The 72,089-nt window shown below is 36.1% G+C and overlaps 2 protein-coding genes and 1 long non-coding RNA gene across 3 annotated transcripts; 1 reads left to right on the forward strand and 2 right to left on the reverse strand.

Annotated features, from left to right (window-relative positions):
• Positions 1-23,989: 23,989 nt before the first annotated feature.
• LOC110737831 lies at positions 23,990-31,379 on the reverse strand. The gene is made up of 4 exons (XR_002514477.1): positions 31,248-31,379; positions 31,034-31,133; positions 24,688-25,279; positions 23,990-24,315 (listed from the first exon to the last, which is right to left on the reverse strand). It is a non-coding gene; the product is annotated as an uncharacterized LOC110737831 (long non-coding RNA).
• Positions 31,380-45,270: 13,891 nt separating this feature from the next.
• On the forward strand, positions 45,271-49,826 carry LOC110737833 (dolichol-phosphate mannosyltransferase subunit 1-like). The gene is made up of 5 exons (XM_021918178.1): positions 45,271-45,486; positions 48,159-48,258; positions 48,355-48,388; positions 48,462-48,538; positions 49,217-49,826. Exons 1-5 carry the CDS (start codon positions 45,389-45,391, stop codon positions 49,625-49,627), a joined length of 720 nt encoding a protein of 239 aa, XP_021773870.1. The 5' UTR covers positions 45,271-45,388; the 3' UTR covers positions 49,628-49,826.
• A 670-nt stretch (positions 49,827-50,496) lies between these two features.
• LOC110737832 (tRNA-splicing endonuclease subunit Sen2-1-like) lies at positions 50,497-57,750 on the reverse strand. The gene is made up of 2 exons (XM_021918177.1): positions 57,339-57,750; positions 50,497-51,429 (listed from the first exon to the last, which is right to left on the reverse strand). Exon 2 carries the CDS (start codon positions 51,328-51,330, stop codon positions 50,587-50,589), a length of 744 nt encoding a protein of 247 aa, XP_021773869.1. The 5' UTR covers positions 51,331-51,429; positions 57,339-57,750; the 3' UTR covers positions 50,497-50,586.
• Positions 57,751-72,089: the final 14,339 nt, after the last annotated feature.

Raw genomic sequence — 72,089 nt, forward strand, 5'->3', positions numbered from 1 at the left:
ATGGGAGAGATGTCGGTCACTGAATACTACGCCAAGTTTATTGAACTGTCGAGGTTCGCTACAGAGTCTGTATCTACAGAAAAGTCTAAGGCTAGGATGTTTGAGAGTGGATTGACTACCGATTTGCAGTTAAAGCAACGTGGGCAAGTATTTGAAACCTTGGATGAAGTGTATGGAAGATCTACACACCTATATGCTTATAATTAAAGAAAAGGAAAAAGATAGCTGAAGTGGAAGGAAAGAAAAAGAGAAAAGAGGTGGGACAGAACTCTGGAAACCCGCAAAGTAACCAGAATAACTTCAAAAAGCAAAAGTACCACCATAATAACAACAACTTCCACAATAACAATAATTTCCAAGGCAACAATCGCCAAGGTGGTCGGAACTTTAATGGTGGAGCTAAGAACTCTACCCAAAGAAATAACAGAGGAGCAAGGCATTTCTACTACAAGAGGTGTAAGAACGATCACCTTGGTAGGGATTGTGATGGAAACTTTTACCTGTCATGCTTGCAACAAGTTAGGACATAGGGAGTATGAATGTTTTTCCAAGGATCCCAATGGAAACAAACAGGGCAATAATCAAGGAGGGGCTCAGAGAAACTTTCAGGGAAGCAACAACTATTCTGGGAACAAGGGGGCACAGCAGAAAGCGGCGAAAACCAACAATAATAATGGAAATAACCAACAGAAAGGTGGAGCTGCAGGAAAGTTGAATGTAATGAGTAGGAGGCATGAGGCTGATTCCACGAAAGATGTCATCGTTGGTACCTTTTCTATTAACACTATTCCTGTTAAAGTCTTGTTTGATTCCGGAGCAACTTTTTCTTTCATTTCAAAGGCCATTGTTTCAAAATTATCAAACTGTTTGAAAATCGTAGATGAGGTAAATTTGCCTATAGCTATTCCTACGGGTGGGGTAGTAAAGTGTAACAAGACCTTTAAATATGCACTTTTGAAATCGAAGGAAAACTGTTTTTGTCATATCTCATTGAGTTTAGGTTGAGTGACTTTGATGTCATTTTGGGAATGGATTGGTTGAGCAAGTACAACGCAGAGATTAGTTGTCGATCACATAAAGTAAAAATGACTATAACTGATAATGAGTTGGTGACATATTGGATGCATGGTGAAACCAAGTGCCCAAGGATCATATCTGTGTTAAAATTGACAAAGTATATTAAGAAGGGGCATCCAGTGTATTTTTGTAGTGTGAGGAATGTGGAACATGAAGAGATAACTAAGCTTGAGGATATAGAAGTAGTAAATAAGTTTTTGGATGTGTTTCCAGAAGAGATTCCCGGAATGTCACCCAAAAGGGCAATTGATTTCACAATAGAGCTAGTTCTAGGAACAACACCAATATCCAAGGCACCATATCGAATGGAACCTGCAGAGATGAGCGAGTTAAAGGAGCAATTGTAGGATTTATTAGAAAAGGGATACATAAGATGCATCACCTTGGGGAGCGCCAGTGTTATTTGTAAAGAAGAAAGATGGAAGGATGAGGTTATGTATTGACTATAGGGAGTTAAATAAGGCCACCATAAAGAACAAGTACCCATTACCAAGGATTGATGACCTATTTGACCAGCTGAGAGGTGCAACTGTGTTCTCTAAGATTGATTTAAGGTCTGGTTACCATCAACTTAGAATTGCAGATGAAGATATTCCCAATACTGCATTTAGAACAAGATATGGACATTATGAGTTCATAGTAATGCCTTTTGTAATACCCCGTATTTTTTTGAAAGGTATTTTCTAAATTAAAGAGTATTTAGTCTCGTATTCTCGACGTATTTTCTAACTCAGAGTATTTCAGTTTTGGAGCCAAAATGATATTTGAATTTTGGAGCCTAAATCATTTATTTTAATTAAATGGATAAACTAAACATTTTATAAATAGTATTTTGATTAAATAAATAATAAACCAAAACTATATTAATTAATAAAATTAGAGGTATTTTCGGATTTAAAAATTTGATTTTTGTAAATAGTATTTTCGGATTTTTCCAATAAAATCCAATTTTACTTAATATCTTGCTAAACTAATTATTTTCATGAAATAAAATTAATTTACTAAAACTAAATAAATATCATTTTCGAATTTTACAATTAAAAATCTGATTTTACTCTAAGTAAAAGTATCTTCATAAAATAAAATTAATTCCTAAACTAATGAAGCATATTTTCGGATTTTATACATTAAAAATCCGATTTTTCTTAATTATTTGCTAAATTAATTATTTTTATGAAATAAAATGATTTCCTAAATTAATCAAATAATATTTTAAATTTTATATAATAAAAATCTGATTTTATACTTTATTATAAACCAAATTTTCGGCCACCCTAATAATTTAGCAAGAAAATTGATTTTTTTCTTCCAAATATTTATAAACTTATTAGATCTTTAATTTTAGACAAATAAATTATTTTACAAAATCCCTAAACTAACATAATAGGTTCAAAAATATTGAGTAATATTTTGCTCAATATTTTCGGCCATTCATGATTTTTCTACAAAGATTTTCAAATTATTTTATTTAAAATAAAATCCTTTAAATTTCCTTACTTCTATTCTTAAATCTAAAATTATTTGATTCTATGTCATACTTGCACCCTAAGGTTAAAACCTACCAAATAGAATTTCATGATAAAATAAATATTATAGCCTTCCATATAATTTAAATCTTAATTTCTATTTCTCAAAACCATCCATAAATTATAAACCCTAAGACGCCATAAACCCATCACCTAAACACCTATAAATACCCCTTTCAAACACCCCAAAAATCACACCAAAAACATCAAGAAAATTCTCTTCTTCTTCCTCCATTTTCTCACGGTTTTCTCCCTTCTCCTCCTTCCCATTTTCCGGCCACCGCCACCACCGGCGACCACCTGCTGACCGGCGACCACCAGCAGCCGCCCCCTGTCGGCCACTCTTGCTTCCCCTTGCCTTGGTTCTTCCACCATCCTTCAATCCCTCCTTTCTCTTAATCTTGTTTTATATAACTAATCATTTTCCTAAATATTATTTCTTACACAAATTAATTATTTAAATTGAAAACAGAAAATTATTTTATATAATGATAATTAATTCATGCACATATAGGGTAGTTTAATTAAGTTGTTGTGTTTATTTGATAGCCTTATATTAATTAAGGTTATAATTATGTGTAGGGTGTTCGTGAATTAGAGAAGTAGTTGTGAATCGCTCAAGGTTGATCAAGGTACGTTATGTGGTTTGATACTTTCAAACTATATTTTATGTTCCGTATGAAATTATAATTCATTCCGTATAAAATTATGAATATTTACATTCCGTGTGAAATTATATCTTACTACGTTCCATGTGAAATTATGATTTAAATTATGTCCGTATGAAATCATACTTTATTAAACTCCGTATGAAATTATATTTTTTTACAACATCATATTCATTCCGTATGAAATTTGATAAAATTATAACTTATTAAGTTCCATATGAAATTACATTTATTGCATTCCGTATGAAATTATGTTTTATGTTCCGTATTAAATTATGAAATTATGTCGGATTGAATTTAATGTTTTGGATTTAAATTAAAAGAGGCTTTGAATTGTGATTGGAAATTATTGGAAAAGATTTACAAGTTTATTGTGATGCAAGTGCAACGGATTTTTTTTAAAAGGAGCTTTTATGCAAATCAATCGATGTGTTATGAATCCCATTTAGGGAATAGATTAGAGAAGACTATGGACTTTGCATGACCTAGTCTTTCCTCAAGTTTGGCCTTTGATTATAAAGTAAACCACTTGGGGGGTGTGCACACTTAGTGAGGAATTGGTTTTGGATTGTAATCGATTGAGTTTTAAACTTGTCTTGAAAGAATTGGATTGGAAAAGTTCTTATGTGATTATGGCATTGGTATTTTTTTATAAATTAAACGTAAACGTTTTAAGTTACGTTTGACTTATCTTACACATGACTTACTTAGCATATTTTGCTAATACGTGCTTTTGTTTTGGCTTTGCCCTGTTTACCATTTATGGTAAACTGGTGAATATTTCAGGTGGAAATTGATTGATGCATACGGGAGTCCACGGGAATTTCACCTAGTTAGGAAAAGTTTGAGTCATTTTGTGTCACGAATTATGAACGAATTTTACTATGGTTTATTTAATAAAGAATAAAGTTTTCCGCTGCAAAAGTATTTTTGTATAAGCCTTGCGTTATTACGCGGCGGTAATACGCCCAAGTCTATCTCTACGGTATTTATACGTATTTTTCTACAATCTACGTAGAGAGAGATTCGGGGGTGTTACAGTCTGGTTACCATCAACTTAGAATTGCAGATGAAGATATTCCCAAGACTGCATTTAAAACAAGATATGGACATTATGAGTTTATAGTAATGCCTTTTGGATTGACGAATGCTCCTGCAATCTTTATGAACTTGATGAATAGGGTGTTTCATCCATTTATGGACAAGTTTGTGTTAGTGTTCATAGATGATATACTAGTGTATTCGTAGAGTAAAGAAGAACATGTAGAACATCTGAGGGCAATTCTGCAAACACTAAGGGAAAACAAGCTTTATGCAAAGTTCTCTAAATGTGAGTTTTGGTTGGAGAAAGTAGTATTTCTTGGCCATTTTGTGTCCAAATATGGGGTAGAAGCAGATCCAGCAAAGATTGAGGCAGTGAAAGGTTGGCCTACGCCAAAAACAGTGTCTGACGTTAGGAGTTTCTTAGGTTTAGCAGGGTATTATAGGTGTTTTGTGAAAGATTTCTCGAATATTGCTAAACTTATGACCTCTCTAATGAAGAAGGACAAGAAGTTTGAGTGGGATGACAAGTGTGAGGAAGCATTCCAACTCTTGAAACAAAAGCTAATCACAGCGCCAGTGCTTACACTACCAGACGATAGTGGAATTTATGATGTATATAGTGACGCATCCAAGAATGGTCTGGGATGTGTACATATGCAATATGGGAAGGTGATTGCGTATGCATCAAGACAGATAAAGACTCATGAAGTAAATTACCCTACTCATGACTTAGAACTAGCTGCAATAATTTTTGCGCTAAAAATTTGGAGACACTACTTGTATGGAGTGAAATGTAGGATTTATATAGACCATAAGGGTTTAAAATACATTTTCACTCAAAGGGATTTAAACCCACGCCAAAGGAGATGGTTAGAATATACAACGGATTATGATTTAGACATACAATATCATGAGGGGAAAGCAAATGTAGTTGTAGACGCTCTAAGTCGTAAAACCAGTCATGGACTAAACACTTTGATAGTGGCCGATGAGTTGTGTAGAGAAATGAGGAAAATGAATCTGGAAGTGGTAGAATGGGGAGTGCCAGCAGGCATACTTGCAAACCTAAGTATTCAACCAACAATATTTGATGAGATAAGGGAAATTCAAGCAGGATATGTAAAGTTGGATAGGATTCGTGAGAAAATAAAGCAAGCAAATGCTACAGATTTCAAAATTCATGAATATGGGAGTTTAAGGTACAAGGGTCGTTGCTGTGTACCACAAAAATGTGAAGAGGTAAAGAGAAAGTCGAGGGAAGAAGGCCACAATACACTGTATTCAGTACACCCAGGAGGGGACAAGCGATATAAAGACTTGAAAAAGATGTATTGGTGGCCCAGAATGAAGAATAAGGTTGCAGAATTTGTGGCAAAGTGTCTAACTTGTCAGAAAGTGAAGATAGAACACAAAAAACCGCAAGGAACTGTGCAATCATTGGAAATTCCTGGATGGAAATGGGATTGTATTTCAATGGAATTTGTGACTTGCCTCCCAAAGTCAAAGAGTGGAAATGACACCATTTGGGTAGTGGTGGATAGACTTACAAAATCTGCAGTGTTCATACCAATGAAGGAGACCTGGAAGATGGAGCTACTTGCAAAAGCTTACATAAAAAATATTGTGAGATTACACGGAGTTCCAAAAGATATTGTGTCTGACAGAGATTTTAGGTTTCTTTCAAAGTTCTGGAAGAGTGTGCAGGAAAACTTTGGTCCAACACTTAAGATGAGTACAACATTTCACCCTGCCAAAGATGGGCAAACTGAGAGAACCATTCAAACCTTGGAAGACATGTAAAGGGCTTGTGTTATAGATTTCCAAGGGGGATGGGAAGATAACTTAGACTTAATTGAATTTTCCTATAATAATAGCTACCACGCAAGCATTGGCATGGCTCCATTTGAAGCATTATATGGAAGGAAGTGTCGCAGTCCGATATGTTGGAACGACATAAGCGAAACAATAATCTTAGGGTCTCAAATGATCGAGGATACAATTAAGTAGGTAAAGGAGATTCAAGCTACGATTCAAGCGGCGCAAGATCGCCAAAAGAGCTATGCGGATTTGAAATGTGGATAGTAGGAATTGAGGTCGGTGACAAAGTATTGTTAAAGGTGTCACCAATGAAAGGTGTAATGAGATTTGGGAAGAAAGGAAATCTTAGCCCAAAGTATATTGGTCCATATGAAATATGCAAAGGATAGGCAAAGTAGCTTATAGGCTGGCCTTACCTATGGAGCTAAGTAAAGTGCATGATGTATTTCATGTATCTCAGTTAAGAAGGTATATCCCTGATAAGTCGCATGTGCTACAACCCGAAACCATTGAGTTAGATCAAAGCTTAACTTATGAGGAAAGACCTGTCAAGATCCTTGACAATAAAGTGTGTAGTACACGCAATAAAGATGTTAAGATTGTTAAAGTGCTATGGTCTAACCAAGAGTATGAGGAAGCAACTTGGGAAGCCGAGGATGTGATGAAAGAGAAATATCCCGAGTTGTTTAAGGTATGTTGAGTTACGGGGACGTAACTTGTTTTCTTTAAGGGGGGTAGAATGCGGTAGAATTTCGCGCTTTTCCCTATATTTTCAGATATTTTTGTGCTTTTTGCACATTTTAACGGTTATTTGGAGTAATTTTGATTTTAAAGAGATATTAAAAGCAAAAGTATGACAAAAGAGTACAACAATATTATACAAAGTGAGGAAAAAGTTTGAATTTCGTTACCCAAGTTTCAGGACGAAACTTCTTTTAAGGGGGGTAGACTGTAATATCCCGTATTTTTATATGTATTTTAACTTAAATAAGTATTTCTTAAAGTATTTAAATAAGTCGAAATGAATTATTTATGATGTTTTACTAAATTAAAGAGTTTTAGTTTTAAATTAAAGGTCCAGTTTATTTATTTAATTTTTTTGGAAATACTTTATTTTATAATTTGAAATCATTGGGGCATATAATTTTAAAAAAAGGTAATTTTTAAAGTCAATGGTATTTAAGGAAAGTCAAAATGTTAGTTTGAATAGGAAATAGATCATTAAGGGTAAAAAGGAAATTTAAGCGTAGGAGGGTTTTAGAAAGGGAGTATAAATACCCATCACATGGGCAAATTAAACTTTGCCCAAGGTGGAGAATACCCAAGGTAACACTCTCTTACTCCCTCCTCTTATTTTCTCTCTTTTTCTCTTATTTTTCCCTTTCCCTTTATTTTCTTCACACCACACGCCGGCCACCACCACATGCCGCCGGCCACCGCCACCAGAGAACGCCAGCGACAGCAGCGGCACCACCAGCGGGCGCGCGGCAGTAGCCCTGCTGTGGTGTCGTGGCTGTTGGTGTTCGAAAAAAAAATAAATAAAAATAAAAAAAATTCTTTTGTTTTAAATCCTAAACTAGCCTTTAATTAATTGTTGATTTTGGGTTGTGTGATGATTTTTACGATGTTTGGTTTTAATTATGATGTATATAAATTTTAAGATTTGGTTTTGAATTAAAAAGCCCCAAATTACAAACCCTAGGTTTCTAAGTTTATGCACATTGATGGAAATTGTTTATGGGTGATTTAAATTATTGAAATAAGTGTTTTAAAACACAATTACAACAATTTTAGATGATTTAATAAAGCTGGAATTTTTGTATATAAGCTACAATTAAGTTTCTTGAAAGGATTTTTAATTACCCATTAATTGGGAATAAAAGTAAGGGTTTTAAATTAATATTCAGCTTAATTTAGAGGGTTTATGAGTGATTTAAAGAGTGTATATATTGTTGGAAATTTATATTGCATAGGTATTAATGCCTCTTTGTAATTTTGGATCGTAGGAGATTTCCAAGTGAGTGATTTTATTTAGTCGTGGCGATTTTGAGATCATATTCAAGGTACGTTCGCGTACTTGGTAATTATTTGAATATGTAGAAGCATGCTAGGGTTTGATAAATTAATTCCAAGTAGTATCATGATAGGTGTTGGTTGGAATTCGTTGTATGGTTGATGTTGGTGAATGAATTGTGAAGTATGAATTATTTATGGTGAATCGATGGTTGAAATTAATTATGTTGGCATGTTGAATATGAACCACACTTTTATTATTAGCATGATTGAGAGTATGTTTAATTAAACTAAGTGTTTAACTTGGTTTGGAATATGAAAAGTAAATTCTATTATGGTTCATATAATTTTTATTGATGCTTTATGCATAGGAATTGAGCTATCAAGTGTATTAGTACACATGAATAAATTATATTGCGGTGCCTATGTGCACTTTAGGTGTTTCTAACACCGAGGGATAGGATTTGCGACGCATTATGCGTTTAAGGTGTCTTTGACAGCGAGGTAGATTAAAAAGGGTTCAACTATTAAAAGTTATGTGGTCACTAATTATTTAAGAATTTAAATTGGTATGTTTGGTTGCTTGAATGATTATAATGTTGGATTGTGTTATGGTTGAGAGTCATCAACAAGTCTAATAATATGTAAATAACGTAAAGTGAAAGAGATTACGTACCAAAACTCTTGGAACGTATATACCTCGAGTATGAACATATGGGGGGGAGTTATGCGACTTTATATTTAACCATAACTTCTATTGGGAGTACCGGACGTTGTATTTTTTTTATTTATTTTATGTGCTGGACATCCAGTCACTTCATGTGGCATTTGCCTACTCGGTTAGCTCCCGGTGTAGTTTACCTCAATTTATTTGGGGCAGGAATTTGGTTAGAAACCCGTTCGATGCGTAATCAAATTAAATGGACATTGGTATTTGTCTAGTTAAATGTTGAATGTCTTGTATGCTTGGTTACAGTTGCAACAAGGTAAGTTGTGTGATGATAGGATGAAAGCATGTTAGTGTGTTTTTATTACGCTTATGTACTCAGCATTGCTGACTGTGTGTTGTATGTTTGTTTGGCCTTGTCTTTACCTTGGCCCTACGACGACCTATTTCTAATGGCGAGTAGTGGAGACAAGTAGAGAGAAGTGTTTAAGGTGATGAAGCATTTTCATGAGGGGCATGAGTGAAAAACGAATCATGCTTAGTTTTCCATAGAATATAATGTGTTTTAATTGCTTTGAATATTATTTATTTTATTATGCTCATGTGACTAACGTAAAGGTTTTTAGTATTGTTTGGTTTAAAGGGCCTACAATGTTTCAAAGTTGTAGGTTGACTTCGTTTGACTTTGGTTTGATTTTACTTTCGTTTGGTTTGACTTTTAAGTTGATTCATTGAATGGTTTTAAAGAAAGTCTTCCGCTGTGTGTCTTTGATATTTGCCTTAGCCGTTTTCACGGTGGCGATAATGTCTTAGATTTTCCTATTTCGTATTTTAAAAAAGGGCAAAACAGGTATTTTAAAGGAAAGGAATTTCTAGGGTGTTACATTACCTCTTGTTGTTTATCTGAGAATGGCTTCTTGATCCCATTCACCAGCAGCATGGCCTGCATCCGGCAAAGAAAATCATTAATAAACAGTCAGCTTGAGAAGAGTTAGAAAAGTTTTCTAACTTAAAGCCAGGCTACCTCAGCAAGCCGAGCTAATATGGCATCAAAGTTGAGAGTGCCAACCCCCCTTATAGACTCTCGTTCCTCAACAGAGATGACCTTGAGCATATTCTTAGCAAACTATTGTATATCCGGCCACTGAATAGCATCTGCATATTTAATACTTGGTTAGAAGTTGACATAAGCCCGGCCTATAGACCGGGTGTCTTTAGAGTTTCTGGGCGACTGTTGATAAGACTTTACCCTACCAGGGTAAGGTAATGAATTGAAGGCACTAATACTTAGGAGGTCAACCTCCAAGTATTGAGGACGCTTGTCTTTGAGTCCGCCTAAGGCAAGTCCGCCTGTTGTTGCTAAACTGACAGCAGTGGTGAGTGGCTTGCCACCCTTTGACGTTTTAGAGACGTCCGGATTTTTTAGGGCTTCGAGGGAAGCAGGCGACTTACCACAAGTGGTGGGATAAGAATCTTCCCCAGACTTAGCTGCAGAAGGATTCTTCTACGCCACAGATTTCCTTAACTTGGAAGGCGTCTGGTCCTCCCTAGGAAGTGGACGTTTTGGTGGCCTCTCCCTAAAGTTGGGGGGTACAGGCGGCTTGGTCGATCCCTCTTGAAAATTAAAGAATAAACTATTAGTACAAGTCAAAACACTCCGCCTGTCTGCAAAAGTTAAGTTTGTTGAAAACTTACATGCTCCGCCTGATCTTTCTTAAAGATCTGGCTTTTTTGCCGGATCATCTGGAGTTAGGCGGCGGCTGAGCTAGCAGGTTTTTTGGTTGGAGAGAGCTGCTTCTTCATTGCTTCTTCTGCAAACAAAGGCCGGATGTCAGTTAGTAAAAAAAAAAAAAAAAAAAAAAACATTTAAGCAAACAATTTGTTAAACAGACACATCCGGCCAGCTACCTCTGGATTTTTCTAAACTAAGGCCGCAGGCGGCAAGATAATTTTCGTCCCTCAGCCACTCAAATCTAGGGATGTAACTATTGGGAACTATCTCCCTTTCGTTTCCTCCCTCAACGGTTCTAGTGGTGACCTTAAACAGATCGGGCGTCAATATTTGGTCCTAACCTTTCTCAGGTACAAGCAGGAGGACAACTTTCTGGCCAAGAGGTATGGATTTTGGTTCAAGGAGTTGTACTTTCGGTTCCTCCGGGTGTCTGGTGAGGAGATAATGTAAAATCTATTCCGCCTGTTGTTCCACTTTGATTCCTTGCCCAGGGTCATCAACCCTTTATTGCAAGTTAGGGTGTACCATCCGGGGCCGGCTGCCTTAGGAGCCTTGCTCAGGTAATTCATTGAAGCAAAGGCCTCGAAGCCCGGCTCTACCCCTAACATTTTACAGGCAAAGACATACCCAAGTATGTTCACCCATGAATTGGGGGCAAGCTGCCAAACCCCCAGGTAGTACCCATCCAGGATTCTCTCTACATCCGGATCTAGGGGGAACCTTAAGCCCGCTTATATTGCTGCCTCGTAACATCCGAAGCATTTATCTCCATAGCTTTGTTGAAACGGCCAAACGACCGTATCATCCAAGTCGGGAACATGGATTTCATATCCGGCCCCCCATAACATGGGCGGCCCGGAAGTCATTTAGCTTCTTGAGCATATTTCTCTAAGTTCCAGCAGAGACGTGGGTGAAGTAGGGTGTGAACTCTTCTTGAGCAAAGGAAGAAGCCTCCCCTTGTCCTTTTTCAGTAGAGGCGGCCTCCTCCTCATAATCGGAAATGGACTCAAAGCTCTCTTGCTCATCATGGGCCACAGGCGGCTCTGTTCTACCATTAGAACTGCCTAAGGCAGCATCCGATTGGGATGACCCTTGTTCAGAGCCGGATTTGTCATTGTCAGATTCATCATCTGACTCGTTCAAGATGGAGTCACTCGGCGTACTTGAAGGGCCGGGTGGGTAATCAAAAACTTAATTTCTAGGCACCCTAATAGTGTCGTCATCCTCATCACCATCTATGGGGCCCTGGGCCGTCCTTTTAGTTTTGGCCACAATGTCATGCACAGACGTAGAGACGATTGGATTTGGGGGATGTCTGCAGAGGGGAGTCCAAGTGGGGGTAGGCGGCACTCCTAGTCCTAGATTCAGCCGTCCCGGGTGACCCGCTGACAGCTATCCTAGGTCGCGGGCTGTGTGTGTTTGTAAACAATTTTAAAACAAGGAATAACAAACACAGACGGTAATTAAAAAATAAGACAAAAGAGAGGGAAAGCAGGCGGTTACCTTCTAATGAAGGTACTGTTGAAATTGCTTAGGACGGCTGCTATGCAGGCGGTTCGAACACAAGCGACAATAATCAAATTCTCTCGAAGGTCAAAGATTCTCTCTCAATTTTTTTTACGAATATGCGAAAATGAAGGGGGGTGAAAACTGTTTATAAAGGGATAAAAGTTTCAGGGGCAATTCTGAAATACTCTAGAAGGTAAACAGTAAAAAACACTGTTCACCCATGCATGCGTGAAACTTGTCACAGGCGTCACGTGGTGTGCCACGTCACCCTTGTGAGAGGAAAATGATTTGGGGATTTTTACCCCGCCACGTGGACTAATGAGAGTGTGACACGTGTCACCCTAAAAGGAGTCCAAATGGACTCACCTAGATTTGACACGTGGCATACAGATACTCATCAGGGAATGACGACCGCCTAATTCCTAAGAAAGTCGTAAAGCGGCGCAACCCACCAAATCTAGGTCAGAATGACCTAGGTAAGGACATATTTACCAATGACCCTATAAATAGGGAGATTTACCCCATTTTGGGGACACATTCATTTATTACATCACAATCAATCCTCTTACAACAAAGAAAACACCTGATCTCGGATCCGAGAAGATCTACTTTTACTTTCCGTTTTTTACTCCGAACACGTACTAACTTGATCGTTTGAGGTGGAACTCCAAACAACAGGAGCTTCCGTTTGTTTGCAGGTATAGCAAGCGAGGACCCAGTCTTGGTGACGTAACTCTCCCGCAGGACACATAAAAACCCTAAAACAAGTTTAATTTAATTATAACGGTTAAGCATTCTCGTTCTTGAACAAGAATTAATTCTTGCAAAAATGACTAGATGTCACTTCTAATTTTCATCTTTTAAGTTGCATATATAGTGAGCTTAACTTATCTTAAGAACAATTTTACTTGCCTTCTTGAACAAGAAGTAATTTCTATATATTTAGTGAGCTTAACTTATCTTAGGAACAATTTTATTTTTCCTTCTTGAATAATTTTTAATAAACTAATTGTATTTACTAAACAATTTTATTTGCCCAATTTGGCAATGTTCCCATTGGTTATTATTATGAAAGTAGACGATATTATGTGTGTTGATTATTCTTAATGTTTTATGTTAGCTATAACTTCATCGGTTTATCTGTGATGACGTTAGGGACATTTATAAGTCTAAAACAAATTTGAAAAGTGATAGAACTTGTTATTTTTTCTAATGAGTGTGGTGTTTTGTGTATATATTTCTAGTGTTCTTAAATAATTAGATTTAATGTCATATAAAAATATAAATTAGAGTTATGTAGATAGAGCGTTGACTGTGTACATATACTGAATAATTAGACTTGTTTGGAAATATATAACATTAAGGTGAGTTGACTGAATTGAATTTATTCAGTTTCATGGACATCAAATCTATTGGTGTCTTCAATTTTCATGTATCAATTACATGTTAAGTCAACAAGCACTTAATAAAATACCTTGGTTAGTAGATCATAATAGAATAATCAATAAGAATATTAATGGTGATTATGATTGAAATTGATTAGTTAATGTTGAATTATATATAGAGTGCATATATATAAAGTAGGATGTGTTATGTTAAAGCTTACAAATTCAATAAGGTGGAAGGGTTTTATGTCTTATTGATTTAGACTGTAGTGGTTGTTAAATTTCGAACTATGGATTTCTCTTATGGAAACGATGATTATCATTAGCTGGTATGGAGTTTTTTCTTTGAAATAGTTTAAGTTCAATGTATATATATGCTATAGATTTTCTTCAGTATATTGATCTGTTTATTTCTTGTTGTGTGTTTGTTGCTAATATATGGGCAGCTAATTCCTGGCTATTTTAGAGAAATATTGAAAGATGGTTTTTCAATACTGAAATTTCCATTGTCAAAAAAAAAAAAAAAAAAGAAGAAATTTTCACGAGCTGTGTTGATGATCCATGGCTTGCTACTTAGTGCACCAAGAAGCTGATAATGGATGGAAGACATATATAGATGTTGGATGGTCTGATTTTGTGGAAGACAATAATTTGGTTGAAGGTGATCAATTAGAATTTACATTTTCAGGTAATAGTTCTTTTGTTGTTAAAGTTTTTTCATGTAATGGTGCTACAAAATGCAAATTTGTAGGCCATGTGAGTGGATGCAATAAGTTTCTTAGAAGATGTTGGCATAAATCAACTCTTGAGGGAACTTCACAGAGGATTATTGAAATAAATGCACGGATTAATCATCTTGTGGCTAGTTGTGCTTTACCTTAAACTTCCGGTTTTCCTTTTATGAAGCTTATCTTGAGCAAGGAATCATCGTATGTTGTTTTAGTGGTTGTTGTTTTACTAAACAAATTTTGACTGCTATTTTTAATGATTGAATTGTTTTGTGCAAAATGTCCCTTTATCCTAACATTTTGTTGGGTTTTCGAAGGCAGCTAACTTGGTGATACACATTTTAAAGCGCAGCTAAAACTTGTTACACATAAAAAGATTATCACTCAATGTACAATTAGGAATGGTGTTAGCGCATTGATCAATTACTATGGAGTTGAAGTTGATGCTGCTGCTTTGGTTAAGTATCGTGAAGGAAGTCCTATAGCATTTTACATTGACTTAGTTTCAGTTTAGTTGGACACAAATGTTTTTGTATTTTACAATTAAAGGCGGGTGGTAGATGTATTGTACGAGTCTTGTGACCTAGGTTTATCTGTAGTAACAATAAATAAGATATTAGTATTATGATTATGCGCTGAATCTACTCATATCATTTATAAGATATTAGTATTAGTATTATGATTATGCTCTGAATCTACTTATATCACTTTCTATACCTTATAAAGAGATGCTTGATAACTCTTAAATTTGACATAATATATCGATACTGAACAGGATGGCATAATGCCATACATCAGATATTAAAAGATTGTAAATGTTGTTGAAAAGCGAATGATATTATGGTTCTTTTAAGTGCCAAATAATTCATTGATGTCAAGGCAATAGTCATGGCTGCAATTCTTTGACCTTTGTAGTATTTGTGGCCATTAATTAAATGAATATGAAGAACATATAGAGAAATAAAGTTACATTAAAACTAACATTTTCTAGTTCTAGTAGGAATATATGTTACAAAATGTAATATAAAGTAGCTGTTACAAAGTAGATTGCAATAAGAAATAGGAGAAGCTAGTATTTCCAAGGGAAAAAAGAACTTGATAGGGCACCTTGTATTTAGTAAAGCTTGTTCAAAGTTGATTTCAGTGTTGATTGAAGGTAGCTTCATATCAAGCTATTATTAATTGAGGTTAAGAAATAGGAGTTTATGGGTTTTGCTAAGATTTTTTTTATATGGTAAAGAATTGACTGATTAGGAGTTTCATATTGCTTCTTTTATAGACATTTATGCACAAGTGAATTGAGTCTTTTGTTTGAGATTGCCTTGTCACTATCGCAAGTTTTGTCTTTTATTTTAAAGGATCTTGAAAATTTATGTGAGTTTTTTTTTTTTCCTGCCATGATACTATTTGTAATGATGTTACGTTAAATCTTTTATGCATGTGTTTTTTTGTGTAGATTCTGTTTTTTGATTGAGTTTTCTTTTGAAAGATTTTTTTTTTTCAGTGTAGTTGGATTGTATGCAGATTTATGTTGGATTTCTTCATTGTTTGATTGCTCTTTGCCGTCATTCATAGTAGCTGTAGCATTGGTAAAAAAGAAGTGGATTATTGAAGGGTCAATTTTTCTATTTGAGTTGTAAAACTAAACAAAAATCTATGGAGATATATGGTCTTGTTGTTATCCTTGATAGATAACTTTTCTATTGTCCAATGTGGCCTTTGCATTCAATACAATTGATTTATTCTACTTGCAGCCATGCAATATACTGTTGTGTTAATTCGTCATTGAAACAAACAATTAATTTAAGCTGATTATTTTGAGGTGTTTAGATATAGATGTCTGAACGAATGTTGTAGTGTAAGGTTTGTGTAAACATATTAGTAGGGGTGTTAAACATATCAGGTCGGGTCAGGTTTGTGTTCGAGTCAGCTGATTTCGAGTCACCTGATCCATTTAAGTTTTTGGGTTGAAAACTTCAATAACCTGATATTTTCGAGTTTGGGTTAACCTGAAAATGATCCGCTTAACCTGATTTTTTTTTTTTTTGGTTTAAATCAGGTATATTCCCTAATTTTTGTTAATAGTTTGATTTTATTAAACAACCTGATTTTTTTTTTCAAATATTAAGACTAACAAGTAACAACAATTTAATTCCAACCAAAAGCTACATTTTTTTGTAAGGATTTCATAATATTATTCTCTGAAGCAATGTTGGAGGAAACATAGGAATTTCATTGACGGTTCAACTTTGGGTGATGTAAGCGATGTCGTGGAAGCGGTTTTATCTTTTTTAATCGATCGAGATGAAACCCTTGAAGGAGCTGAGGTGGAGGCATGGAAGCAGAGGAGTGATGATTGTTGAAGACTTGAAACTTGAGAACAATGAGAAGGTTAGAGTTAAAGAGAGAGGAAATTTGAGACCAGAGAAGAACAAAATGAGAGAATTTGTGGATTTTGGAGTACAACGGCTGAATAGTGATAACCCTAAATGATAGGGTTATACCTTTTATGAGGCATGAATTTTGGGCGTGGGGCTTGGGTCGATTTAATACATTTCTTTAGTTTTTTTTTTCTATGTTTTTTTTTCCTGATTTGTGTTCGGGATATCAGGTCAGGTTCGGGTTAACCCGACTTGATTTTGACCCGATTATTTTTTCGGGTTACATAGGTCATTTTCGGTTTTAAATTTCAACCTTAACCTGACCCATTTATTCCAGGTCGGGTTCATGTCAACCCATTTAAAATTTTGGGCCGAAAATCTCAACCCTAACCCGCTATTTTCAAGTCAGGTTATTGGGTCGGGTCAAGTTTTGCCAGCCCTACATATTAGTTTATATCTGTAAAAAAAAAAGTGTATAGTTCCTAAGCAAGTCACATGCTGTTTTAGAGCAAGTATACTGAGCTGCTTGGAATAAATCAATGGAAAATCTATGATTTTGTCTTTATGGCTACCATATAAAATTTCTACCATTCAATTAAATCTCTTCATTGATATTTGTTATAATACATTAGTTCTATGAAATATCTTTGGAAAAATTGCATTAAATAATACCACCTTTCACCCGTCCGTTAAAAACAAGTCGACCTTTTGATTATTTCTAAATAATACCACCTTTGGGGGGTGTCCGCTTTAAACAAGTTGTAACTTGTTGGTAACCTGATTAATAGGTATGGACACGTATCATTATTTTATTGGTCTGAAAATATAATTTTTTAATTAAAAAAATTAATTAAAAAAACCCAATCCCGTAATTCCTCTCCCTTTCCCGTTCTGTCATCCCTCCCATCTCTGTTCCCATTATGCCATCCCCTTCCCTCCCCTTTCCTCTTTCCTGTCCTTCCCCCTCCATGAATCTCGACAATCCCCACCAACGAAACCCTGCCATCGTCCCCCACCACAGCTAGCCCCCCCCCCCCCCCCGCGCCCCTTACCCCGTCGGCCACCGTCAATAACTCCCCCACCACCGAAATCACCACCCCTCCCACCGTCTATGTGATATTTTACTTTTTTTTTTATGATTTTGTATGAGCAGGAACTCTATTGAAAAGGAGGCTGCTGCCGATGCTGGTTCATCAGGTGCTGCTGCCGATGTTGGTTCAACAGGGGCTGCTGCTGATGTTGGTTCATCAGGGGCTATAGTGGCAGAAGAGAAGCTCAGTGAAAAGAAGCAGAAGAGAATCAGATTAGTTGCTAGTAAGGGTCAAGGAAAAAAGGTTGAAAAAGGAGTGAAATAAAAAAAAATGATTAAGCTAGAGGAGATCAAATCCAGCAACAAATTGCAAGGTTTGAAGTCAGGCAATGAAGTGGAAGGTTTGAAGTTTCATGTTCATGGGACATTACATAGTCGGATGTCACCCTCATCCATTGTTCAAGTTATGGAATCAGTTTCACTTTTAGAAAACCAGTTTAAAGCAGTTAGAGTTACACGATTTGGGTCGATGGAGTTTTTGAAGGTGACCCAACTGCCTTGGCAATTGGGTTTATGGTTGGTGCGGCACTTTGATGCTAACACGTGTTCATTAAATATTCCTGATTCTGATCCTTTCTGTATTACTGAAGACCATGTGCATCAAGTTCTTGGGTTGCCAATAGGGGGCATAGAGATTGATAAAAATGATTTTTCCAGAGATAGGAAAGTCATTCAGCAATGAAAAAAGCAATTCCAAAGCAATTCACTCTCTATCAAAATAGGGGAGCTTAAAGAGTTTTTGAAGGAGCATAAGTCAGCTGGTGCAATGTTCAAACGGAATTTTGTAGTTCTTTGTGTGTCTACACTAATGGATGGTAAACTTCTTAGTTTTTTATTTTGCTCATTTTACTTTCAATTTGCTCATTTTTAATTTAGATTGCTCATTTCTATTTTATTTTGCTCATTTAAATTTCTGTTTGCTCATTTTTCTTTTGTTTTGCTCATTTTTTTGTCAGGGAAACAAAACATGAATATTAATTCTGAAATTCTTACATTTCTTTCTGATGTTGATAAAATCAAGGACTTGAATTGGTCAAAGTATATCCTTGATTCTCTTGTGAAGGGCAAGCTTTTCTGGGAAGAACGTCCAACTCGTTCTTTTCCTGGGTCTTTATTGTTTCTTATGGTATTACTATAATTTTTGTTTTTTTTTAATGTAGTATTTCTTACTTATTTGTTGATTTTTAATTTACAATTTTTTTTTCTTACTTGTTTGTAGTTATTGTATGTTGATCAATTTGTACTTGAGGAAGTTCGAGTTGCACGTGAAATTCCAATCTTGAAAGGGTGGACAACAACTATGTTGTCAACACGTGAGAAATTGGAAATCTTTAAAGGGAGGCTTGGAAATATTCGTGTTAAAAAGCTTGATGCTGGTTCTTCTAGCATGACACAACCTAAAATGGTGCTTAACTATAATTTTTTTTTTATTCTTTTCCTTTTTATTCTACATTTTTAACTTTTTTGTTTTTTATTTAGGAAAAATTCATTCCTTCTGAAGTGGAAACTCAAGTAGGTGCCAATAAGGTAATCATATGTATTGTAATATTCTTTGTTCTTTATGGAAATGACCAACTAGTTTTTGCTCATTTGCTAATGAGTAAGCAATTACTTGCTCATTTTTGAAATGATCAAATAATTTTTTGCTCATTTGACAGATGAGCAAATTTTAAAATTAGTTATGCCTTATAAGAAAGCTTGGTTTATATTTGTTAGGATATTTGCTTTCAAGTTGTTCTACCTTTTTTTTTTGTTTTGTTTTTGCTTGATTTTAGGAACAATCTTATCCAATTCGTACAAAAAAAGAAGAAACTTAACAAGATCCAAAGAAGGTATTTATATGAGTTTTCTGGAAACTAATATTAATTCTTTGCTCATTTTTAGACATTGTTTGAACAAGAGTATTGATCCCTTCTAATTCTGCACTCCCACCCTTCCCCACCCCTTAAACACACACACAAACACACACAATTTAGGAGTATATTTGAGTACAGAGTACAGAGTAACGCCTTATGATTTTATATGAATCAATTTTCCAACTAATAATCTTATGTATGTAAAAAATCAAATTCACCAAGTAGTTCTCCACAATTTTAAGCCAGAAGACACATAAGCAGAAGTGCAATTTTCCATACCTGATCAGTGATTATATCTTTGATGAACTTCCTTTGTGAAAGAAAAGTACCTTTAGCATTTCTAGAAATTTTAATTCCTAGAAAATACTTTAACTCCCCTAGATCTTTAATAGTGAAAGCTTGATCCAAAGTTATCTTGATTGCATCAATTTGAGTAACAGAAGTGCTAGAAACAACATGTCATCAACATAAACCAAAATCACTAAAAATTCACCCTCTAACATTCTAGTGAATAGATAATACTCTTGTTTTATTTGACTGCTAAAAACCAAGACACTTCAAAATTTTACTCAACTTTTTATTCCATTGTCTTTAAGCCTGCTTGAGTCCATAAATGGACCTTTCAAGTCTGCAAACATGACCAGTAGTGGCCTTCTCATACCTATGAAGAAATTAAAGGCATTATTAGCTTCTAGCTGACATAAAGACCAACTTTTAATAGTAGCAATGGCAATAACAAACCAACAGTAGATAGCTTTGCAACAGCAGAGAATGTCTGACTGAAATCCTGCCCTTCCACTTTTTGATACCCAATAGCAACAACCCTAGCCTTGTATCTTTCGTTCACTAGTACAAAGTACAGAGTAACACCTTATGATTTTAAATCAGAATCTGAATCAATTTTGCTCATTTCATATGATTTTGATCATTTGATATTCAGTTTGCTCACTTTATGTTTTTTCTAGAAACGCCTTATGGATCTTGGAATAGCTTCAATGGACCTCCTAAATGAGCAATTAATTTTTTGCTCATTTGTCAAATTAGCAAAAACTTCAGTGCTCATATAAAGTTTAATTTGCTCATTTTTATATGACTTTGCTCATTTCATATCCACTTTGCTCATTTCATATTCACTTTGCTTATTTCATATATACTCTTTTCATTTATATTCATCTTTATTTTTTCTTTTTTTTTTTTTTTACAGAAATGCCTTATGGATCTTGCAATAGCATCTACAAACCTAGTCTTGGCATACATGGATTTCAGTAAAAAACATGAAGCTGCCGTCAAGTATTTTCCAAACAACGAGAAGATGCAAAAGTTGAAGGAAGATGCCATGAGCATTTGTGATGAGCATAAGATGAGATCCAAAACTTTGACTGAAGATAATCCTCTTTCATTTAGCCAAGATGAACAGTATTGGCAAGATCCGGCAGTAATTGAAGGTTGGGATAGGTTTTCAAAGATTTCAGGCAACGACAAGCATGTTGAATCTACAATCAATGCAAGGGTTGTTCATCTAAATGAGTCAGAACCCATTGATGTTACTAAGATTGCTGCTGAATGTGTTCACATAGCAAGTGGTATCGCTGATGTTGGATCTCCATCCGTTGTCATAGAGCCTAGGGCTGCTGACCATGTGTTTAAAAAACTTAGAGACTCAAATATCAGATATAGTTTAAGAAGTTCAGTTGCCAAAGGATCTGGAACTCCTACATTCAGTTTAGGAATCTCTTCTCAAGAAACTGATTCTCAAGAGAAGTCCCCTAACATTTTACCTACTAATGAACCTGTAGTTGCTCTTGTCAGTGCACAAGTTGGTGCTTCTGCAATAGCTTCTATATCTGCTATTGCTGATGCTTTGAATGCTCAAGAAGATCCAATTGTTCTTAAGAGAAAAGGAGATACTGAAAAGGAGAGTTCTATTCCAAAGAAGAAGTGTAAAATGCAACCATCGTTGCAAATTAGATCTCCTTTTAAGTCTCGGATTATCAACATTTACACACCATTAATAGCAGTTCAGAAAGGTGTTATGGATTCAGTTTTTCATGAGAAGAAAAATCGTTTGCAAGTATTTTTGAAGTCATATAATTGTTTATCTTGATTTGTCTAAATTTTGCTCATTTTCAAAATGAGCAATATTTTCTTATTTAGAAATACTGAGTTAGACCTATTTTAAGAGATACATTTTAGAGTAAAGGGTGATGGAAATTTCAGTAGCCTCTTGCATTTTGAAGTACCCCTCTGGAAATTGGCAATTGACCTTATGTTTCTTTCTTAAAACGAGTCCTGCTCTGTATTCTCATTTTACATACCTTCGATTGAAATCATATTAACTTCCCTAAATCTTATATGTAGTGATCCAGGGTTTTCATGCGAGGGTGATACTGGTATTGAAGTAATGATATTTCAACTTGAAATGCTAAAAAATCAGAACAAAATTCATGGCGAAATCATTAATGCATGGTATACTATTCTGAATTATAATGAGCAATATAGAAATATCAATTCTAGTGGACGTTTCTTTTTCAATCTTACTGCAAGTGTAAGTTCAACTCTTTCATTTTATTTTATTTTATTTTGTTCATATTCACTTTGCTCATTTCATATGATTTTTTATATTTGAATGTAGATGTAGTTTGTATTTCCAAAAACTAATATTAGTTCTTTGCTTATTTGCCAAATGAGCAAACTATTCAATGCTCATTTGTCAAACTATTCTTGCTCATTCATTGAAAATAAATACTTATTTTTTGCTCATTTGTCAAATGAGCAGTTAATTTTTTGCTCATTTGTCAAATGAGCAAAACCTTCAGTGCTCATTTGTCAAATAAATTTCAATTTACTCATTTTATATGACTTTTCTCATTTCATATTCACTTTGCTCATTTCATATTTACTCTTTTCATTTATATTCATCTTGTTTATGTATTTTTCATTATATATTTTTTTAGGAATGCCTTTTTCAATACGAAACTGATCGTGTTCTACAAAGGAATAAAATGTTTTGTGATATTGTGGAGTCGGAATTCAGCAAAACAGTCATCCCAAAGAAAGATATTGAGCTTTTCTTTTTCCCAGTATTTGAAAAAGATCATTATTTTTTGGTATTTTTAACACCACCACAGAGCGTGGTACAATGGAGGTTATTGATTATAGTGAAGGCTCTAGAGAGAACAAGAAATTTCTTAAAAATCTGGTATGGCTCAAGATTTTGTTTAATTATTTTAGAAAAATGATTAGAGTTTAGTTGTTTATCTTGGTCTTGTTCTGCCTATATTTGTTCTGACTATATTTATTCTGCCTGTTTTTATTTTTATTTTAATTTATTTGTTCATTTTCAGAATAGCGGATTTTCATATTTCATGGATGGTGAAGGAACTATACAAAGTGTTGCTTTGTGAAAGAGATCATGTCTATGGAGTATGTAGTGATTGATTTACCCTGAAAGTCTTCAGATGATGATCAGATCATTTGCATTGTGGAGTTGCAATGATGAGGCATATGGAAACACATATGAGTTTGCAAAAGTGGAATTCAGGTTTAAAGAAAAATAATGTAAGTCTTTCACATTCCATGCTTGTTGTTGCAACTTACAGGCCATGTTCCTCTCATATGAGTATTATAAATTTGGTTATGTTCCTCTCATATAAGTATTATAAATGTCCTTTATTTAAGGTATTTGAACCCTCCATGCTTTGATAGTTGCAAATACTAAAATACTTAGTTATTTGCTTATTTGTCAAATGAGCATATACGTTGATACCTTTTTTGTCTTGTGATTCAATAATTCAAATGAGCAAATACTTAAGTTAAGATCTTATAAGTTCGTGTTAGATAAGTTACAAGATTAGTCAAATAAATAGAGCCAAACTATCTAAGAATTTTACACACTCTGGGTAATTTGATAGAAGGTCCTTAAAACACATAAGCTACTGACCCATATCTTGCCCATTTTTGGATCTCTCAAATTGCTGGAATACAACTCTTGGTTTGATAGAAGAATGCCCTTATTGTTTAGCAAATGTTTAAAGTAATGGTTGTCAAATAAGTCTGCCGAGTTCTGGTCGAGAGCAGTTGTCTTGTTCCCATCACCATTAACTGGGCACAAACTCTGCAGCTATGATACTAGGCTAGTGTCCTCATTTGTGAAATAAGCAAATAATTCTTTGGTCTTTTGTCAAATGAGAAAAAAATTGAATGCTCATTTGTCAAATGAGCAAATAACTCAATGCTCATTTGTGAAATAAGCAAACAATTCTTTGCTCATTTGTCAAATGATCAAATAATTTCAATGCTCATTTGTCAAATGACCAAATAATTTCAATACTCATTTGTCAAATGAACATGCAATTCAATGTCCATATGCCCATATACATACTCTTATGGGGATATTCACTTTTCACATTGAAGTAAGCAAATAATTATACTAAGTTCATTTAAAACAAAGTCATTAAGTTAAACCATAGTTATAACATAAAAATGAATTGTGATTATTATGAATTACCTATTGGTTTGGTATGTGGTATCAAAAGATACCATATCACCAAATAGAGCATAACTCTTTTTACAAATGGGTTCTGCCCAAAATGCTCTACAAAGGCAATAATCTTCATTCATCTCAAAATCAAAGAAAAAAGCGCTCCACATTAGCTTTTTGTTGGTAAAGTTATCCACGAACATTTGAGCATCGCTTCCTTGAATGTATGCTTTTAAATCTCTATGAAAGTTTTTGAAATCTTGCTTAGATGCACCAATGTTATCATATCCTCCAACAATTTCCTTCATCATTCGAAAAGTTGTCATGGGACCAATATTCACCTATTTAAAGAACAAAACAGTTTGTCAAATGAGCAAATAATTCAATGCTCATTTTTAAAATGAGCAAACAATTCAATGCTCATCTAATTATTTGCTTGCTCATTTGAACAATTTAATGCTCATTTTTCAAATGAGCAAACAATTTAATGCTCATTTTTCAAATAAACAAACAATTCAAATGAGCAAATAATTATTTTTCAATTATTTGCTCATTTTTCAATTATTTGCTCATTTGTCAATTATTTGCTCATTTTTCAAACAAACAATTCAATGCTCATTTTTCAATTATTTGCTCATTTGTCAAATGAGCAAACAGCTTTTATTAGAACATATAGAGAATTCATGAAACGTAAAAGACTTTGAAAATGTTACCTTAGAATTATTCACAATTATTTTTTTGTGCAATATGTTCATTTTCGTTCTTTCTTTTTGGAAGAGATTGCAACTAGGTGTATAAAGTGTATGAGTATGTCCCTCATGAAATTGTGACACTATGAATTTGTTATCATCCCAATGCTTTATGACAATGTGTGCCTTGCACCCAACACGAGTAACGAGTCTCTTCCTTTTGATTGAAGCTTTTTCTTCATTGCTTTCTCCTTCCTTGTTATTTAAATCTTTTTCAATAGTAGCCTTTCTTTTCTCTTTGTATCCTTATTGCATAAGATATACTGTGATTTCAATTCTTTGCTTCTTCTTTGTCTTTTAGTTGTAGACTTTCTTGTGTTGAATCCAGCAGCAAATGCGTAACTTTTATAAAATTCAAGGCCCTCTTCAAGATTATTAAACTTCATCCCTATAGCTGGTTTCAACTCATTAGGGCATATTGGAAGTCATTCTTTTGTTCCTCCGGGAGTGAGCAAAGGTGCTACTTTAGAAGAAAGAACTACTATTGTAAGAGTAGTTGGCACATTTGTGATGGTACTAGAATGGCTCTCAAGTTGTTCGTTGTTCTTCATCATTTCTGTCATTAAACATAATAGAAATAACAAGTCATTAACAATTCCACAAAATAGTAACAAGTGAATATGCACCCACTTAAACACACTTACACACAGACTCGCAATAATTAGAACTGAAATCAGATTCTTAAATAAGAATGTACACGGTCAGAAGCAAACACACACACTTATACATAGACTCTTACAATCACTCACTCACTCACACACACACACACACACAATAATTTCAGAATCTAAAGTTAGAACTGCAAGCAGAAATATGAGGGGGCAGGGGGGGATAGGTTTGTGCAGGGAAGTGGAAGAAGAAAGTGTGGTTGGTGTGAAGGAAACAGACCAAGAAAAAGGGGGTAAAGCAAGACCAAGAAACTCAATGCTCATTTGTGAAATAAGCAAAAAATTATTTGATTTTTTGTCAAATGAGCAAATAACTCAATGCTCATTTGACAAATGAGAAAATAAGTATTTAGGAAGCACAACCCTAGTAAAACAAACTATCCTAGCAACAGCAACAAGAACGCAACAATGATACTCTAATCCACAAATTCCCTCCACTTTCTTTCTCTCTACTCTTTTTTCTTCACAATAATATGGACACTCCCTCTCTCTTCTAATTCTGGCATTAGCATTAGCATTAGCATTAGCTACAACTACCTCTTTCACTACTTCTGCAACTCATGATAATGAGCTGAATGCCATTTCTCACCCTCTTCCTTACACCGTACAATCACCACCACCACCAAACTCTCTCTCCTTCCTCCGCCCCTTCCCTGCCCGTGCACCCTACCACCACCACCATCACCACCACAACCTGTCTCACTCTCACTCCCCTGCTGCCGCCGCTGTCCCCTGCACCCTACCACCACCACCACCATCACCAAATTATTTTCCTCATTTGCTCATTTTTTTTTTTTGTATTTTCTCATTTTAATTATATTTGCTCATTATATTTTTTCTATATTATTACACATATTTAGGTTTGCTCATTTTCAATTTATTTGCTCATTTTAAATTTGATTGCAAATAAGAACTTAATAACATAGGAGCATAATAATATCATTCGGAAATAAGAACATTGTAAGAGTATTAAATTGAAGCAAAAATCGGCAATCAAATTATTAAAATCAAACAAATCAGCAATTTAGAGAGTAAAATTGAAGAAAACAAACTGCTACCTGGCGAATTCGATTTTGTAGCAGCGATTGCAATTGTAATTATTAATTGATGCAATTAAACATGCAATTTAATGATTAATGCAATTTGAAAATTAACATGTAATTCGATAATTTTAATGAAAATTCTAAATCAAAAGTAAATTCGAAAATCATCAAAACATGAAATTCAATAACTTCAACAAAAATTCAAGAGTAAATTCGAAAATTATCATAATAATAAATTCAATAACCCGGCGAATTCGATTTTGTAGCAGCAATTGCAATTACTAAAATCGAGCAAGGCGAGCGAGGTAGGTGTGAACTTGCTTATGATTACTTGGAGGATCCAATTCGAAGCAATGAGAAACAACGTTACTAAGCATCTCAATGATTGCAATAAACGACGGTAAAACAGCGCATAGAGAATAAGAGATAGTTGAATGAAGATGAAGTTATTAATTAGACGCCATTGATGAAGCATCGTGGTGGAGAGAGAAGTCAGTTAACTGGGTGGAGAGAGAGAGAAGACAGTTAGGCGTAGTTTTTAGGAGGTTTATGTGATTAATCACAACCATTGGATTTAATACAATTTAATGGTTGAGATTTGTTCTCACATATGGGATGAGTTCTCACATATGTAAAAATCAAGATCATGTGAGAACCTAGGTCTATAATAGGAACTAGGAACTCATCTGGACCGTTGATCGCGCTTAATCTAACGGCCGAGATTCCACCCGCTTCATTAATGGCAAATTAGTAAATTTTATATTTTCAGTGACTACCTCCAGCGTTTTTTTTCACTTTCTCTCTCTTCTTCATGATTTTTCTCTTTTCTCTTGAATTCTCTCTGCTACGATTTCACTTCTTCGATTTAGCGTCTCAAAACTTCGATTTGGTGTATCAAGTTTTTCTATTAGCTATATGTTGTTGTTTTTAAAGAGGTAAGTGTTTTGATTTTGTAATTTTTTATTATATCAGGTGTTTTCGTTTTTGGTTTTATTCAATTAGGATTTGCCTTTTTTTTCTTTGTTGTTTTTTTAATTCAATTAAGACTTGCGTTTTTAATTCAATTAGCATTTGCTGATTTTCATTTGAGTTTTCGATTCAATTGGTGCCTTCCATTTGGATAGATTTGTAATTTTATTATAATGAATTTTTGCTTAATTTGCTTGATTTAGGTTTTTGTTTGACAGTTTCTTGGACTAGGGTTTCAATTTTTATTTTTTGATTACTTCAAATTAGTGTATTGTCTAGTCAGTTATTGTTTGGTGGATGTGTTTGGTTTAATTTTTTGTTTCGGGTTGTTGGGTTTTTTTTTATTGCTTTAATTTATTGCATGCTTAGTGTTCAATGAAATGCCTAACTTAATGGAATGAATGGTTATACTAGGTTGCTAGCTCCAGTTCGCTCAGCATTACAAATAATCTGAACAACTGTGATTAGCCTAGTTATCTACCCAAATGGTAACTAGTTTTGTATAGTTGTTATGGTATTGTTTTTAAGATATTTTGATTTACTTTTGAATTGATAGTGCCATATTTGTAAATGCTTTGCTCAGGAATTCTTAGAGTTAAGCGAAACAAGAAGCTGCTTTGAGCAAGAGTGCAGCCTGTGTATTGATCATTAGATCAAGGGATCGGTGTATAAGGGAAAACAGCTTCCCTGAAAGTATACAGTTTCAAGGACCTGCAGGCAGCGATAGCGAATTTCAGTACTGATCATTGGATCAAGGGGATCGGTGTATAAGGGAAATGTAAATGGCAATCAGGTGGTAATCTAGAAGATGGATGGAGATGTAAGAAAAGAGATTAATGTACTAAACAAGATCACCTATTTAAATTTCATCAGATTGTTGGGGGTTTGCTTTCAGGATGGAATTTGGTACTTTGTCTATGAATATGCAGGTAACAGACCTTTGAGTAATTGGATTTACTAAGACAGCCCCGATAAGAAAACCTTGAGTTGGGGACAAAGAATGCATGTGGCTTGGGATGTCACCATAGGACTGAACTACCTACATAGATATACAAGCCCACCATATGTTCACAAGGACATAAAGAGCATGAATGTTCTTCTTAACTAGTATCTATAATTTATTGGTTAGTATAATTGTGATTAATTTGCTTCCTTTTTGATAATGATGAATATTTTGATTGCATTTTATTACATTATGCCTCATGAGTAGTAGCTATCTTTGGAAGGTTGGAAACTGAATATGCAGCAGAGCAAGGTTCAGGCACGTAGATTAGGAGTGAAGCGAATATGGTTGGAAGGAGGTGCAGTTTTTGTGATTAAGCTTTTCTTATTTACTTTTGAGTATATTATATTTACTTTTGTTATTTCCTTTATAAAGAAACTAAAAACGATTGGTTGTGTCGACGAATCATTCTTACTCTATAATAGCCTACTAGCTCAATAGGGAGCATTGTGCAAGTGCACAAAAGATGTAAGTTTGAATCTCACGTAGGTTTATGTGTGTAATCTGAAGATCAGAATTCGTAATGTTTTATTAGATTTCTTCTTTTTTTTGTTTACTTTTGATATAGTTTCATTTACTTTTAATTTGAAAACCTCTACAACATATCGAACTCAATATATCTGTTTCTTATAATTTGACTCATCTTGTAAGGATATGAAAGTCAATGACTCGAAGTTTTTGTGCTATAACAAAGTTTCCATAGTCATTTATCATTTCAAGATAATTTATTATTGATATACTTTAGAGCTAATTTGATTTACTTCAATGATACCTTGATTTACTTTTTAGCATTATTTATTTACTTAAGGGTAATTATGATTTTTAGTTTTTCTAGTTTTTCAATTATTATTTATTTACTTTTGACATATATTAATTTACTTTTTTTTTTTAGTTTTTCTACTTTTGAAAGATTTTGATTTACTTTTGAGGTATTTTGAATAATTTACTTTTTAAGATAACCTATGTAGGAATCGAACCTACACCTCTATCCGCATAGTGCTCTACCACTTGAGCTCATAGGTTTAATTTAAAGTCTTTTTTATTCACTTTAAAGTGTTCCTAATATAAATACACACTGAGCATATAGAAGGGTCAACAATCGAAACAAAAAATAATTTTCAAAGGCTAAGTTCTTAAGTATTTTGCCTCAAAGAAAGGTGTTAAATACTATCCTACAAGATGATAACCAAAACTAGCTGCCCATGGTAACCATAACAACAGATGTACTAAAGAGAAGAATTAAGCAGCAGCAACCATCTTAATAGCACCCCTTGTCACAAGCTCTTTTAATTAATTTTGACTTAAAAAAGGAATAATGAGCTCATCCTTAGTCAGTGGCCAGTTGGCCACTCAATGAACCAAATCCTCCTTTGTATCGCCATAACTCCTACAGACTAGAGCAATATGGCGGAAAAGTGATACAGAGATCACAGCCTAAACACATATGTGTATTTAATCTAAGGAGTTTGATGAAGATCAGACCTAACTGAACTATCCTTTAGCTAAATCCACATCTCAAATGCATAATCAGAGAAATTCCAGCTTGAGTAAACATTTCCAGAGAAACGGTAGGGATTCATGAAAAGACATCAACTATACACCAATAATCAACTGCAATTGTGACTTCAAGATATGCAGAAGTGGGCGATTTGAGAAATCATTCATGAGGCATGACCCCAGGAAACGAAAGCTAAATAATCAGCTAACTCATCATCCCTCAAAACTAAATCAACAAATGGATTTGACAACATAATCAAAGAAACTAAGCTAAACTATAACATGAAATGCCAACAGCTAATTGGAAAAAATAATAATATGAACAACAAACTTTCTTAGACAAACTAAACATACCCATAATCCATCTTCGTATGGTGTGCATTAGGGAAAAGATAGTTGAAGGATTTGAACTTGATTTCATGTGCAGTAATGCTAACAAAAAAAGTCAATTTTCCAGCTTCATTATATAAGAGCATTGCCAATAATTTAACAATTTGAGCATTTCGTGTTGTATGAAAATTAATTTTCTAAGCCAAATTGATTTACTTTTACTAGTTTTCTAAGCCAAATCAATAAAAGCTTGATTGATTCAAAAAAATAAAATAAGGAAGCGAATATATGCATATTTGGCCAGGAACAAATTAATGCATATATAGGAGCATATATGACAAAGAATTAATCTACTTTTAAAACGGATTTGTGTACTTGAGATGTAGTTGACTAATTCAGGTCATTTAAAAGTTTTAGGTCTGCCCTGCTCAAGCAATAAGTATTAGGATTTCAATCGACTAGAACAGTTGAAATTTGTTAGTTAAGCCTTATATCTAAACTGAGAATACAATCACAATATCTCTTACAAAAATACTACTATAAAATACGAGCTAAACTATCCAAAAATCATATACATACAATCGTACAAAAATAAACATTATAATTTACTCAATTCACATAAATTTGTTCGCATACTCACCAAAATTCATAGAAATTTGAGCACTAAACCTCAAAAAATTAACTAAATTAAAATTGCATGTCGCCATTTTTGCAGCAAATTATCTAACAACATCAAATTTTCATCTGTAAATTTCTTAAGATTTTCAGAAATTTCGATTTTCAAAATAATCTAATATTACCTGACTTTGAGCTCGTATTTGCAATTTCGATTTAGAATTGATTGTCGTGAATGATTTTTGCAATAAATTAACGACATTATATATGTGGCCTTCAAATATCCTGTAAAATCACGAAGAAAACCAAAATTGAAGCAAAAAATTTGTAGAATGCTTGGAATTTTTTATTGTGAGAATAATTCAAGTATGATTATAGCTAAACAAAGAAAAATTATACCTAATTTACGGATAGATTTGATAGAATTAGAAGAAAATTGAGGAAGAGAAGACATTGAACGTCGTTTTTTTTTGTTGAGAATTAGAGAGAAACTATCAACTTTTCAGAAACTAGAGAGAGAAAGGTGTTGAATACAAGAACATTGAAATTGTGTGAGTTAAATCTCACCCGCTCATTTCATCTTAATTCAGCGGTTCCGGTAAGTTCTCACTTCTCATTATTCATTAGTGTTTCGAGGTTTTTTTGGGTTCCTCGGAGAGTTACAACACCAAAATTGGATTCTAGGCGCCTATACCTGCAAAACAACAGAGACTCTGATTGGGTAGAGTTCCGCCTCCGACGATCAAGTTATAACGTGTTCGGAAGATGTAAAAAGTGTGGAAGTAAGGTGGGATCCTCTCGTATTCCGAGATCAAGTTTCTCTGCGGTGAGAATTAATTATCTAGCAATAATTGACTCCCTCGTTTTTTGAGTAAAATCTCTCTCTCTGATTGTTTTTTTGTTCCCTAGGTGGGATACATCTCCCTTTTATAGGGTCTTGGGATTCGTGCCACTACCCTAGGTTATGGAAACCTAGGAATGATGGGTTGTCTCGGGAATTGGGCCTTGAAGGCCGTTGTTTCCGTGCTGACTTCGAGTGCCACATGTCAACTGGTGAGTAGCCTTTATTGGACCTGTCATGGACTAACACGTGCCCCACTCTGATTGGGCCACGTGACATGGGTATTTTACCCAAATCATTTGCCCCTCACAGGGGTGTCGTGGCGCCTGTGACAGGTGTCGCATGCAAACAGGTGAATGGTCTTTAACTATTCACCTTATGGGGAAGTTAGGGAGTTGCCCCTATTTCCAACCTCTCTATAAGTAAGGTCCCTCCTCCTCTCCCCCTCATTTTGGAACCTATCTGAAAAAGTCTGAAAGAGAGAAAGAGGATTTAAGAGAGAGAGACCCTATTTCCGACTGCATTTGCCTTCACAAAATTTCCTGCTATTTCCGCTTGACATAGCCGATATACCGTCTGTGTACCTCACAAACAAGAAAACATCTGAACCGCCTGGGTACATTCCAGACAATTGCCTCTTCTTTTTCAATTAGATACAGCCGGTCTACCGTCTGTGCATCTCACAAACAAGAGAACATTTGAACTGCCTTAGTACCTTCCAGAATTCTCTTACTTTCCAAGTGGGTACATCCGGTCAACTATCTGTGCATCTCACAAGCAACTGCTTGATTTCCGCCTGCCTGTTACAGCCGGTCAACACTTAACCTCACTTTCAGAAATATCTTTGAGGTAGCGTCTCTCCCCTTGCAACTTTTTCAAGCTTTTTACAGTCTGCATATATTGCATTGAATAATGGATTCACCAACAACACACACAGCACAGTCTTGGACAATAGTCATCAGGTCTCCTGGTACGGCTGAGCCTAGGACTGGGGGTGCCGCCTGGGGGTGTTTGGACCACCCTTGCTCTTCCTCGAATCCGACCGTTTCTATGCATGTGCTGGACAATATGGCTCGGACGAAGTAGACGACATTTGACCCAGATTATACATCAAACGGCTCAGCTGAGGCGCCGGTTGACAGAGAATTTGACTATCCTCCGGGTGCACCCAGCACTCCGAGTGATGACATTTTGGACGACTCTGATCAAGGAGGCGGCGCTGAGACCGTCCAACGATCTGACTCAGAGGAGTCGACCTCACAGCAGGCGGATGTCGTCAGTGAGGAGGATGAGGCGTACAAGTGGTCGTCTATAACTAACCCAACTGAAGCACATATGTCCGCCAGGGATATAGCCACCCTTATAGCAAGTTTCCTCGCCTTTGTAGAGAAATTCCCAGTGGGGGATAGGTGGGAAATAATTGTACCGCCTACTGAGGCGACAGTCGTCTAGGATGACAATATTGAACATGTTGACAATTATTTCGGCTGTTATGAGGCGGCATTCAAAGCCGCCCTCTGGTTCCCCCTTCACAACGCAATCAAAGTCATTTTAAGAGGCTATAATCTTGGCGTATGGCAACTCACACCCAATTCCTGGGTGAACATCATTAGCTATATCGCCGCCTGCAAGATGCAGGACATAACGCCCAGCTGGGAGGCGTTTGCACATATACACTACTTAAACCGTGCCCCAGGCGGCTACAAGGCGTGGTACACTTTAACCACGCATCCGGAGTATATGATGACGCTAGATAAACCATTTAAGTGAAGCAATTGGAAAAGTAAGTTCTACTTAGTTTACTCCCCATCCAGATGTCTAAACCGTCTTCTCCACCAGTACAATAAGGAGCCGGCTCTCTTGGAGAAAAAGTGTGCCCTACCACGTATCCTTGAGGAGGCTTGGGCACAAATAATAGAGCCGAAGTTTTTCAAAAGGACCACCATGCCTCTGGATGATGGAACTGAAATCATTGTACCCAAGAACTGGGTACCCCATCCGGATTGGCTCAAGGATAAGGCTTTCCTCTCCGCCTGTGGTATTAGTACCTTTTTTGATAGACGTACGTAGACCACTTAACTGGCACTTTAGTGCCGCCTCTATGATCCTGTGATTTGTTTTGTATTTAACCAACCGGTTTTCCTTTTGCAGAAAAAGGTCTAGAGATGGTTAACTCTACAAAGACGTCTGCCAGGTCAGCAGCCCAAATCCGGAAGGATCAACTTGAAAAGAAAAGGGCCCAACTGGCGTCCAAGGATGATGGGGTGAGCTCCAATTGTGTCCTTTAACTTGTAAACATTTATTGTCATCAAACGGCTTTTAACTGGCTGTGTATCTTGTGTTTAACTTTCAGGGTGGAAGTAAGAACGTTCCACGATCTATCTCAAAGATGCTCAAACGGAATACTGATGAACCTTCTAGAGCTCCCTCCAAAGCAAGGAAAGCCCCGCCTGCCTAGATGACATCATCAAGGCCGCCTGTTCAGGGCAGACCAACTTCTGCAGGCAAAATCCTGAAGGATCTTGGTCTAAGTACTAAGCCGGCTGGCAAAGAGTCGAGCGTCACTGAGACGCCGAAGGGTGGCATGCCACTCGATGCTACATCCGGTTCTACAGCAACTGGGGGTGGGGTGACCCCTCAGTCAGAACCATAAGGTATGACTTACAGCTTTAATCCCCCATGGCCTCTTGGGCTTATGCGAGTCAAATCTCAGGTTACCCAATCAGGAGATTCCTCTAGCAGCCGGCACAATATAGGTGACGCCTATGCTGTTATCTCACCATATCAATCTATTGGTGCAGATTCCTCTCCAAGGTGGTCTGACCTCCAGCAATATTCTAGGCGGATGCTAAAGTGCCTCACCCGGTCAGAAAAGGACTCGATCCCGGGGGTGCATCAGGTCAACATGGACCGCATCAATGCCTTGCTAGTCGAGGTAACTTGCCGGCTGTGTTATCTGAACTAAATTAACTTTTTGCCGGCTGAGCTTAGCAGGTAATGCTTAGAGTGGAAGGGCTCAAATCCCCATTTAAAAAGAAGCAAGAGGAGGTAAGAGACGCCAATAAATGGGCGGCTGATGCCCTTGATGTTGCTCAATATCGATGTACTATGAACGATATTGAGACTAAAGCCAAAGAGATAAAACAAGAGGAGCTGGTTAAGGAGCTTATGGCTACTGTGGAGACGGCAAATAATAAGGCGTCTCACCTTCAGCTTCAGCTTAAAAATGCTCAGTTAGATCTTAAGGCACTGGAGGATGCTGACAAAGAGAATACCCAGCTTCGGGCAGACGTCTCCCGGCTGAAGGATGAGTTGGTCCAGGTGCAGACTGACCATAAGGCTGAGCTGGCGGCTGAGCAAGAGCGGCTAGTGGATGAGAATGAACGAGATTGCAAAGCTCGCATGAAAATAGCGTGGAATCTCATCCATCTCGACTACGACTGGGAGTTCTTCAACTTAAGGTTCAAGTATGCCTCTGAGGTATACGATGCCCAATCCCTAGGCCTTGAGGCGCCGGCTCCGTTTAAAGAATGGGCCAATATCGAGGCGTCTGATGAAGAACATGAGGATGAGGAGCTCAATGGGCAAGAGGAAGAGCAAGTGCTGGTTGACCAAGTTTAACCAGGACAACCTGAAGGCGAGCTCCCATCTGGCCAGGATCAGTCAGTGCCTCCACCTCAGCGACAACAAAATTAAGCTTCTGTCTTTGTTTCCGGCCTGCGTGCCGTGTATTTCAATGTAATTCCAACAACAATCTTTTATTTTTTCGGGTGAGGATCCAGTATGACAGTCTTCTTCTCCCGTCATTTTATGCCTGGGGCTTTGAATGAAATAACCAACTGGGTTGATTTTTAACAAAAAAAATTATTTTTGCTATATGTATACGCTTGCAATCTTAGCAACTTATTAATGGCACACGACACTTAACGAACCGGCTGCCTCTTGCCCCTGGACGGCTGTGTGGTAGGTTTAAGGTAGATTGATTGACCGGGGGAGCCTGGATACTTTAGAGAGTATGAAGGGTTCCTTGGTCAATCAATCACTACCGTGATTGCCCCAAACCAAGTACACGACCGTTCACTATACAGGCGATTTTTAATTGAACACCCAGACGTTTCTCTTTTGCCTTTTGGGATTGTTCATAAATATACTCGAGCATACTTTTGCCCCATTTGGAGGACTTTCTGAGTTTCGAAATTTGTGTGGGGTAATAATCTAAGTGGGAATGACGGCCGGTTACCGACTGGTGTCAACGAGACATGCGGTTTTGTTTATGCCGTTTTAGGTTCCCTTTTAGATTACTTAGGTCAAACGGCTGTGAATTCAGCCGGATGGGCGTTGCCGGATGACTACCCATGTTGGAACAGATGAGTAATCATTTAATATTATCCGGCCATTGGCCTCATCATCCGGCCATCGGCCTCATCAGTTTGTTTAAACAAATTATTTCAGTGGTTAAGTTTTTAGACGTAGCTTTTATTTACTTGAATTTTGCCGCCTGTATTGCCCCTTAGCAATAACATGCATTTTATAGTGTGCCGTATTAAGGTTGTATCCAACCAAGATAGTCGTCAGGTATCGGTTGTCATAAAACAAGCGGTGGTCTTTAGCTATCTTGGTTTCACTAGATCAAATCAAACGGATGTGAGTGTATCTTAATCCAGACAGTCAGTAGGGCCGTTTGTTTTTAAGTTTATAGAGCAATGTACCACCCGAATGGGAGATGTTCTCTGCGACGAATTCACCCAGATGGGCATCGCCGGTTGTCTACTCATGTTGGAGCAGACGATGGTTTTAAATATCATCCGGCCATTGGCTTCATCAGGTTGTTCTAAGACGAACAATAATTAGCTACTAAGTTTTTGGACTTAGCTTATATCTACTCATGTTGGAGCAGACGTGAGATTTTAATAAGGTCGTCTGTATATTACACAGATGGTATATATATATACAGAAAGCAATAAATATCGTTGAAAATAAAGAACTTTTTTATTGATAGACTTTATTTACAAAAATTTTGAAGTCTTAGATGTAGTACTTTTGTAAGTTGTCTACATTCCAAATTCTGTCTAGCTGCTTGTCGCCTGGTGTTTCCAGGCGGTAGGTGTCGCCTCTCACTTCTTCATAGATCCAGTAGGGGCCTTCCCAATCGGGAGTCAACTTTCCTTGCTCATTGGCCCTACTGGTTGCCTCCATTTTTTGTAACACAAAGTCCCCTACTTCAAGGGTGTTTGTGTACTCTTTTGTTGTAGGCTCTCATCATTCTCAGACGGTAAATCTCATGACTCAAGGCAGCATTGCCCCTGTGTTCTGGGAGTGAGTCCAATGCTAGCCACATGGCCTCCCAGTTGGTCTCTTCGCCATAAAGCATGACTCAAAAAGTCGGCTCATAGTGTTCAATGGGCAAGACAGCTTCAGCACCATAAACCATGAGAAATGGGGTTTTGCCAGTTGCCCCTTTCTTAGTTGTTCTGATGTCCCATAGGACATGAGGCAATTAATCTGCCCATAGACCGCCAGCCCTTTCAATTTTCTTTTTAATGTCGTCTGAGATTAACTTGTTGAAGGCTTCAACCTGGCCGTTTGCTTGGGGACAGCCGACTGATGCAAAGTAATGAGAGATCACTTGATCTCCCAACCAATTCTTGAGAGCAGACGTTTCAAATTGAGGGCCATTGTCAAAGACCATATACATGGTACCCCATACCGGGTGATAATATTTCTCCAGATGAAGAAGATGACATCCTTTGTCTTTATGCCTTTGACCGCCTCTGCTTATACCCATTTGGTGAAGTAGTCAACAGCAACTAGAATATATCGTCGTCCGCCTGTAGTAGGCGTATACGGACCCAGAATGTCCATGCCCCATTTGGCAAATAGTACAGGGCTGTGAATGACCGTCAAATTAGTAGCCGGACGGTGTATGAGCTTGCCAAATCTTTGACACTTGTCACATTTCTTCACCATTTCCATGGCGTCTGCCTCAAGAGTGGGTCAGAAGTAGCCTTGCCACCTGGCCCTTTTTGCTAGAGACTTGCCGCCTATGTGTGATGCACAAAAGCCTGAGTGCAAGTCCTCCAAAACCTCTTGCCCCCTTTCTGGGGTGATGCATTTCAAAAGTGGTTGCAGATAACCCTTCTTTAAAATCTCTCCATTATGAATTTCAAAGTTGGCCGCACGTTTTTTCATTGCAACCATCTCTTAGTAAGTATCTGGAAAAGTGTCGTATGTCAGATAAGCCCGGATGCCATCCGTCCAGGTTGAACTTCGATCTAGTATTCCAATGGGATCCTCTTCAATACTTCTTTTTTCCATTACTTCCCAAAAGACCGACCGAGGTGTATCATAGGAGGCGGATGATGCTAGCTTAGAGAGAGCATCCGCCTGATTGTTCTCTGACTTGGGCACCTGACTTGGATGAAATTCATCAAGTGTCCCAACCTCTTCTTTGACCACCTATAGATATTTGATCATGGTCGGATGAGTGGCCTCATAGTCACCATGGTACTGGCTAACAATCAATTGTGAATCAGAGCAAGCGTCAATCTTTCTTGCCCCTGCTACCTTACACATGCGGATACCGGCTAACAGGTTTTCATATTCTGCCTCGTTATTTAAGGCATGGAATTTGAACCGTAGTGCATATTCATACTTGTCTCCTTCAGGGGACTGACATATAATGCCTGCACCACAACCGTTAATAGTAGAGCTCCTGTCCACATATACTTTCCAAACATGGTCAAGATTTTTCGGCTCAACCGGCCTTGTCATTTTGACAATGAAGTCGGCAAACGCCTGTCCCTTCACTGCCTTCCTTGGTTCGAAAGAGATTTTAAGGCTTTGAATTTCAATAGCCCACTTGATCATTCGGCCGGATGACTCCATAGTTGTCATTGGCCGCTTGATAGGTTGATCTGTGTATACCACAACCGGATGTGCCAAGAAGTAAGGTTCTAACTTCTTGACTGCCATAAAAAGAGCAAGGACAAATATTTCAACCATTGGGTACCGTAGTTCAACATGGCTAATAAAATAGACTGGGAGCTGGGTGCCGTATCTCTCAGCAAGGAGAATAGCACTGAGAGCATGATCTGAGATGCCTAAGTACATGTAGAGCACCTCCTTTGCTAGAGGGCTAACAAGCCTCGGCAATGAGTGCAAGTGTTCTTTCAATTTCTGAAAGGCCGCCTCAACATCCTCCCCCCATTCACACATAGTCTTCTTTTTAATAGCTTGGAAAAAATAGAGGCACTTGTCACCTGACCAGCTGAGGAATCTCCCCAATGCCGCCAGACAACCTGCTAATTTTAAAACTTATTTGACAATGCGGGGTGACTTCATATCAATGACCGCCTGTATTTTCTCTAGGTTGGCCTCTATCCCCCTTTGGTCAATCAAAAATCCGAGAAACTTCCCAGACTCAACACCAAAGACACACTTCTTGGGATTGAGCAAGAACTTGTGCCGCCTGAGTATGGCGAATGTTTCTCGGAGGTCAGTAAGGTGATCCGTCTGTAGCTTGGATTTGACTATCATGTCATCGATGTACGCCTCTATATTCCCCCCAATTTGATTAATGAAGAATGTATTAATCATCCGATGAAAAGTAGCAGGCGCATTTTTCAAGCCAAACGGCATCACCTTCTAGTAGAATAACCTTTGATCAGTGACGAATGTCGTCTTCTATTGATCTTTCTTCCACAAGGGTATTTGATGAAAGCCTGAATAGGCATCCATAAATCTCATCAAAGCATGACCGGCTGTAAAGTCGACCAAACTGTCGATCTTTGGAAGTGGATAACTATCTTTTGGACATGCCTTGTTCAAGTCTGTGTAATCAACACACATGCGCCAGGTACCATTCGGCTTTTTTACAAGAACAACATTTGCAACCCAATCTGGGAAGTAACATTGCCCAATGAACCCGGCATCTAACAGCTTTTTCACTTTGGCTGCCGCCGCCTGACTTCTCTCCTCACCATGGTTTCTTTTCTTTTACCTAGCCGACTTCTTTTTAGGATCCACAGCGAGCTTGTGAACAGTAAGATCCGGGCTGATGCCTAACATCTCTTCCACTTCAAAGGCAAAGATGTCTTTGAATTCCTTCAGCAAATTGTGCAAGTCTGCACCCAACTTCGCAAAAGCAACCGTCCCAAGCTTAACAGTACGCTCCGGACGGCTGTCATCCAAAGCAATATCAATGTGTTCACCAGCCGGCTAGGAACGGAGTTCGTCTGACCGTTCCCTGATCAATGATTGCTATTGCTTTTCTTTTTTCATGGCCACCAACTAGTCGGCCTTTCTTTTCTTGTCGGCTACTGTTGGAGCAGGTGCGGCTTCCTTGACTTCATCAAGGTTTATTGGTTCCTCACCCTGGCCGGATGCGGCCACCGTGGGCTTAATGTCTGAGAGATAGCACTCTCTAGCTGTCTTCTGATCTCCGCTTAAGGAGCCAACAGACCCATCATCCTTCTCAAATTTCAGGAGCATGAGAGATAGGATAATGATAGCCTTGGATGCGTTCAGAGTTGGAGGACCCAATATCAGATTATAGGCGGTCAGCTCTTCAACTACCAAGAACCGGACTACCATGTGGCGTCCTTCTCCCTTCTTTCCCAACCGGATGGGCAGATCAATGCGACCGACTAGGTGCACAACTCCAACCCCAAAACCAACCAAGGGGTGAGACACCTTGTGCATACTGCCAGGATTGTGCTTCAGTTTTGACAAGCAGTTGTGGCTAATGAGGTCAGACGAACTGCCAGAGTCAATAAGGATCTGGCCTACCTTCTGGTTGACCACTTTGCATTCAATGACAATGAGGTCATCATGTGGTTGCCTGACCTTGCCCTTGTCTTTTTCAGTGATGATAACTTCAGGAAAGGTGTCAGTAGACGCCTGCCCCTCATCAACTGAACTGACATCCAGCCGCCTAACATGGTCCTTGGTGCCCTTGATGGTTGGACCCCCTCCAGCATATCCGCTTGCTATTGTGTAGATTGGCTCTTCGTCAATATCCGAACTACTAGCAGGTTTGGATTTCTTTTTGGATGGCTGCCCATGGTTCGTCTGCAGGGTCACCTTTTACCTTAGAATGTAAGACTTCAGCACCCCTTTATCAGCCAGGCGGTCAACAGCCGCTTGAGACTATAGCAGTCGTTAGTGTCGTGACCAATGTCCTCATGGAAGTGGAAATACTTATTTTTGTTCCGGTTTTTTACGGAACCTTTCATAGTAGCCGGTTTCTCAATGGTTACCCGGTCTTTGATCTCCATGAGGATGGAGTAGCAGTCCTTCTTAAACTCGTAGTTCGGGACGTAAAGTTTAAACTCTTTCTTTTTCTTCTGGGACGACTATTTAGAGTCGTCTGCCGCCCAAATCACTATTCTCTTTCTACTCTCTTCTTTTTTAACCGGTTGAGTTTGCCGACTCTCTTTTTTGTCAGACTTCTTGGAGTCCGACTGCTTGCTGATGGAGCAGAGTTCGGTCGCCTGTATATAGGCTTCCGCCTCCATCAAAGCTTCCTAGAGGGTAGCAACCCTCTTTCTGACGAGGTCGAACTTAAAGGTTGACCCGTCTTTCAGACCTTTGAAGAAGTCTGTATAGGCCACTTTGTCAGATAGCCCTTGAATCTGGATTCTCACCAGATTGAACCGCCTGACATATAACCGTAGCCCTTCTCTATCCTCCTGCTGTACTGCACCTAAGTCAAGACTTGTTTTCTTAGTAGAGATATTCATAGAGAAGTTAGAAGCAAACAAGTACACAAGCGTCTTGAAGCTATTGATGCAGCCGGCTGGCAAGTTGCCAAACCATTGTTGGGCGATGCCCTTCAATATAGCCGAGAAGCACCGACACCGGGTGACATCATCCAACCCCTGCAAGTACATGAGGTTGGTGTAAGCCATGAGGTGATCTTCTAGGTTGGTGGTACCATCATAAGTACCTACCATAACATTTTTAACCTTGGCCGGTTGTGTCGCTTGGGTTATTTCCTTGGAGAACGCAGAAGGTTGTTCCCCAAGTTTTAGCAGACGGAACTGCCAGTCCAAAGGTTGAACGTTTTCTGTCGTCTGACCCCCAAAGAGGGCCGACTGCATGTATGGTTGTCCATACGGCATGTATGGCTGCTGAGGCACATACGGAGCCGAATGGATTATCTGAGGGCCAGTGTGGACGGACAAGCCGCCTGACTGACTCTCTCGGTTAGATTGGGAATACCTCATTAAGGTATTCTGAAAGCTGTCTAGGTAACTCGATGTTGAAGCCGACTCAGACAGTTGTTGGTTTTTCTTCTGCTCGGTTAGCATTCGGGCATCAGAATATGTCTTTTTTGAGCCATCCAATTGAATATGTCGGATGACCTTCCGCTTCCCTATTTCAGGGAATCGGATCTTGGAAAGATCGATCAAGGGTCAGTTCCCCGCCTTTGATTTAGGATGGGGAGTAGGCACTCGGTCCTTGACTGGTTTCTTGGCCGACTGACCCCTGGTGGAACCAACCGTCCTTTTCTCGATCAGGTCCTTGATTTTCCCCTTGAAACTTGTCATGTATTTCATAAGTTCGTCTCGAGTAACCGGGGTTGTGCCTTCTGCCGCCTGGGGTTGTCTAGACGGCTGTTTGGTTGGCTCACTTGGACCAGCTTGATCATTTCCCTGTTCCTTTATTTCTAAGGGGCGGGTGCACCTGGTTCTGAGTGACCCGTCTGCGGCCATATAGGTTTCGACGTCAAAGTCGTCACCACTGTCTTGGTTTGAATAGACTTGAACTTCGGTCGTGGGCCGTTTCTCATTAGGAGGCGGTACAGACTGTTATGAAGCCATCTTAGAGGTACTCTCTCCATAGACGGTGCCAAATGTTTCGGGGTTTTTTGTGTCCCTCGGGAGAGTTACAACACCAAGATTGGACTCCGGGCGCCTTTACCTGCAAAAAAATGGAGACTCCGGTTGGGTGGAGTTCCGCCTTCGACGATCAAGTTAGAACGTGTTCGGAAGATGTAAAAAGTGCGGAAAGTAAGGTGGGATCCTCTCGGATTCCGAGATCAGGTTTTTCTGCGGTGAGAATTAATTATCTAGCCATCATTGACTGCCTCGTTTTCTGAGTAAAATCTCTCTCTCTGATTGTGTTTTTTTTGTTCCCTAGGTGGGATACATATCCTTTTTATACGGTCTTGGGATTCGTGCACTATCCTAGGTTACGGAAACCTAGGAATGATGGGTTGTCTCGAGAAATGGGCCTTGAAGGCTGTCGTTTCCCGTGCTGACTTCGAGTGCCACGTGTCAACTAGTGAGTGGCCTTTACTGGACCTGTCATGGAGTGACACGTGTCCCACTCTAATTGGGCCACGTGAAATGGGTATTTTTACCCAAATCAATTAGGTTCTCATTATATGCTAGAATGAAAATGAGAAAAATGAGAAAACCAGTTAAAAACTGCCACATGTCCTTTATAAAGTACAAATTAAAGTACATAAGAAAGAAATACATGCTTTTTTAAAAATTAGGAAGTGGGACATGTGTCAACTTTTAATTGGTTTTCTCATTTTCCCATTCTCATTCTATCAATTTCACACACATATATATATATATATAGAGAGAGAGAGAGAGAGAGAGAGAGAAAGAAAGAGAAAGATGAGAAGGATTTACTGTGCATACTTTTTCCACTAAATGTGCATATTTTTTGAATAAAATGTGCAAAAAAAAAAATTTGACTGAAATTCAACGTACAGATTTTTTGTGCATAATGTGCATGAATTTTAGCTTTCCCAGAAACTTGAAAATAAGTAGCAGATCAAAAATAAATTATGCACACTTAGTATAAAATTTATACACATTTAGTTCAAAACATATGCACATTTAACCCTTCTCATTTTAAGAAACTTCTCATTGGATATATATATATATATATATATATATATATATATATATATATATATATATATATATATATATATATATATATATATATATATATATATATATATATATATATATATATCAATATAAATATTTGTTAATGAGGTCAATTGACGTCATTTATTTTTGTAAAATAAATACTTGTTACAAATTTGAAAGATGAAGAAATAATAAATTATTTAATATAAGAAAAGTGATATAAAATTATGATTAATTTATCAATATCAGTATTATATGTGTCAATAATTTTCAATATAATATATACGTAGTTTCATGTAATTTGTTAATTTATAAATAATTATAATATAACTTATTTAATTTAGATTTAATATGAACCCAATCGAATGAAATGCTAGATTTGCCATCATAAAAAAAGTTACAAAAAAAAAGTTTCTCCAAATAGTGTCTTAAACCCTATTCTAATTATAAAAATTATTTCACAAACACTGTTTTAATGTTGAAATTTTTTAATTGTTATAGGCTGGTGATAGTGTTTGTTCAAGGAGATCATTTATGCTTAATTATGAAGTTTGTCAAATCTGATTTGACAAACTAAAGCGGCAACAACATGAGATCCATACAGCCACGCCATCGAACAATCAACATCAAAAAACAAACGAACTAAGCAAAGGAAAAAAGCGAAGAAATAGTGGAAGACATAACTAACAAAGAAAGAGGAAATTTCGACGTGGCACAACACAACAAATAGCTGGACAACAAAGCAAGCTAAGGTAGGCCTGGTGTCAAAAACAAAAAAAGACAAAACTAACCTAGGTATAATAGGCAATTCAGCCAAGGGGGCAGAGGGCAAAGTTGCTAACTCACTATTCATAAGGAATAGTAATATTGGAATAGTGATTTTGGTGTTTTGGACGTGTTATGAATACAAGTACAGAGTATAATTTGGTTAAATAGCATGGTAATAATATTTGGTCAAATCAAGGAAAGCGTAACTATAACTCTAGCTCAATCTAACTTTATATTGATCAAATCTGAACAAAAAATGACTCAACTTGAACTTTTTCTGTCCCGATGATTAATTGATCCAAACTCAAAATTAAACCCTATTTGAATCTAACTTGATATAGAATAAGTATTGTGTAAGACGGGTGTACGTTAATTTTATTGTAAGACGGTCAGTTTGAGAGTAACTTTAACTATTTTATGTTGGTGAACATTAACCTCTTAAAGGGTAACTTTTAATTTGTCGTCGGTTTGAATTTTATTTTAATGTGTTATTACTTATAGATTTATGATTACATACTTTAAAGGCTAATATGATTAATCTAATACTTTATAAGTTTTTTATAAGATAAAATTTATTATAAGAAAAATAATAATTTTTGTTGTATAAAGTATAATTTTAAATACTTTTTAGATAACTTTAACTCGTCTTACAATAAATTAGCGTACGCCCGTCTTTTTGGAGAATTTGTGCTTGATATAAATCTGACTTACACTCGAAGGGGTATACAACTTGATTAACTTGGATCGAACTTGACACTGCCTAAAGCAAAACTAGAGGTTAGATTGAGCCAACTTGACTATGACCCGAAAGTTAAATTAATTCAAATCGAATCCGACCTATACACCTGAGTTTAGATGAACTGTTGCATTTGTAAATTTAGTGCCCTTTGTTACCCTGTTAATCTAAATTTGACACAAAATTATAATCTTGTCATGAAAAAGTACAGTAGTAAAGTAAAAACTCAAACTTGGACTTTTGTTCCTGCATCAAGGTTCGAAGTAATCGCGAATTCTAGGGTTCATCTTCCAACCCAATAATGGCGCAAGAGAAGAACAAATTCAGTATAATCGTCCCTACTTACAACGAACGTCTTAACATTGCCCTCGTTGTATACCTGATCTTCAAACATCTCAAGTAAAATTCCCTTGACCCTTTTTCGTCTTTCTAATTTCTCCTTGATTTGGTTTTAGTTATAGAAAAATTCTGCGCAATTTTTAATTTAGAAGTTGTATTACAGTTTATTCATGTAAATTTGTATCAATTGAGATTTAGTTGCTGGAATTGTGTAATTTTGGTTGTTGATCTGATTAGAAATTAGATCGTCATGTGATCATTGATGAACTCATAACACTTTTGATGGGATTATTGTTATTTATTTATTTATTTGTTTTTGAGGGAATTAGGGTTGCAAGTAATTAAGAGAACTTTGAGGATTATTGGATGTCTGATATTGAATTTGAGGGGTTGAGGCCATTTTTTTTAATTGTACATGTACAAAATTTGAGAAGAGGCGGGTGGTGGGCATTATTTTCTTTCCAGGTTGAATCTGTTATCGAAAATCCGGGTTTATAGTTGTTTGTGTTTTGGAATATTGAAACATTTAAGTGTACCCTCCCAGCATCTTGGATTCGGTACTCGTATTGACAACAGTCTCAGGGGTGGGACTCTGTAAGGCGGTTCAGGATTAGATTCATGATCTTTAGGATGTCAAATGGAGTTCACTGTGTATAGATTGTTGATGGTTGTTGTTGCTCCGTTTTGATGATTGAAAACTAGTTGGTTGAGTTTAATTGCTGCATTTGTAATTGTGGTATGCTGGTACCTTTTGTTCTTGATTTTGTACCTGTAAATTTAGGGGAGAATTTTATTGTTACAGAAATTGGTTGATTGGTTCTGCCAGAAGCTCAGTGTTATTGCAAAGGGGTGAGGGGAAGAAGTTATCAGCCTAATTGTTGCCATGCTGATAAGCTAAGATTGTATGACGGATCATACTTACTGATGTCAGTTATATAAAAAAGAACATGTTAATATAACTCATATGATTAAGTTTGTATTAAGTTATCTTCCTTGTAAATTGAAGCTGTCTAATGTAAACTATGTGGTTTGTTACATGTTGTATACTACGTACAGTGGCGGACCTAGGAATTTTCGTCCGGTGAGTCAAAATTGATAATAAAACATGTAATAAATTTTTTTTACCAAACAATCAAATAATAATACTAAAAATACAACCAAATATTCAAAAAGTATAAAATACAACCAAATGTTCAAATAAATTTATTTTTGGGTAGACTAGTGAGTGATATGACTCACCAGGACAACATCCAAATCCGCCCGTGGGTGTGTATTAGCCCGTAAGCTATGAACCAAAATTTATTAAATAAGCCGTGAAATTTAAATGAAAACTATGAACTTACATTTATTAATATATAATCCATGAAAATTAAAAAGAAAAAAAAAAACACATGGTGAAGACACTTCACGTTGAAAAGCCTGAACTTCCAATGACTAGTCCTTTCCAAATGTGAAAACTTTCTAAATCTAAATTTTAAGCTTTTCCTCCCATACTTGAAGCATTATCCTGCTTCCCTCCCTTATAACCAACCAAACCCTTATTATCTTTTCCAAAGCTGGCCGTGTATCCCCATCAAGGCCATCAACCTTCCTATTCCAACGCTTCTATAATTCCCCATCAAGGTTATGACACTAGACCTCACCTACATCCGGGGCTCAATGGCAGCCATCCTTTTGAGTCCTCCAAGACTCAACTTGCCCCCAAAACATCTACTTCCATTTCCGTCAGTTCCGTAACCCGGTCTAACGCCGATAGGGTTCTTCTCTTTACAGAAGCACGAGAGGAAAGCTTTCATGACTGTCTTCCTCTTTTTCTTTCATTGTGACTACTGGCATCTTGGACCGTCCGAAAGGGTGATGGTTTTTTTTTTAAAATAAATTGATTTTTTTTTTTTTTGCCTCACTGGTGAGTCATATGACTCACCATGACATTAACTAGGTCCGCCAATGACTACGTAATGCTTTTCCGATTTGCTGTTCTTCTTTCATCTGTATGTTTCCTGTTTTTCTTTAGTTAATACTGGTCCAGCAGAGAAGGGAAGAGAGTCTTGGATTTTAGTAGCTCTAAGCTATGATGATGCTAAATGTCCATTGTAAAACTGATTTTTCTATACACCTTTTCACTTGAGGAAAAGGAGGTGATGAAGAAAAATAGTTCGCAAGCTGTAAGAGAGGCATGCCCCCATAAATAAAAATAAGTGGAAAATTAGGCTTTTCAAGAGTTTCAACTATGATCCTAAATTCCTGTAAAGTTGCAATTTTTAGTGAGCTCAACTTATCTTAGGAACACTTTTACTTGCCCTTTTTGATCAAGAAGTAATTTCTGCTCAGAAAATGTGATAAACGTACATACGATGATACAAACAACCAGAGATCTTAATTTGAAAATCTCCTTGGTTTTATTCATATGATTATTCTGGCAGACAGAGTAGTACCATAGTACTATTACACTACCCAGCTTTTATCTGTGCTGTCACTTACCAAAGTTGTTGGACTTTCTTGATTTCTTTAATGGCCAAGCCAAAATTTAGAAGCTTTGTTGGCTTCGGATTTTTTGCATGCATCAATCTTTCTTTCTTTCTTAATATTCATCTTATGATAAATTGTATGTGAGAACCTAGAAAATTATTAATTGATGTGGAGCTTTTGAGGAGTCATGGAAAATGACAATATCACTTTGCAATTTTCTGAAGTTAATGTTCACAATAGTGTTTGTGGTATCCTGTATTTAGGGATATCGACTTTGAAATAATTGTCGTGGATGATGGCAGTCCAGATGGCACTCAAGAAATTGTTAAACAATTGCAGCAAGTATATGGGGATGGTCAAATAGTAAGTGTCGTAAATATTTTCTGCTCCTTCAACTTACATGCTCAATTTTGGTTACTCCTATTGTCCTGGTCACTTATTTTCTTCTTAACCTTTCAGATTTTGGCAGCTAGACCTAAGAAACTTGGACTAGGTAGGTGTTTATACTTGTTGAGTTGTTGGTGTTAAATTGAAGAGACCTATGTCATATTCGATGGATTTTGCAGGAACTGCATATGCTCATGGGTTGAAGCATGCATCTGGCAATTTTGCTGTAATTATGGATGCTGATCTCTCGCATCATGTATGTATGTTTATAACTAATATAGCTTGTTATATAGATCCAGTTTGGATTCAAGTTTACCTTGCCTACATTAATTTCGTTCTTTCCCTTCTACGTGGACATTAGTGCAGATTATTACCGTGAATCAGTCTCATCTCTAGAATTTAATTATGTTTTAGCATGACAACTACTAAGTCACTATATTGCTTGGTTTTATTTATAGGAAAATTCTTTTGTTTTCTAACACCGTAAATCCTAGATCATTGTCATATAGCTAACCAGCATAGCTTTCATGCTAGAGTGCAGTTTTATTTTTTTCGTCCTGGAAAGCCACACAATTACCAAATGTAGCCAATCGTCTCATCCCCTAGGTAAAGATACTTGGATAAATCTTTGGTTTGTAAAGGCTGCAAATTCTGGTTTGTTATCATATATAGCATCATGCTAGAGTATTTTTGGAAGAAGGTTTGGTATTTCCATTTGACTTGAAATGGAACATGTTTATAGAGAGTAGCAAATAGTGCTGAGTACAGATATATTGGGTCGTAACCTTTTGCAATTACCTTGCAGTATGGAAAAGGCCTTGCTTGACAGCGGAATTTCTGGTTGGCTGTTGGACATAATTATCTGTGTTAATTAATAATTATGTATTGAGAATCTTGAATCGGCCTTGACTTTCTATTTTTATTTCTCTTACAGCCGAAGTATTTACCGAGTTTCATCAAGAAACAGATGGATACAGGTGCAAGTATAGTAACTGGAACTCGTTATGTTAGCGGTGGTGGTGTACATGGGTGGAATCTTATGCGCAAGCTTACAAGCAGGGGGGCAAATGTACTTGCACACACTATTCTTTGGCCAGGTGTTTCAGATTTGACTGGATCATTTCGGCTCTACAGAAAATCTGTTCTTGAAGATCTAATCAGCTCTTGTGTCAGCAAAGGTTATGTATTTCAAATGGAGATGATTGTCAGAGCTTCAAGAAAAGGCCATCATATTGAAGAGGTTCCCATAACATTTGTTGATAGAGTATATGGAAGCTCAAAACTTGGTGGATCTGAAATAGTCGAGTATTTGAAAGGCCTTGTATATCTTCTGTTCACAACTTAATACCTGTAATTAACAGCTTTTTTCCGGGATTTGGCATTGCAAATGTGTATGATGAGACTTTAAACAGGAGAGAATTTCTTGTACTATATCGTGAAATTTTTTTGCCCTGGTCTGGGCTAGGTCAAAGATTATACAGTTTTGTTTCCGATGATTGGGCATCATGTTACAGTCAAGTTCATCCCTATTATTTTACCTTGTACCACTGTGGATGCTTTTTTTTTTTTTATTATTATTTTTTTTATTTATTTACCCTTTATATTTTACAGTATATCTAAAGGTGAAAAGGTTCATAATGTGTAAAAGTCCATTAGGCAACATCATGACGACCTTGATTTATCCAAACAGTTATGTGAGGGTAGCAAAGTTCAAGCACAGGATGGTTGAAGGATGTGCGACAATGCGCCACTCCTTACAAACCAACTTCTGCCTAAATTGTAAATGATCTTTTAACTTTCAATTTCATACACACTCTAGCTTGATATGCTGGCTTGAGCAACGACAAAGTTAATGCCGACAATGGGAAACAATCTTCACAACGATTAGCAGAGACTGATACGCATATATGTTCTATGACAAATCTATATCATTAGTGCAGCTCAGAAACCTACGTAACCAACATTTTTGAGAAATGAATGTGGTACACCATGGAAGAGGGCAAATTAGAGATCTGACCTATTATGAGAATACCTGATGAGGACAATCTATATCGAATTCTAAAATACCTGAGCACCATTGTGGCTATGTAGGTTGATCTCAATAGACAGACAAGTAATGAAGCTGTTGAATGGCTGTCTTAGAAAATTATAGAAAACAAGATCAATGCAAACAATGCCAAACAGAGGGGTGCTACGACCTCTTTGGTACTCCTGTTAAAAGAGGACTAAAAGTTGCATAATACCTTAGTAGAATCTAAAACAATGTACGCTGCTATAGTTATCATATAAATAGCACTTCAAACATCAAGTATGTGTTTTAGCTTCACTACAAATTTTAGAATCTGTTTTCTTTTCACGAGTTTTCTCTGGAATCCATCTAGAGATTATACGCGGTTCTATTTCATAATTCTCCAAACACACTGGAGAATTGTCTTTACTGATGCCTAGAACATGTAACACTAGCAATGTCTTAGCAACACCACCACAAAGCCGAATTGTACCATACAAATCAGACCACAACTTCAGCCGTCCACTGGAGATGCCATTTATTTCTGACAGTACAAGAACAGCATAATCGGAATGGACCAAAGCTGGATGGTGGCGATAAGCAACATAATCAACACCGTATTGGGATCCTGACCTAACTAGCCAATTTTTCATTCTTAGATGGGCATATGCTTTGAAATACTCGGGAAACTTTTCAACTTTTGAAATCATGAAGTGCCACAGGTTCTCATAAGGTTTTACAACACCATCGCCTCCTACAATCTTCAAACACTTCAATGTATAGCACAAGTAAAAAGCTTCTTGTAATGTAAATTCATACCAGTGTGTATCATTTTGGCTGGTCATAATAACCTGACCAAAACATGCACGGTCCAGAAGTTCAGATTGTTCTGTATTTGCTTCAAAAAGCACCCTACATCCAGATATCGATCCCTTGCATTCTGATGTGTGTAGAGATGATTGAAGTGCATAAACTATTCCCGACATTGGTTCTGCAAAAGCTTTTGCTTCTGCATCTTTTCCTTTCCACCGTGGACCCATTTCTATTCAGAATAAGAATTCAGTCATGTGCATCCACATTTTCTTTTGTAACGTTAACTCTATGATCACAATCTTGAACTCACATCCAAGTCAATCTAGCTGTAAATGGAGAAATCTCTTATTGAGTAACATGAAGGTCAGCAACAGCATAATGCTTCACAATGACAGGCAATCAAGCATTCAAGCAAAGCAAATGCATATTAACTACTTAATATAAGAAAGAAGACCTATATAAAAATTCATGCATCAAGTCTAACAATACATGAATGCCTCAAATGATAACCCGGGTTAGACTTCAGCAACTTCACTATTATATTTAGTAAATAATTCATTTAAAGGCTTTGTTATCAATCAATTAGCTTACACTTCAAATTGCAGTAACTGAAGAGATAAAGCATGGTAAGGATAAACTCTTTGCAGAATACTGACCAAAAAAATTACTCTTCAGCAAAACATGTTCAGCACAACATTATGCCACCAGGCCTGTCCCATATATTGGAAAAGGGACAGCCATCCAGGGCCAAGGAGAAATGATCCATAATCCATATCATAGTTCAATCCTAACATAAAGGTTATAAACATGTAAACAAAAGCCTTAAACACATTAGCAACCAAATTTGACTTTATGGTCAAAGTAGGCTCGAAAATCACATAAGGTGCACAAAAAAATCACATAAAATTCTTCTTGCTTAAGAACACCAACATAAAGTGCAAATTGCAAAATTCTAGCAACATAATTGCTTGATACAATCATTCATAACTTCAGTAATTACAAGTTTACAGCCAATAGTTCAAAAATCCACCTTAAAAGGACCATAAATTGACCATAAATTAACCATACTGACAATCAATGAAGATTTAGGAAGAGGGGAAGCAAACCATATAATGACGTTAAAGAAAGATAATTAATACACTAAACGCAAGGGATCAAGCTTGGAACATCTTATCGCTAGTGCCGGCGATGGATTTTCTCAGCCCCCTTATTTAAATTGTCAAGCAGTTCTCAACATTTGTATCCACAATCCCCGCTTTAGTTCTTGTATTAGTATGGTTAAGAGGTTTAAACATTCTCTTTGTAGTCAGTTAGGAGCTAGCCTCCTTTTTGGACCGTTGAGATCTAATGAGAAGGATGAGAAAGAATCTTGAACATACAAATATATCCAACCATCAAATTTCATCAGAGTAATATTATGCACATTTAGTACAAAAAATCTGCACATTTAGTTTGAAAATTATGCACATTTATTAACCAGTTTTTGCATTTCACCTTTTCTCCTTCTCGATGACAGCTTCTTACATGGATTCTTACTCATTCTTTTATCTCTCTTTCTCTCTCCTAAAAATTATGCACATTTAAATAAAATATGCACGTTTAACTCAAACATTATGCACATTTATTTTTTACTTTTATTTCCCCCATTGTTTGTCGTTGATGAAATATTTTTCTTTTCTCCATTAAAACGTATCTAGAGTTCTAACTTTTAATTATAGAGACGATCGAGAAAGTAATTGTGGTCATGAAAGACTTGCAACTCCAATAATAAGGATTAATCGGCCAAAATTTAGATTATAAATAGAATCGTCAAGAGAACATTCAACAATATGCACATTTAATTTAAAAGATATGCACCTTTAGTACAAAAAATTTGCACATTAACTCAATAAATATGCACAGATCATTAGCAATATATGCACAATCTTTACAAGAATAATGCATGTTCAGTTTAAAAATTATGCATATTTAAATTTCACTCTTGCTCCAATCTCTTGAATTCCTGTTATCGTCCACGACTCACAAATTGCAGTCATGTATTTTATTTTTATTTTTTAATCTGAGAGAAAAAGGTTGGGAAAAGAGATGATCATGGAGGGGAGAGAGAGAGAAAAGGTGGGGAAAAAAGATGATCAGGGAGAAAAGAGAGATAAATAGGGGAAAATTTCAAATATTATTGGATCTTTTGAAAAAAAAAAAAAAAAAAAAAAAAAAAAAGGTGGAGAAGATCAAAAGAGTGATGAAGATGGAGAAAATAGATGGAGAGGAACATGGAAAAGAGAAAGGTAATTGGGGAAAATAAGTTTTTATATTATTTACAGATTTGCCATTAATGAACTATATAATGATGGCCATTAGATCATTCTATTTGAACGCACTAGATTACTTCTCATCCTTCTCATTATAAGGTCCTTCTCATTTGACCCTATATATATATATATAGAGTATCATATAATAGTCCATCTCCCATGCTATTGGGCAATATGCTATTGATTTCATTTTCTAAAATTATGATGGAATGTATACGTTTGATAAGAGCCTAATTCATACAACACCAACATAAATCAATCGATTAGCACAAAAAATTACCACTATGTCCATTATTAGTACAACAATTAGAGCAATCAATTCACCATATTCACAAACAAATTACTACAAATCTAGGACTCCTATTTTACTCGATAATTAACAAATTAGAACAACAAAATAAGTGATTAAACATTCAATAACTCAACAAATCTAACTAATTATGAGATTAAGTGTTATTATACTAAGACTATAACCCACGACCAAAAATTAATTCATCAATACATTTACACATCATATTATTCATACATCAATGAAGTAGATTTCTGCCACACAAAAAAAAAAAAAAAAAAAAAAAAAAAAAAAAAAAAAAAACATTATGAGGATTATTAAAGTTGAATTTACATAAAACTTCAGATGAAAAGCAAAGTATGAATTAATGAGACGGGAGTCAAACATAGGAATGCCACCAAATTTAATATTCAAATTATATTTTGAAATCAATTACAAATAATTTAGACAGAGAATTATACAAATATTATGGAATTCTTCTGGTTAAACGAGCTGCAACTGCTGTTCTGTTCTTCAGCAACCCAGATTTGAAGAATTTGAAAGCGAACAAATTGCGGATTTTGGTTTATTTTTTATAAGGAAAAATTCACTTTAATAAAACCCTACTTTGGCCAATTTACTTTAAATAGTCTCAACTTTTGATTATTATTTAATAGTTTCACCTTTGATATGAGTTTATCTCCGGTGGGCCCAACCGGTCAACACTGAGTCAACGACCTGTTATACAAGGTAACCATGACACGTGATTGGTCCAAATTTTTATTTAATAAAAAAAAAAAGAACCCTAACAGCAAACACCACCTCCCCTAGCCTTCCCCCATCGTGAATCCCTAGCTCCAACCCCCAGCCCACCGGAAACCGACCAGCCACCTCCCTTTACCCCTGAAAACGGCCTGCCCCTCCCAACCCCCGTGTCATTCTGGACATAGATAACACTTCAAGTGCCACTACTACGACTTTGTTAAAATGCGGCCTTGCAACATAAGTTGTTTGGTGATTAAAACTGTTAGTAGAGAAACATCACCGACTGAACGAACAGTTGATAAGGGATCTTGAAAATACTCAAGTTCGAAACCAACTAGTTAGATCTACAAGAAAAAAGGGTAATTAGTGACGGCCAAAGTAGTCGCAAATCCGTCGCAAAAATGGATTTGCGACGGATTTGCAACTACTTTGGTTAGTTGCCAAAGACCTAGTCGCAAATCCATTTTTGCGACTAATTTTTGAACAGTCGCAAATTTTTTGACGCCTTTGCAACTGCCATTTAGAGACTTAAGGACTAACTTTCAAATTTTAGCAACTAAATCATTGTCCGTCGTAAAATATTTGCGACAGATTAGCAAATACGGAGGCCAATGTTTTAAGACTACTTTTGCGACGGATTAACGACTACAAGACCAAACTTTTGCAACTACGAGACCAAACTTTTGCGACAACGGAGACTATTTTTATTGCGACGGATTTGCGACTATTGAGACTAATTTTTTTTCGCGACGGATTAGCAACTACATATGAGACCAAACTTTTGCGACTACAAAACTAACTTTTTACGACAGATTAGCGACTATTGAGACTAATTATTTTGCAGCTAACCAATAGTCTCTAAAACAAATATGCAGTCGCTAAATTTTTGCGACTGACTATCACTATTTGGAGACTATAATTTAGTGACGACCAATATCAATCACAAAAAAAATGGTAGATAGTCGACTTCCAATCTCTCATACATCCATTTTCGATTCAATTTCTCCATGATCCTAACTATGAAACGACACCGTTAATCATACACCCATATGTAATATAGTGTTCTTATATATGTAATTTATTCTTATTATATATGTAATTAAATTAGTACACAATTATGGGCTACAGATAGATAGTCGATCTAGTGTTTCTTTAAATGTTTAAGAGGACTATAAAACAACATAAGCTTAACTTAATCATAATTTCAATAACTTTCTGGTAGAGTTTTAAATGGTTGGAAACATTATCCTATTCGTTGACATACTTGCCAAAATAATAATTCGGGTCAAAATACTGAAAAGCCACAATCAACTTACCAGAAAGTACAATAACTTATAATTTGATAAGACTTACGAACTATCTTCTATACTTATTTAGATGCCAGGCTATCTGTAATTAGAATACGCCTCACTAATCTACAATATACCACTAAATGCAGAAACAGGGAAGCAGACATAACCAGATCATGAAAAGCTATACAGATAATACTTGGGGAAGGTCATGACAAGCTGCATCCAAACAGATTTTTCACAATTCAGCAACAAAGAAAGAAAATACTTCCCCACTCAATTAACCTACAGTTATTCTAGCCCCTAACTTGCCGCCCCACAATTCAATTAACTAAGATCACATCACTCAAGCAACCACCCACAACCATTGTCATGACAACCAACCAGCAGCAAAGAAACATGAGCGATACAGGAGGAAAAGTAGTAAACACAAAAACTTTACTGAGAACCACAAAATTTCCTTAAAACAAGTCCCTTGTTCAATGTGCAAAAAAATATTATAAATCAGCAACTTTTTATCATGAAACAAACAAAGCACATTATCTCATCTTATTTTCAAGTCTATTCATTAACCCACCAGGGGCACCCCTTGATGGGCAGCTCCGTTTCTTTCACTCTTTGCTAGCACAAGTAACATATCGATTGTATATGAAAAAAACTAATAAAATCCTTAACTCCAAAGCGTAGGAGCTGAAGTTCTAATGAGAAACCTAAGAGATAGTGACTGAAGATGATTTTCTAGGAATTTTAACTCAAGTAACTAGCTCTTCTTTCCCTAGCAGTGAAACATGTTGACAGCTACACATCAGCATAATTACAGTCAACTCTTTCCTTTAAGAAGTAGGATACTTGCTTTGGTGCAGCAAGACAAAAGTTTAGTTTTAATCACAGATAATGAAGAGCCACAAGAAGCTGATACTGAAAATCATCCTGCATTAAGCGTGGGTATAACTAATATAGTTATGAACAATTAATTCTGGCATCATTCAGTTCTGCATAGAGTAAATGCATTGGAGTGGCAGTAAATCTCAACAACCACTAGTCCACAATCCTTCCCACTACTCAATAGTTGGGGCAATCTAATTTAAATGGAGGGATTTTCAATCATGTATACACATTTGTGTCACCGTATGTCAACAGAAAATAATCAAACAACATGGTAAAATATAGTAAAAGAAATAGCAATACAGATTAAATCTCTTGAATTGTAGATGAAAAAAACTACATTAATTACCTATATTGCCTAATTTGCAACGCAGCTGACAGTTTAAAAGCAAAGTATATAGTAAATCATAAAGACATTAAAAATAATTAGGCTTTTTGCATAATAAATCAATTTTGAATGGTTTTACATTGATTGACTTCAATGATAACCCTAAAATTCGCAATTGGCAGCCAGATTAAAATCAATTCAATCAATTTGCAATTCGCAATGGAAACCAGATGAAAATCAATTCAATCAATTCGCAATTCAATCAATAATCAGATTAAAATAAAATAAAATTGGACAAAAAACTCAATGATAACCCTAAAATCGCAATTAGCAAATTGCAATATGAGAAAGATGGAATGGACGATAGGAAGGGGAAGAATGCGTAGCTAACCTGGGAGGAGATGTGGTGGCGCAGCGGCGGCAGATGAAGACGACGGCGACGGGTTTCATCTGAAGTTCTGAACTTGGCCTTCGTTTTTATTTTTTTAATTTTTTTTTTTTAATTTTTTTGAGGAAGAAGAGTATGTACTGACACAGTACGTGGACAAGGAGTGATAGACCTGATAATTGGGTTCTTGTGTTTTTTGGCGGCAATACTAAGGGTATTTTTAGGGACTACCGTGTTAGTTGCAATAGTAGTTGCAAATTTTTTTATCTCTAGTCGCTTAACTAGAGAAGCAGTACTTTTCCTTCTATCTTGTGTCTTCCTCTTCATCTCTCCATATCCTCTCCATTCTTTCTATTCGATCCTTCTAGATATGAATCCATCAAATCACCCGAATAATTTATCCAGAATGGGTACTGGCATCCCTAAACTCTCATGTGATACCCCAGTAGATGTGGATAAATTCAGCTTTGCAATTGTAGCTACGGTACTAGACGTGAGAGAGTTGTTGAATAATTTAGAGAATGGTAGACTAATTTCATGTTATTTATGTGTAATACTTAGGCTAAGGTGTTGTATATATATATTAAATAGTTAATTAAAGCAATTAACCTTGGTAAAGAGGTTGAATGTGCTTCATTGAAGAGAAAGCAAAGTTCAGTGAAGTGATATCAACGCTGCCCGGTCTGCCGCCCGATCAGGGTGGTGCTCGCCCGACCGGGCGCGCGTGGGTTTATGACGTAGGTACACGCCCGGTCAGGGCCACCACCGCCCGAACGGGCGCGAGAAGGAAGAAGAGATTTGTTGGGTTTATCTTCTGGCAAGGCCTTCTCCGCCCTACAAGGCGCGAGAAGAAATTTGAAATTAAGGGCTTCACTGCCCGACAGGGCCATCGCCGCCCGACCGGGCACGAGACCTTCCAGATTTTGGGACCCATATCTGCCCGGTAGGGCAGCTGCCGCTCGGCAAGGCGCGTGTCCTTTCTGTTTTGTAATTGACGGTTTTTCGTTAGTTTCTTGGGGTGGTTTGGTTTTGTAATTGCTTTAATATATATATGTTCTAAGAACGTATGATGATTGATCTTCAAGAAAATTCAGATCATTTCTTTTTCTCTTGAAACCTTTTGCAAGTCTTATTTATCATCATCATAAATTCTGATTTTTTGTTTTACATTTGACCACAAATATACTACACACTATTGTGGTTGTCTTCGTTGTATCTCCTAGTAATTTCGTGATACTCGGTGTGTTTAATCAGGGTCGACTTGGGGAAAGTGATCTTGTTCAGGCCTCGAAGTGTAAATTTGTTCAAGTTCGTTGCGATTTTTGTGACCCGGTAGTCAATTTCCCTAACAAGAGTTTACTGAAATTTAAATATAAAATTGGGTTGATAATGTCTAGAAAACAAACAGAGCTATTATTGTCCAGAAAGTAAGTCACTCCAAAGACCTTTTCTTCTTCTTTTGCACTTGTTGAGAGGATAGAATAAATAATCTGATGTTGATGGGATCGGCTTCCTACAAGGGAGCTTTCATCATCTTCAAAGCTTGGATGTCGGGATCCAAAGTATTGGAAATGGACTTCTCTGAAGCGTCCATGTGGGTAAGAGTTGATGGCATTCCAACTGAAGAATGCTAGCCACAAGTTGCGAGAAGGATTTTGGAAAGAGTTGGGAGAATCATAAGAATTGATCAGTCCTCGCTAGATGACAGGCCTTATAGTGTAATGAGGGCTAAGGTTTACATTTCTGTAAGAAAACCTTTGATCCCAGGCTTCTTCTATGAGGTCACGCCGAATAAAGCGCTTTGGGTGTGGCTAAGATACAAAGGTGTTTTCACATTTTATCATGGGAGTGGATAGATAGGGCATAGACAGCCAATGTGCAGGACTTCGGTTAGCTTAGCCCATAAGGAACTAAATTATTTCATAAGAGGGCTATGTGGCTCAAGTTTTGATCTACTAGTGACCATGCCTCCGACTCCTCTGTTTTCGAAGAAAGTTATGGGATTAGAGGACATTGAGCGTTTCAGAACCACAAGAGTGAATTTGAAGATTTTTCCACACCCAAGCTCTACAGCATCATCATCTGAACATACTCCTCCTAATCCATCATTAGGAATCCAGTCGGAGGAGGGAGGAGATTTCGGAAATGGGCCAGATAATGGTCAAGATAACAATGACTCCTCCTCTTCATCATCGGACAACTTGGGGAACTCTGGAAATTCGGGGTCAAGCAACAGAGTCCCAAAAATAATCTTAGTGGAATTGACTTCACAAAACGCCAAGTTTGAAACAGAGGAAGGTCAATCGAAGAAAATCAAATGTGATATTGGGAAGGCTAACACTGGAACTTTGGGAGGATATGCTCATATAGCAAGCAGCACAAAGGTTTCCACAGCAGGTAGAGAGTCGATAAGAAGTCGACGTGGCCTACAGAACTTGCCCCCAATCATTATTCCGGCTTTACAATCATCACTAAATAAGGGAGAGTTATGGAAATCCATTATGCAACCAGCCCTGAAGTCTCCGAAGCGTAAGCGGTGGTATGCTACAACTTGGTGTACACGAACAAGCCCCCCTACTACTACGAAAAGCCAGAGGGAAAGAAAACGGCTTCGAGAAGCGAAGTTTTCCAACAGTCCAAGCTCCTCTCAGAGTAAGTCTCCGTGTAACGATGCGCGAGAAAGGCCTAACGGAGAAAGTTCAGGGGACAATAACCAGGTTGTTGAGAACAGGGAACAAGGCGTTACAGCCTCTGAGTCCACGGGGTCCTGGAAAGATAACGCCGTTGGACAAAATAAGGAGAAGCGGGTCCATAATCTGGCTTATTTCTCTCATTTCCCTTCTGATTCAAGTACTATTCCACCTTTTAATCTCCTAACTGCCGATTTATTACTCTCGCATAGGCCTACAATTACTTCTAATCTAGATAATTTGACTTGCTTTGACTATAATGAGCTGGTGGAAGGGGTGTTGCCATATAAGCTTTTTCGAGAGGCAAAGTTTGTCCAAGCTGGAGTTTTCAATTTCTCCTTATTTAAGTTTTTAATTATATCTGAACATTCATTGCACTCCCTCTTCAACTTTGAAGTTCTTTAATTTTCCTCTTTTGAGCGGACCAACCACCTGCATTTATTTGAACTCCAGGTCGAACACGCCTACTGTACCCCTTTATTCTCTTAGTGATTATGTTTATCCCCTGTTATACCACTTCAAATCCCCACCACGAATCTTACTCACTACCCTTTCCTTTTTCAATCCCAACCACCAACTGTCTCTCTTAGTTCCTACTGGTCAACTACAAAAATGGGAGTTGCTGAAGACTACAAAGTCATTTTATGCCCATCAGTAGATAGGGTATATACTCCAAATCCCCTTTTAGACCACTTTCGCCCAAAAAGTATTTTAGTTAACCTAATTATTAGAGAGATTGAGTTTTCTTTTCCCCTTATCATGATGAAAAAGAAAGAACTACAAACCTATCGTGTAACACCCTAGAAATTCATTTCCTTTAAAATACCTATTTTTCCCCTTTTAAAAATACGAAATAGGAAAATTTAAGACATTACCGCCACCGTGAAAATGGCTAAGGCAAATATCAAAGACTCACACACAGCAGAAGACTATCTTTAAAAAAAAAACCATTTTAAACAAGTCTACTTTGAAAGTCAAACCAAACGAAAGTAAGTCAAACAAAGTCAACCTACAACTCAAAACCATTGTAGGCCCTTAAAACCAAACGATATTAAAACCCTTTGCATTAGTCTCATGAGAAGAATAAAATAAATAATATTCAAAGCAAATAAAACACATCATATGCATATTCCTATGAGAACTAAGCATGATTCGCTCTTCACTCATGCCCTTCATGAAAATGCTTCATCACCTGAAAAACTTCTCTCTACTTGTCCCCACTACTCGCCATTAGATATGGGTCGTCATAGGGTCAAGGTAAAGACGAGGCCAAACAAACATACAAACACATAATCAGCAATGTTGAGTACATAAGCGTAATAAAACACACTAACATGCTTTCATCCTACCATCACACAACTTACCGTGTTGCACCTGTTTACAAGCATACAAAACATTCAACACCTAACTAGACAAATACCAATGTTAATTTAATTTTGATTACACATCGAACGGGTTTCCAACCAAATCCCTACCTCAAATAAATTGAGGTAAACTACACCGAGAGCTAACCGAGTAGGCAAATGTCACATGAAGTGACTGGACGTCCTGCGCATAAGATAAATAAAAAGGAAAATACAGCGTCCTGTACTCCCAGTAGAAGTCATGGTTAAATATAAAACCCCATAACTCCCCCCATATGTTCATACTCAAGGTATATACGTTCCAAGAGTTTTGGTGTGTAATCTCTTTCACTTTACGTTGTTTACATATTATTATACTTGATGATGACTCTCAAACCACAGCACAATCAAACATAATAAATTATTCAAGCAATCAAACATACCAATTTAATTCTTGAATAGTTAGTGACCACATAAATTTAATTGTTGAACCCTTTTTAGTCTGCCTCAGTGTCAAAGATACCTTAAACGCATAATGCGCCGCAAATCCTATCCCTCGGTATTAGAAACACCTTACGTGCACATAAGCACCGCAATAAAATTTATTCCTAAGACACTTGATAGCTCAATTCCCATGCTTAAAGCATCCATAAAAATTATATGAACCATAATAAAATTTCCTTTTCATATTCCAAACCAAATTAAACATTTAGTTTAATTAAACATGCTCTTTAACATGCCAATAATAAAAGTGTAGTTCATAACCAACATGCCAACGTAATTAATTCCAATCACCAAATCACCATAAATAATTCACACATCACAAATTATTTACCAACTTCAATCCAATCAACAAATTCCAACCATCACCTATCATGATACTACTTGTAATTAATTAAGCAAGGCCTAGCATGCTTCTACATATTCAAATAATTACTAAGTACGCGAACGTACATTGAATATGATCTCAAAATCACCACGACTAATTAAAATCACTCACTTGAAAGTCTCCTACAAACCAAAATTATAGAGAAGTATTAATACATCTTCCACACAAATTTTCAGCAATATATGCACTCTTTAAATCACTCATAAACCCTCTTAAACAAGCTGGAATTTTAATTTTATTTAAAACTCTTACTTTTATCCCTAATTAATGGGTAATTAAAAATCCTTTCAAGAAACATAATTATAACTTATATATAAAAATTCCAGCATTATTAAAACTTATAAAATTGTTGTTATTTAGTTTAAAAACATTAATTTCAATAGTTTTAATCAACCACAATCAAATTCCATCTTTAAACATTAATTTTAAAACCTAGGTTTTCAATTTGGGGCTTTTTAATTCAAAACCAAATCTGAAAATTTATATACAAGATACTTATTATCAAACATCATAAAATCATCACAAAACCCAAAAACAATAATTATATTAAGGCTAGATTAAATTAAAACAAAAGGAATAATATTTTTTTCCCCGAAAAACTGCAGCACTAACACCCAGCTGGTTGTTGTCGCGCCTGCTGGTGGTGCCACCACTATCGTCGGCGCCTACTGGTGGCTGCTGCAGTGGTCTGACGGCGTGTGGTGGTGGTCGGCGGCGTGTGGTAGTGTGTGGGTGGTGATTGAAGCTAAAATAAATTAAAAATAAGGGGAAGGGGAAAAATTAAGGGGAAAAGAAAATAAGAGAGAAAGAGTTTACCTTTGGGTGCACTCCACCTTAGGCATATGATGAGTATTTATACCCTCTCTCAATAACCCTCCTACTTAAAATTCCTTTACTACCCTTAATGATCCCTTTCCTAGTCAAACTAGTATTTTGACTTTCCTTAAATACCATTGACTTTTTATAATATAATATGCCCCAATATTTCCAAATCATAAAATAAAATATTTTTGAGATTATTAAATAATTAAAAATAAAATTTTTAATTAAAATAATTCTTTTTAAATTAATAAAAACCATAAATAATTCATTTCGAATTATTTAAATACTTTAAGAAATACTTATTTAAATTAAAATACGTATAAAAATACTAGGTATTACATACCGTGAACTCCAAGCTTCTCATTCGTACGTCTCCCTCCAAACCCTCATGGCTAGTCACTCTCCAAAAAAGGGAGAAGATTCTTCTTCGGCTAACCCACCTAACCCGGCCCATGACTGGCCTAAATTAAAGGGGCCTATCGTTACTACTCTTACTAGCTCTTGTGGGATTATGGAAGTAAGCTCAGAGGGAATTGAAAGCGCCCCTAACTCCCCTGATTCGGTGGAGTCTTTTAACACAGTTCTCTCTTCTATCTCGTCAGACTCTTTACTTCTAGTGTTGGAGTTGGGAAAGCTCGGTCTAGACTCCGGCAATGAGTCATCAGACTTTGAACAAGAGTACTTGTAACACCCCCAAATCTCCCTCTACGGAATATGTAGAAAATACGTATAAATACCGTAGAGATAGACTGGGGCGTATTACCGCCGCGTGATAACGCAAGGCTTATATATACTTTTGCAGCGGAAATTCTTTATTCTTATTAATAAAACTTTAATTAAAACTTGTTCATAATTTGTGACACAAAAACGACTCCAACTTTTCCTAAGCTAGGTGAAATTCCCGTGAACTCCCGTATGCATCAATCAACTTCTACCTGAAACATTCACATGCTTACCATAAATGGTAAACAGGGCAAAGCCAAAACAAAAGCACGTATTAGCAAATTATGCTAAGTAGATTATGTGTAAGATAAGTAAAACATAATTTAATTCATTTATATTTAATTCATAAGAATTCCAATGCCGTACTCAAGTAAGAGTTTTTCCAATTCAATTATTTCAAGACAAATTTAAAAACTCAATCGATTACGTTCCAAAACCAATTCCTCACTAAGTGTGCACACCCCCCAAGTGTTTACTTTATGAACAAAGGCCAATCTTGAGGAAAGGCTAGGTCATGCAAAGCCCATAGCCTTCTCTAATCCATTCCCTAAGTGAGATTCATAACCATATTGATTGATTGCTTAAAAGCACCTTTAAAAAAATCCGTTATACTTGGACATCAATAAACTTGTAAATCATTTTTAATCCAATCCTTTTAATAATTTTAATCGCAATTCAAAGCCTCTTTGATTAACCAAAATCATTAATTTCAAGCTATCATAAAACACAATTTCATATAGTAAAACATAACTTCATACGACACATAATTTCATAAGAACTATATCAAAACATAATTTCATAGTCAACTTTCGAAGGTATCAAACCACATAACGTACCTTAATTCCAAATATCAATCAACACTTCGCACTTTCAAAGTTCAATCACGAATACACCTTGCAATTAATATAACCATACGGTTATCACAACATCTTTAGACATAAACCCAAATCTAATGTGCATGGACTATAAAAATCTTTTAAAAATAATACTTTAATATAAAATTATAACTGTGAAATAGGTAATTATATTTTAGAAAACTAACCATGAAGAAAATAAAGGAAAAGGATTAAAGAAAATTGAATTTCCGTTGGAAAGGATAGACGGAACTTGCAGAGATCATAACTCCTTTGATATAACTCCGAATTAGGTGATTCTTGATCCTAAACTCAAGGATTTTTCGAGAGAAATAATTTTCTGTGAAATAGAAAAATCCAAAAACTGACCAGAAGTGCCCAAAAATTGACTCCAAAGATATACGGGCAGATTTTCTTTTAGAAAAGAGGAAAAGAAAAATAGGAAGAGGGAAAAGAAGAGTAAAAGAAAAGAAGGGAATTGAGTTTTTGGTGTGAAGAATATGAGAGTTATGAGGGGGTATTTATAGGTGTTTAGGTGATGAGTTTATAAAAATTTAGGGTTGTATAATTTATGGAAATTTTAAAGAATAGAAATTAGGGTTTTAAATGTATGGAAGGATATTAGATTTTATTTGGTCATGAAATATTATTTAGTAGGTTTTGAGCTTGGAGTGCAAGTATAGAATAAGATCAAGAGATTTTAGATTTAAGAATAGAAATAAGGAATTTTAAAGGATTTTTATTTTTAATAAAATAAATTAAAACCATTTAGAAAATTCATGAGTGGCCGAAAATATTGACATATAATAATTAATTAAATCAGATTTTTATTGTATAAAATCCGAAAATTAATAAATTTCATGAAAATAATTAATTTAGAAAAATATTAAAACAATTTAGATTTTTATTCTATGAAAACTGAAAATACATTTTAATTAATCTACCGAATTAATATAATTTCGGTTTAGCTATTTAAATTTTGAGAAATCAAAAATACTATTTATACCATAAGTATAAAATAGTTTCATTTATTGGATTATCCAATTTAATTAGTTTTGTAAAATAATGATTTAGGCGCCAAAATTTAAATATCATTTTGGCTCCAAAACTAAAATATTCTTTAGAAAATAATTAATTTAGAAAAATACGAGACTAAAATACCTTTCAAAAATACGGGGTATTACAGTACTACTCTCATGAGGAGCGTAAGTTGTTGTTTAAAAGGAGAAAGTGTAGGAGATTCTCGAAGGAGGGACCTAGAAAGAAGAAATGGGGTTTGGGTATTGAAAAGGATCTAGCTGGAAAACTAGGGGTGAAGTGCAAGTCCAACAACATGGGACTGTGAGGGTCTGGGTGCAAGTCATGGGATGAAATCAAGGCTTGATGAGGTGCAAGAGAAGTGCAACAAGTTCAGGTTTGGAGTAAGCAAGGTTGATGAAATGTGGGAGAAGTTTATGGAAGCGGAAGATGATGGAAAGGTTCCGGTGAGAATTCAGGTGCTAAGGATGGTGGTGAAGGAAGACACTATGGATTCAGATGATGAGGTTACTAGCAGGGATGTTTCGGCTAAAGGAAGTTCTGCCAATGAGCCATTACATGTGAATGTGTGCAACTAGAGAGGCGCGGCTGGCCCAGAACAGTCTTTGGTGGGAAAATGAAAGTCATGAGTTGGAATTGTAGGGGGATGAGTAACCTAGCATCCCCAATTTTCCAGTACATCTTCATGTTATCAAATAGGTTTAACGTAGATTTTATTTTTTTAACTGAAACTAAATGTAATGTTAGTTTACTTGAACCTTTGTTTTCTAAGCGGGGGTTTAAAGGGTGTACGGGGACTAATGGAGTTAACAGTGGAGGTGTCAGTTTTTTGTGTTGGTCTTACCGTTGTAAGGTAGAAGTTATTAGTATTAACCCAAATGTGATCCTTTGTAAGATACTATTAACTAATGGAATCACTTTCTTTTATGCTTTTGTGTACGGAAATCTGTATCTCATTGAGAGAGATATGGTGTAGGATTATTTGTTGGACTTATGGATGAAAGTAAATGATGGATTAGCTCTAATTGGGGATTTTAATCAAATTGAATCATTAAATTAGAAGATAGGAGGAAATGCCTTGATCCCGGGCTTAAGACAATTTTTGAGTTGAAAAACAAGTTTGGGCCTCTCTCAAATCTCTGCAAAAGGGACCCAATTCACTTGGTGCAACAACAGAGCTGCGAACCCAATTTACAAAGTTTTGGATCGTGCTTATGCTAATGATTCTTGGAGATTAACCTTCCCAAATGCGATTGTTTGGAATATGCCAATAATCTTTTCGGATCATGGGCCAAGCCAGTGGTGTTGGACCCAGAGCCCAATAAGCAAAAACGCATGGAGTTTGAAAAGGAAAGAGGTGGGCCTTATAATTAAAGATGCCTGGGGAAAAACAACTTTGGACTCCCCCCTTTTCCAGGCCTAAAGGTAGATAAAGCTTGTGCGAGATGACCTGCGTACTTGGTGTATTGAACATAGACTGAAAATGGGCCTAGAGTGGAAAAGCATCCAAGATGATTTGGAGAAGGCCCAATCCAATCCAATGCTTATGGGTGTTGAAGAAATCAAGCTGAGAAAGGAGGTGGAAGAGAGCTTAAGCAAGAGATGGTGGTATTGGAAGCAACGGGCCAAATGTAAGTGGGACGCTTATGGGGACCAAACGACTTCTTCTTTTTTTTATTTTTTTTATTTTTATAAAAGTGTGAAGACAAGGATGACCAAGATGGAGATTAGAGCTATCAAGAATAAAGATGATGCTTGGATATTAGATGATCAAGAAATTAAATATGAGTTCTTAAAATTCTTCAAATCAAGCTATAATGAGCTAGAAAATGTTTCTTTTGATTCGGCAGAAGAATGGTTGGAAGACTTTCCAACTATTTCACAAGCCCAGGCCCATCTTCTCATGAAGCCCTTTGACAAAGAGGAGATTAGAAGAGCGGCCTTTGCCCCACATCCACTGAATGCCAGGCCCAAATGGTGCTCCACCACTTTTCTTTCAGCAACATTGGGATGTGATTAAGGATGAAGTAATAGAAAGAGTCAAGGCCTTCTTCCAGAAGGATCATATGTTAAGAGAAACTCATAGGACTTACCTAGCCCTTATTCCCAAATGTTTGGGCCCAGAAAAGGTGAGCGACTACTGTGTTAGTTGCAATAGTAGATGCAATTTTCTTTAAAAAAAATGGTTTCAAAATTATTAACCCTAACAATTACAATTTAGTCGCAAAAAATTATAAGAGCGTTGTAGATTAGAGGCCGCATAGCAACTACTACAAAATCGGTTACAAAATTTGCGGCTACTCGTCTTTTTCAGTCGCAAAAATAATTTTTGCGACTGATTGTTATGGTAAAAATCAGTTACAAATTTCCCTTTTTCTTATAGTGATATTTAAAGTGAAATAAATTCACATAACCTTTACTTTATGATTATTTATATAATTTTTTTTATTTTATACAAAAAAGGAAATGCAGTATTAACAACATATTGTTTGAAATAAATTAATTTGCAAAAAAAAAAAAAAAAAAAAGTACTTTTCTTGCACATTTCATATTTCTTTAATTAAAATTCTTAGATAAAAAATTTAATATATGTTAAATGGGCGGGTGGATGGTTAGTGGGTGGAGTGAGTACCATTCACTTTCGATCCGATCTATGCTATCACCCGCTTATCATCCATGTATTTAATTCAAGTTTTCGTCCATCTATTATTTTAATTTAAGAGGGTGAATCGGGTTAGCGGATATCTATTTAATATTGTCATCCCTACTCCAAAACCATTAACTACCTTAGCTTGATTCATTAATATCTTAAAAAAAAATCCTTTTAACAAGACATATAATCTATTAACTATTACTAAAACAAAATATGCTGATGTCATCAATTCCTAAAATGTCTTATGTGTCCAGCTCTCATTAAAAATTTTCCCTCCAAATTTACATATGATGTCATCATTTTTTTTTTTTTTTTTTGCCTTTTCATTTTATTTGTTAGAAACTAGAACCAAGTAGGTATGAAACTAAAAATCCGAACCTGACTTTGAAATCAATATTGTTGTGCTTTCACTCTAAATGTATAAGCTAATTAGATAATGCAATATTTTATACGAAGTATATTTTTTCTAACCATCATTTTATTATATTTTCAATAACATAGTAGATATTATGATGTAGCATTAAATTATAATCATTAAAAAAAAAGGATGATGTACATGTTTTGTTTTTGTTTTTGTTTTTTTTTTTTTTTAAATATTTATAGAGTAACAAACTTTATTTTTACAAAATAAAAAGCAAGCTAACTCATGTTAAAAAGTTATCAACGACAAAAGATATAAAAGAAATATGAAAAAATTGCTTATCACCACCGTGCAACACGCGGGTACTAATCTAGTATTTATATATAATACAAATTTCCCTAAAAAAATAGAAAAAATTTTAACAAGTCTAATTTTTATATATAATATAAATTTACAATATCGTCCATTTTCATAGACACACTACTATAGTGTTAAAACTACTTTCAACTCCCAATTGCATCCTAAAAAACCACTTAACTCCTTATTTCGTCAAAATTATTTACATCCCTTACATTTTTTTTTTATCTAATTATATTTTATATAGCCTCATGTATATATATAAAGCTTTTGGTTGAATAAGAATTTAGAGAATAGTCTTAGGTAAAGTGCATAGACAAACTTGACCCAGAAAATGGTTGGTTGTACTTTTGGATTTTCTTTTTATTTATTGTGCGGTTTTGGATCATACCCTTTCCATCGGATACGTTAGACATAAGCAGTACATTATTCTCTAGATTATATGACACTTAAATATATATGCATCTATCAATGTAAAATTGTACGAACACAAAAAATTTATTAGCGTATCATTTGTTGAATTGACTACCTTAATATTTTGATGATTGACATACATAAAACAAACTTTGACTAATGAGTATTTAAGTCTTGGTTGAACAGAAGATTCAGGTACAAAAGCTAAATGTTCCGGAGTAGGAACAAAAGAGTTTGGAAGACTTGATGTTATTGGCAAGCTTTCAAGATCCTCACAAGCTTCAAATACTTAGTATATTACTGTACGCACTTGAGAAACAAAAGTATTGGAAGGAATTAAGAAGAAACTCGGAAGGAGTAAAATCAGTCAGAAAAGATATATTTTAGAAATAAAATAAAAGATAAATAAGTTTTTAATTAGATAAATAATTCTTTAATTTAAAAAGATAAGTTTAATGTTTTTAAATTAAATAATTATTTAATTGCTTTTATCTTTTTAATTATTCTTGTAAAAATAAATAAGTATCTTTTAATAAATAATTTTCCTAACTGATTTTGACTCAGTAAAATCTTTTACCTTATTTTATGGAGTCACGTTGAAATTGAGAGAAGAATCAGTGAAGCCATGTCTCCACATTCCCTCAACGTACATCTTAACTTCCTAGTTATGGTGAACGTGGGATTGAGGGGGAAGTGGGAACATGGTTGAGATTTAGCATTTCTCTCTATATAAAGCAATCAACGTTGATGTTTGAAAGTGTGGAAGAACAATTTAAGTTTTCTGAGCGTAAAAAGTTTCTAAGTGTTTTAAAGCTGAGTTTCTTCCATCCTTAGAGTCTCTTAAGTACATTAGGGAAATCCTTGTAATTACTTTGTAATTGGGATTGGGGTTTGTGAGAGTTGTAAGTGTGAGGCTTGAGAGAGTTCATCACATTGTAATTACGTTTGTAATTCATCTTTACATAGTGAAATAATTCATTGCCTATCTCGAGTGTCTTCTCTCTTAATAGTTAGTTTAATTCCACAAAAAATTTTAAGTCTACAATTCACCCCCCCTCTTGTAGTAGACATTGTTCTATCATCATTGTATAACCGTTTGTCGTACTTGTAAAAATTATATTGTCACTAATTTAATTACGGTGAAAAAATTAGTAGCAATTGTTAGATTATGAGCTCTAGTTACCGCGATTTCAGGAACATCTATAGCTTAATTCAGTAGTGTATGTATTATTTTGGAATGTTTAAAGCATAATGTGTAGTAGTGGTGTATGCATGTACTATTTTTGTCAAGCAATGTCTAAATTAAATTGCATCCCGTTTAGACATCAATAAATAAACAACTTGGTATTATTAGTTACTTTCTCTGTCTCTAGTTTTTTTGCTCCATTTGATTTTGCTTAGTCTTCAAGACGCATCTTAAAACGTCTATATATCTTTATTTTCATACACGAATAAATTATAAAAACGTAATATTAATAAAACATATAATGTAAAGAATTTAACAATATCACACATGACTATTCTTATAAATTAACGATAATGTATGGTCAAAGTTTTCTAAGTTTGACCTGAAAAATGACAATGGGCCGGGGGCAAAAATAAGAGACGGAGGGAGTACTTCACTACTTGCATATAATTGTTAAGGGTCATTGTTAAATTAAAGTGAACATACATGTATCCTAATTTCTCAGAGATTGATCGATATATACACTAAGTGCAAAGTGTATCGAATGCTATTTTTTACTCATTTTGATAATTACTATACATTTATTTATTAAAGGACTAAAATGATTAAAAAAAAAAAACAGCTTCATTCAAAATTGTTAGTTTTTCATTAGTGGAGTTAATCCAATATGCAATTAGTTGAGAAAACTTAAAAAATTTAATGTATGTGTGAATTAAAAAAAGAAAATAAATTGTCGTATATATAAGAGGTCATGTGGTCCAATAGAACACTAATTCTTTTAGAAACAACTTGATTTAAATTGGTAAGTCATATTCTTAAATTCATCTACCATATGCCTATATGAGTTGTAAATCGCCATTCTTTGCATCCCTTGAAATTTTGTAAGACCTCTAAATAGCAAAAAAGAAGTCTTACATTGCATAGTAAAATTAAATGAAGCTAGCATCATATTCAACTACCTTGTAACAAATTGCATTTAAGATAATGTAACCAAAATAATGAAATAAAATGTGAATTTGAAAGATATGAGCTCATTTTATTGCAAAAAATGGAGTTTTGCAGAAGCACAATATTAGTGGTTTATAAATGTAGTGCTACATATGACCATACTATATAAGGTTATATTGGAGTAGTTAACATGATATGATGATAATATAGAACTGTTATTGAAAAACAAGGTAAGTGATATTGATGTATTTTGGGCGTAAAGAGTTGTAAAGTTAAAGGGTATTTATAATTATCTCGCCCCATTAGCATATTAGTACACGAAATTCGATATCGATCCTACAAATTAGGGACCACTTTGATCGATCTAATACTTTTATTTTATCAGGTACGCTAGCTGGCATCAATGAGACTATTAGCAAATTCCTTGCATTGGTTGCTCAAGGTATATATGTTTTAAGGGAAAAAGTACGCAAATG

Source organism: Chenopodium quinoa, unplaced genomic scaffold, assembly GCF_001683475.1.
Source record: "Chenopodium quinoa cultivar QQ74 unplaced genomic scaffold, ASM168347v1, whole genome shotgun sequence".
NCBI lineage: Eukaryota > Viridiplantae > Streptophyta > Magnoliopsida > Caryophyllales > Amaranthaceae > Chenopodium > Chenopodium quinoa.

Coding starts and splice junctions, on each gene's coding strand:
- LOC110737833 (XM_021918178.1), top strand. CDS start 45,389: ATGGCGCAAGAGAAGAACAAATTCAGTATAATCGTCCCTACTTACAAC. Junction 45,487..48,158: donor CTGATCTTCAAACATCTCAA/GTAAAATTCCCT, acceptor TCCTGTATTTAG/GGATATCGACTTTGAAATAA. Junction 48,259..48,354: donor TATATGGGGATGGTCAAATA/GTAAGTGTCGTA, acceptor TTAACCTTTCAG/ATTTTGGCAGCTAGACCTAA.
- LOC110737832 (XM_021918177.1), bottom strand. CDS start 51,330: ATGGGTCCACGGTGGAAAGGAAAAGATGCAGAAGCAAAAGCTTTTGCA.